General features: G+C 31.2%; 5 protein-coding genes and 3 long non-coding RNA genes across 10 annotated transcripts; 4 read left to right on the top strand and 4 right to left on the bottom strand.

The window, feature by feature from the left end:
- Positions 1 to 54: 54 nt before the first annotated feature.
- LOC128195585 (uncharacterized) lies at positions 55 to 3,326 on the top strand. Its single transcript, XR_008247246.1, has 2 exons — positions 55 to 497; positions 3,036 to 3,326. It is a non-coding gene; the product is annotated as an uncharacterized LOC128195585 (long non-coding RNA).
- Positions 3,327 to 8,253: 4,927 nt separating this feature from the next.
- On the top strand, positions 8,254 to 13,021 carry LOC108329248 (telomere repeat-binding protein 3). Of its 2 annotated transcripts, none has more exons than XM_052873648.1 (9): positions 8,254 to 8,606; positions 9,562 to 10,023; positions 10,122 to 10,956; positions 11,060 to 11,287; positions 11,379 to 11,458; positions 11,584 to 11,813; positions 11,973 to 12,287; positions 12,371 to 12,434; positions 12,617 to 13,021. In XM_052873648.1, the coding sequence occupies exons 2-9, from the start codon at positions 9,943 to 9,945 to the stop codon at positions 12,821 to 12,823; spliced, it is 2,040 nt and encodes a 679-aa protein (XP_052729608.1). In that variant the 5' UTR covers positions 8,254 to 8,606; positions 9,562 to 9,942; the 3' UTR covers positions 12,824 to 13,021. The 2 variants fall into 2 exon arrangements, with proteins under 2 accessions (XP_052729608.1, XP_017418869.1); XM_017563380.2 differs by having other exon boundaries at positions 8,255 to 8,606; positions 9,883 to 10,023.
- A 5,636-nt stretch (positions 13,022 to 18,657) lies between these two features.
- LOC108327760 (protein FIZZY-RELATED 3) lies at positions 18,658 to 22,289 on the bottom strand. The gene is made up of 10 exons (XM_017561458.2): positions 21,549 to 22,289; positions 20,464 to 20,586; positions 20,278 to 20,382; positions 19,999 to 20,178; positions 19,857 to 19,919; positions 19,551 to 19,745; positions 19,354 to 19,455; positions 19,202 to 19,264; positions 19,050 to 19,118; positions 18,658 to 18,973 (listed from the first exon to the last, which is right to left on the bottom strand). Exons 1-10 carry the CDS (start codon positions 22,080 to 22,082, stop codon positions 18,920 to 18,922), a joined length of 1,488 nt encoding a protein of 495 aa, XP_017416947.1. The 5' UTR covers positions 22,083 to 22,289; the 3' UTR covers positions 18,658 to 18,919.
- Positions 22,290 to 24,581: 2,292 nt separating this feature from the next.
- LOC108328201 (actin-related protein 5) lies at positions 24,582 to 29,997 on the bottom strand. Its single transcript, XM_017562026.2, has 12 exons — positions 29,701 to 29,997; positions 29,500 to 29,570; positions 29,023 to 29,147; positions 28,289 to 28,333; positions 27,934 to 28,036; positions 27,558 to 27,667; positions 26,799 to 26,908; positions 26,620 to 26,710; positions 26,096 to 26,536; positions 25,882 to 26,009; positions 25,303 to 25,642; positions 24,582 to 25,217 (listed from the first exon to the last, which is right to left on the bottom strand). The coding sequence occupies exons 1-12, from the start codon at positions 29,799 to 29,801 to the stop codon at positions 24,714 to 24,716; spliced, it is 2,169 nt and encodes a 722-aa protein (XP_017417515.1). The 5' UTR covers positions 29,802 to 29,997; the 3' UTR covers positions 24,582 to 24,713.
- A 3,526-nt stretch (positions 29,998 to 33,523) lies between these two features.
- Positions 33,524 to 35,325, top strand: LOC108327602 (G-type lectin S-receptor-like serine/threonine-protein kinase At1g67520). The gene is made up of 4 exons (XM_017561289.1): positions 33,524 to 33,744; positions 34,229 to 34,365; positions 35,016 to 35,179; positions 35,272 to 35,325. Exons 1-4 carry the CDS (start codon positions 33,524 to 33,526, stop codon positions 35,323 to 35,325), a joined length of 576 nt encoding a protein of 191 aa, XP_017416778.1.
- An 800-nt stretch (positions 35,326 to 36,125) lies between these two features.
- On the top strand, positions 36,126 to 39,477 carry LOC108327601 (G-type lectin S-receptor-like serine/threonine-protein kinase CES101). 2 transcript variants are annotated; one of them, XM_052873645.1, is made up of 7 exons: positions 36,126 to 37,401; positions 37,562 to 37,672; positions 37,838 to 38,049; positions 38,220 to 38,430; positions 38,535 to 38,772; positions 38,836 to 38,977; positions 39,061 to 39,477. In XM_052873645.1, the coding sequence occupies exons 1-7, from the start codon at positions 36,246 to 36,248 to the stop codon at positions 39,355 to 39,357; spliced, it is 2,367 nt and encodes a 788-aa protein (XP_052729605.1). In that variant the 5' UTR covers positions 36,126 to 36,245; the 3' UTR covers positions 39,358 to 39,477. The 2 variants fall into 2 exon arrangements, with proteins under 2 accessions (XP_052729605.1, XP_052729607.1); XM_052873647.1 differs by lacking the exon at positions 39,061 to 39,477 and having other exon boundaries at positions 38,853 to 38,969.
- LOC128195584 (uncharacterized) lies at positions 37,563 to 44,339 on the bottom strand. The gene is made up of 3 exons (XR_008247245.1): positions 43,890 to 44,339; positions 43,721 to 43,796; positions 37,563 to 37,637 (listed from the first exon to the last, which is right to left on the bottom strand). It is a non-coding gene; the product is annotated as an uncharacterized LOC128195584 (long non-coding RNA).
- Positions 44,340 to 49,044: 4,705 nt separating this feature from the next.
- LOC128195583 (uncharacterized) lies at positions 49,045 to 50,353 on the bottom strand. Its single transcript, XR_008247244.1, has 2 exons — positions 49,544 to 50,353; positions 49,045 to 49,446 (listed from the first exon to the last, which is right to left on the bottom strand). It is a non-coding gene; the product is annotated as an uncharacterized LOC128195583 (long non-coding RNA).
- Between the last annotated feature and the right edge of the window lie 21,736 nt (positions 50,354 to 72,089).

Raw genomic sequence — 72,089 nt, 5'->3', positions numbered from 1 at the left:
AAGCATTACAAAAGAATGATATTTGTAAGGACCGTGCGTCCTTTTAAAATAGGAAGTGGGAGGGGCGGCTTCACGTAACGTGGAGGGGCTTTCTGTTCAGCAAAGTGGGCAGCAGCTGTGAGTGGTGGGTCTCTCCACCGGGAAGTGCTCCAGCCACCACCAGGAAACCTCCATCATTACCTTCAAAGTGAACTTGGCATTGAGGAGTGGAAGGGGATGGTTGACATTCGTCCAGCTAGGACCACCCAGTAGAGTGCACTTCCTTCTTTCCTCTTTAAGAGAAGAATCCATGGAATACAATGGGGTTGGATGCTGCATCTGGAAGAGTTATAGAGCTTGCTGCAAGATCGGGGAGAGGTGAAGCGGAGAGCGTCCGGAGTTGCAGTTGCAAATCTTGAGGAAGATAGATTCAAGAAGGGTGTTGGGTGCTGCATCCAGAGGAGTGAAGAGCTTTACTGCAAATCTTTTGGAGAAAGATCCAAGGAAGTCTTCAAGAGGTAAGGGGAGTTAGATCTTTTGTTTGATTGTTGAATTATACTGTAATTGATGCAAATCTGGGAATTTGGGGATGAAAACTTAGGGTTTATGGGTTTCTGGAAAACCTGGTGCGATTCTGCAGAATTCTGCAGAAACGCGCGAACGTCCAAACAGTGCTCAACCAAATAGTGGTTGGCCAATTTCGGAACGTTCGGTATTCCATTCTGAACGTTCGCCCGAATAGTGAATAATAATGGTATGCCAAATCTGAGCGTTCGTCCTTATGGGGCTCGACCAAATAGTGGTCGGCCAATTTCGAACGTTCGATCTTGTAGTCTGAGTGTTCGTCCGTATTGACCTCGATCAAAGAGTGGTCGGCCAAAGTGAGCGTTCGGTATTGTACTGGTAGCGAGGGTTAACGTTTGTTCTTGAGGTATAAGTGACTATGGCGTTCGGCTGAATTTAGTATTATCAGACTGGAATCATAAGCGTTCGGTTTTCATGTATTAGTGAGTTAAGCGTTCGATCTAAATTTGATATTCTTGGTTTAAATATGGGACGTTCGGTTTTGGTGAATTATTAATTTTGAGCGTTCGGTGTTAAATTGGATGCTTAGGTGTGAATCTCGAAGCGTTCGGTTTTGGTGTAATAGTGATTTTATGCGTTCGTCCTAAATTAGTATTTCCAGGAAGTGATCTTGAGTGTTGGGTGTGGTGAAATAGTGATGTAGACGTTCGTCCCTAAATTGGTATTATCAGAGGCTGATCTTTAGCGTCCGGTCTTGATTCTATATCTGTAATGGTTAGCGTTCGGTTTTGATGAAGTATTTGCAGGTTCAACTTGTGAGCGTTCGGTGTTAAATTGGATTCTTAGGTTTGGATCATAAGCGTTCAGTCTTGGGTATTAGTGATTGTGAGCGTTCGGCTTAAAGTTAGTATTCCTAGATTTGGATCTTGAGCGTTCGGTCTTTGTTTATTTGTGTTTGTGAACGTTCGGTCTTAGTGAACTAGGGATTTTAAGCGTTCGTCCCCAAATTGGTATTTACAGTGATCTTAAGCGTTCGGTATTGGGTATCAGTGATTACAGTTGTTCGTCCTTAATATAGATTCTTAGGTTTGAATTTTGAACGTTCGGTTTTGATTGATTAATAAGCGTTCGGTCTTAAGTTGCTTATTCTTAAGTTTTCGGTCTCGAACGATCGGTTTTGGGGTATTAGTGAGCGTTCGGTCAAATAGTGTCTAATCCAGTGAGGCATTCGGTTATAGTGGTCAACCCGAGAGTGTTTAAATAAATGGCGTTCGGCATGAAATTGTAGGATCTGATAGTCTCAGGCTTCAATCTAATGTGTTCAGATATATTATGTGTTAGTGAACGTTCGGTCGTGTTAGTGTTTGCAATTAACGATCGTCCATAGCGAGCGTCTAATCTTGGTGATGGTTTCTGGTTGGTGATCGATCATATGGAACGGTCGTCCTTGATGACGTTTGTAGTACACGCCTTAGGCAGCGTTCGGTCTTGATAAGGGTTGATCTTTGAGCGCTCGTCCAAACAGTGTTGAATTTAGTATTGATGCTCGATGGTTTAGCGTTCGGCCTAAGTACTTAATCTCATGACGTTCGGCCAAATGGTGTGCAATTTAATATGGTACTCGGATTTAGCGTTCGGCCTGATAGTGTAGGATTTGATAACGTTCGTCCAAACAGTGTTCGTTCAAATAGTGTTTTGCAAATGGTGATGGGTTCTAAGTTCACTGGTTCTGGGTTGAATTAAATGTGTAAAATGTTTGGAAGGTATGGTATGATGTGACTTATGTGGGATGTATATGTTTGGAACATGTGATGTGATGTATGTGAAAAGTATGTGAATGAATGAGGTATGTTGGATTTACTGTGATAATATGGGGGTATCTGGCTATTCATAATTGGGGTTAAGGTTCAAAGTAACAATATTATTTATGGACGTAATTCCATGATTCTCAAGGAGAGGATACATGGTGGTGATTTGGGGGTATATAGAATGATTGCATGGTAAGCTCAGTCTTGGGGGTTTTCCTGACGCTTCAATGGTCTTTCATTCTCAATTAGAGAGGATTGATCCATGTGGTGAGGAGTAACAGGAGGTCTTAGTCTTGGAGGCTTCCAGTATGCTCCAGGGCGCGGAACGGACTAACCTTGTGAGGGTGGTAGGGTGGAACCCATTGGCAATGGCTTTGCAAAGCAGTAGAGGCCACCACGAGTGCATAACCCGCCATAGCTCGGTAATCATTCTAGTCCGGACGAGTCGGTCTATAAAGCAACAAGTCGGGGTATAAAGTAACAGGTCTTGTGATGTCAGTTTACCATGTTTGGATGACTTTTGCATATCGTGAGAATGGGTGAATTGTGGTTTAATGAGTATGCTCTAATTGTTCTTTTATACGAATCTAAGTATGATAACATGAATTAGCTGTGCTATATGTATAACATGCTTTTTATATCTTGCTCACCCTTGCATTGTTTGTGTTGTGTGCTGTTTGGGTATGTTTCTTTGACGATGATCATCCACTTGGATGAGAGCAGATGTTGTCGCGGAAATTCCCTTGGAGCAAGAGCTGGAGGTTGCTGATGTTGCGGAGTAGTCTTCTTAGGAATTTCCTGATTGAACACTTGCAGTGTTTAATCCTTTCAACTGTTCAAGTTTAAATTTTTAGTTTCTTTTATTTCTGGATGACTGTAATTTCATATTTAATTACACGTCATACTCCGACTGTTCTCTATATTTCGATGTTAACGTCTTTATTATATAATATTGGTTATTATATAATTGAGATGTTACAATATTTAGAGATTAAATCCAGATATATCCTAAAATATATACTGCTACACATATACGAATAGAAATTTTCATAAATAAAAATTAAATGTTTATATATAGACTCAATTTTATCGTTGGTTCTGGAATTTAATTCAATAAAACCTATTGATATTGACTTTACTTATTTATACCTTTTAGTTTATAATTCATATTAAATTAAATAAAATTAATTTACAAGTATTTTCCCCAATTTTGTAAATGCTCGATGCTAATCTTATTCAGAGCAGTGTGATTACCTAACAAAAATTATCCACAAATCTTGTCCGTAATGTGAGTGCGTAAAGTGATTCAACACTATGCCAACCATTCAGTTCAATAAACGTTTTATTCCTTAAAGTTATGTTTAACAAAGTAATTAATTTCGTATGCATGTTAAATGGCTAGAATAAACTTAATTGTCTTGTTACACATTTCAAGATCTATAAAACAAAATTTTGTTTCTATATCAACAGAAAAGAAATTCTTCTTAGTTTTATGTAGTTTAACAAAATATATTTATACTATATGACCGTTTAGTTAACTTAAGACTAGACAATTTATATAAAAAAAATGTCAACAATATCACTTAAAGCCTGAACAGTTATACTATATGGACCGAACATTTATTTTTAAATAATAATTCACTTGATAAAAATTAGTATACGATAAAACATATTTAACACTAATTAAGTTACAATTAGGTCGTTAATAATCTAGATTTCATCCCAAAATATATAAATATATATTTGAAGTAAATAGGTAAATGAGACATTTATGACACGTTAATTATTGAATTTGTCAAATCTTTACTAACTTTGATATCATTATTGGGAATCTAAGGGTGAGTTCAAGTCCCACATTGGATAAAAATGAGAAAGTAGAGTATTATATAAAGATAAGACCCATTAACCCATTGTCTTAAGGTTGGTTTAGGACAGAGAATGATGTCAATCCCTTATATGATTGAGCTCATATCTCATTGTTAACTGTATTTCCTCGATACATAATTACATAAAACTACAATATGAAAAAACTAACGAAAGTAAACAATAAAAAACATCTCAAATTACTAAAATCATATTAATTAGAAAATTATAAATCTCCAATACATTATTTTAACTACACGTTGATAAATATTTAGACTACTAATCAAAATATTCAATCATTAATTTACTTAAAGTTAATATGAGTTTACTAACAAGTCTTATAAAAGTAAAAATTTAACAAAAGTAGTACAAATAAATGATAATCCTAAAGTATGCCGTGATATTTTTATATATCAGATGTTAGAAGTCTTGACACTCCCCCAGCTAATTCAAACAATTAGAAAAAAACTACACCTTAATTATATATGAAAAAAATAAAAAATGCGTCAGAGTCTTATAATGGTTACATCAACGAATAAATCCTATATGAATTCATACAAACTTTTTATAAAATAACCATATACCATACTTATTGCTCATAATGTGCAGTGTACGAATATTTAGTGTTTTCTATTTTGGAAATGAGAAAAATACGAGATCAAAGTAGGCATCACCCTCTTACTATTACTCATCCTTGGAGCTTAGTTAGTTAGATGTCTACAAAAGTTGTGTTCTATTAATGATTTTTTCAGTTTATGAAAATTACAAAACTTGACATTTTTTTCCAAATGGAGAAAGAAAGAGTCAATTTTTAAACAATAGAGTTGTAGAATGTTGTACAACTATCGAACCATGATAAAATAAAAAATATGAAGATGAATACGATAGTATTTCAGGAACAAAAGGAAAATATGTGTATAGTTTGAAGTTTGTACGTTTCTCCAACATAGACCAAAGTTAAGGAAAACGTGATGAACCAGGTTCCTTGTTTTAGATTACTTCAACCTCGTCGGTAATAATGATAAAGCAATTGGAAACCAAATATTTATATTTAATTTATAATAATAATAATAATATAATGGATATTTATAATTTGTATTTTCATTATGTTCATGAAATGTTATAATAAAGACATAATGTAAAATTTAGATTTGATGCTACAGAAAATAAAGCAAATGAGAAAAACTCATATTTAGCAAAATAAAAGTGAAGTTATGGAAAACAAAATCAACATTTCAAAATTTAAATTTTAAAATATAAACTATTTAATTTAAATATAGAAAATTAAAGTAATGCAAGTATTACATTTTAATTCATTAATATAAATAACAGGATAAAATATTACGGAGCGTGATATACATCTACTGATATAAATAATGTAAGAGGTTAATATTATATTATATTACAAGATTACAAGAAAGAAGAAAGAAACACGAACCGATGACCCATCGGGAAACCCGAACCCGCCAGCGGCTGTTATGCTTGACCCGAGAGGTGACTGAGAAATTGACACGTTTGGAACAATAAAAGACAGTGGGACCCGCACTCCTTGCTGCAGAAAGTGATATGAATGAGTCATAACACAGATAAGATAAAGTAATAAAACAAAAACACATACTTTGACACGAAAATTTTATTATTATTATTATTATTATTATTATTCAATGCTATGGTATGGATAAAAACTCTTTGCCCATCTTTTTTCTTCCACCACATAATCTATCCCAGTTTTACAACCATTCATTTTTTTTTTAATTTTGAAATATATTTAACTTTATACATACATATGTACATATTATTATATACAAACATATAAAACTGTATAGTCAATAGCTAATCGGAAAATTGTTTTGCTTTGTTCGCTGGTAAATTCGAAGATGCATTCCGGTGGCTGTTTCTTGAATTTAATGTGAGGTTTACTATTCAATGCTGACACAATTAAAGCGAATAAATAAATAATAATAATTAAAATAGCGTGAGTTTCCATATTGTTAATTAATTTTAAAAGCACGATAAGGATTTCATAAAAAAAAATTAAGAGCATGACATGATAAGAGATGTCTTTATGACATAATTAAGGAATGTGGACGAACTTTTTAATTATCACCTTAATTACTCAATTAATAATATTAAGTAATTTAAGACAATGATAATGATAATTTCTATTTTTGAACACAGTTTATCGTAGATAAATATTTACGGAAGTTGAATATCAATTTATAATCTTTGTATAGAACGTGTGGATTAAATGTAAGTGAGTTCAACTATTAGATATGTAATTAATAACATTAAATATTTGGAAGAATGATTTCAATATTTATAATAATTTTATCAAAATCAAACATATTTATTTTATAAATAAGATACATATGTCCTTAAAAGGTTTATTAACTTCGACATATCAAATGGTATAATATGTGCTTGTTTGACAATTAGTAAAATTTTCAATTAGTGTGTTATTTATCTTTGATTATACTCAACCCTGTAATCTCTTTTTTGTTCTTAGTTTACCTGTAATAACTTTCATTATGTAATATATTCTGCTATTGTTTTTTACTTTAACCGTGAACACACTTAAAAATTAAAAATAAACGTCCCTTGTTTACTTAAAAAAGTAACATTTCAATTTAAAAAACTGATTTTCAGTATAAAACTATTCAACTTCAACTTATTTTTTACTATTATAAGCAACATTCCAACTAGTTTACCAGCGTAAGTGTAACTACTTAGATCTGCAACAAAAATATATAATAATTACTGTAGATCTCAAAGTAGTAAAAGTTGTAACAACCATTTTTATGTTATTAATTTAATAATTGAAGTACCATCGTATCTAATGCTATTTCAGCTCCGAAAAACTAAACTATGCTAATGAAATAATTTACTAAATTTATTTTTTTCGTGAAATTCTCTTATATTCGTATGTTGTGCTTCTCCAACTCTCTTTATCAGTGTACTTTATTTAATTAATGCTTTCAACCTTCACCACTGAAACCAGGCATGTGAAAAATACTAAGTAATTAATCAATCTACTTTGCAAAGATGATTTTTTTTTTCGAATGTCACTATTATCAGAATTTGTGTTTGGTTAAAAAGGAAAGAGGAAAAAAAGTACAATTTTCTTTACATAATTCTGATTCTTGGTTCCAAAATTAAATACTGTGGAAAATATTTCTTTTCATAATATTATTATTTATCTGATAACATTTTTACAGGTATAGTCAAACATAATTTTTCACTGCATAGAACAGTTGCTCACAACAACAAGTTTTAATAAAAAAAATATAATTGTAATATCTGAATATTCAGTTGACATAGTTGAGAAATGTAATTGACTTAATAAAAAACAAAAGAGCAAAATGATATATATTAAGTAATATAATTGAGAAATAAAAAGATTAAATGCTATATTTGATGGCGTGACATTGAAATTCATCTGAAGCAAATAGTAATTTTGGTCAATTTTGGTATATAATTGTATATTTTTTATAGAATGAGGAAGGTACCAGAAAGTGCAATGGAGGGTGCGTGGATTGAAAATAAAGTCATGAGTGAAGTTGTTTATCTAGAAAATGGTGATATTGACCTATGAACACCAAATTATTACCATGTACTCAACAAAAGAATACTTATTTAAATATTATTCAGGGAACAGTAATTGGAAAGGAAACGAAGTAATAAAAGAAGCATAATAACCAAACTGAACCCACAGGAATTCCCTTACAATCACAAATCTATCAACACAAAAAAAAAAAAAAGAAATTTTGAAAAAAGAAGGACCACGAGAAGAGATAAAGAAAGAAGGTAGTAATAATGTACATCATCGTATTGGACACACAGACACACTATCTACCACCTCTTCATAGGAAGAGCCAAAACTCCATGGTTCTTTTTAATCGTGTCCAAGGATTAGTGAGGATGACACGTGGCAGAAGGTAGAGGCATGAGGGGTTAAGAATGTGGGTTTTTAGATGGGGGAGATACCGGTATAGGCGGTAGCATATACCCTTTAACTGGGTGGTCCGGTTGTGTGGTCAAAACCATGGGATATAAAGGGTTTAAGGCCACTGTTGCGTGGTTTTTGTTTACGGTATTGGTGGGTTTTTGTCCCTAAGACTCTTCTATCTAATCTATCTATTATTCTATCCATTGTTTCCTTCCATCTCAAAAAAAGGAAAAACAAAAAACAAAATGAAAATTTCACGTTCCTGAAGGAGAGAGAGAGAGAGACAGAGAAAGTTGAGGACTTAAATGTTTTCAGTTCCTGAATTCCCTTAGATCTCTTGCATTTCGAAACAGTTTTTTCGGGGGGTTTGCTTTGCACGCAAGTTGTACTTTTTCCCCTGTCGGAGAATGAGTTTAATCGGAAACATTATAACTTGATCGTGGTTTGGTTCCTGGATCCTTGTTCGAATGTTGTTTTTCCAGGAGGTGAGTTGGTGTGAGAGGTTTTGTTATATGTTGGAGGTTTTGAATTTCGTTTTTTTTTTCTGGTTCTTTTTTTTTCTTTTCGTGCTTCTCGGTGCGATCTCATCATGGTTGCGTGGTGAAGATTATTTGTTAACTCTCTCTCTGTCTTTCCTGTTGTTGAATTTCGGAGATGCAAGAACGGAATTGTGGTTGCTTGTACGCAATTTTGTTCTTACTTCTCGAGATTCAGTTTCTTTTTTGGGGAAAAATATTGGTGGTGTTGATTTGAGAATTGAAGATCCGATCGTGGAAGTTTGGTTGTGTTTGATGTATGCAACCGGTTCTTCTTTTTTGTCTATGAAAAATTTGATTTTTTTTTCGGTGGGGGTTGTTGGACTTTCTTTTTAGTGGTTCAGGTTCTTTGATTTGGATACAAGTGCTGCAGATTCTTGAAAATTGCTTGGTTTGCGTTGATCTCGCGCAATTGGAGCGTAGCAACTGATTGCAGCGTGTTTTTTCTTTTACGATGATGTTGATTTTTTATGATCCTTCCATGTGTTTGTTTTTCTTTAATTTGTTGACTTTTTGATATGGATTTATATGCAATTCTTGAATTTGCTGACATCTCGGGAATGATTTTGAAATTGGGAATTTTTTTTCCTGCAGTTCCTTGGAATTCTTCAGAATTCATGTTAGCATTAGGATTTCATGTGATCAATTTCCTGTTTCTGTGACTACCGTGATGTTGATTCACCGATTCAACTTTGTACCCTTTTTAAGTGTTGTTCATAGTATGTTCTGTTCGATGAAATTAAACCCGAAAGTTAAATGGGGCTTTTTTCTGGATTTCCCTTAAATCTGATCTTGTTTATTCCGCAAGTATTCGTTTGGGACATAAATGGTACTTTATTGTAACAATTAGATGCATTTTGTGAAAGATTTAGTTTCTCTGACATCTTGCTTTTTTAATTTGCAGGGCCAAATTAATATTGTGAATTTTCCTTTTGCCTTCATGCTGTAGATTATCTTAATTATCTTCCATATAAGTCCCTATGTGAGAATAGAAATCGTCGTTGTCGTTAAACCTTAGATTGTTCAAATTGCTTTCCTTGATCTGGTAGCATGTGAATAATCGGTGACTGTTGTTGGGTTCTATGTATTTTTTATTAAGTAACATTGAATCGAATTCGTTGCAAATTATTTATTACGGTGGTATTGTGAGTGCTTTCCTATTTTTCATATAGTAGCAAAATGTGAAAATTAACCTGACATGTTTCTTTATTCAATACTATGGCAGTGAAAAAGATCTGGTGTATATACGCTTCTGGTTATTTGATGAGCTGTATATGTTTTAACTATGGTGTCGAAGAAGAGGGTAGATTATGGATTTAATGGCTTTCGAGTTCCTATTATACCTAAAGCTCCTAGATCTGCAAGGGTAAGTACCGAGTAGTTTTTGCAATTGTGGCAATTATCTTATGTATTCCATTTTTTGTGCATTGAACTCTGTTTTGATCCTTTTATGTGATTTTTCAGAGGAGGGGTCCTTTCAACAAAGCAGCAGAGGATGGTCGAGTTTGTGCTATCGAACTACTGGCATCTTTAGCTGGCCAATTGCTGCAGGAGAGTGAAAGTTCTGCTTCCAGCAACGCATCTGAAGGAAATAATCAACCTGCCTTTAGCCAAGGTGTCATTGAGCAAGACAGACAAAATGAAGTTAAACCATTAAAAAAGGAGGAAATTCACCAGGGAAGTTGTGCTGAGAGCACTATTAAGACTGAGGTAGGGTCACAAAACAGTAGCCAGAAACCTCCTCCACATTCCAAGACTGATTTTTCAAAAGGGCACGTTTCGGTTAATAATGGTTCTGACATTTGGGAGAAAGTTGAAGGTGATGTGAAGTCTGAAATTTTCAAATGGGATAATAAATTTGGGAATTATTCTAATAGATTAGTAAAAGCATCTGAAAAGTTTAGGGAGTCTAGTGATGGTAAGATGAAGAATGGATTTAAACAGGAACAAAAAGCTGGCAGTTCATGCTTTAGGGGATCAAATTTGGCTGATAAATGTAGTTTGAAAGACCACTTAGAATTGTATGTATCTCCTACGCTAATTAACTCAAAAAGTAATATTAAATCTCCCTTTCATAGGAAATCTTCTCCCAGTGCTTCCTTTTCCAGGCGTGGGAATGTTGTTAAATTAGGTTCTAGAGATGATGACGAAAACTTTTTAAGGTGCAAAAGAGTTTGCACAAAGTCAAAGGCTTTTAGGTCTCCAAGACGCATTGCGCACCGAAGAATCAGGAATTTGATGTCTTCTAAATACTGGAAGACTGCCCCAAAGCTGAAAGACTGTGAACTTTCTAGATCTGGTAATGTGGCTTATAAATGAGCAACCAAATGCTTTATTGTCTGATGCACGCTATATCTACGAGTATGATTGTCTGTCACTGAAAGTAATATGGAATTTTGCAGATTTAGGAGTACCTCATTATCATAAGAGGAAGACTTGCTATGGTTTTGAAAGATTTCAGAACAACACTTTTATTAAGAAGAGGAAAATCGTTGATCGGGTTTCAGGAGTAACTTCTGATGGAGGATTCAGCAGTGAGAGTGTGTCCAATTCACCTCAGAAAGGGACGGATGGAGACAAGCCTAGCTCATCTGCAAAACTGCATGTAGCTAAGGCTAAGGATTCCCATGGTAACTAATTCTTATATTCATTCTTTCTGCTTATGTTGATTGTTCACCTCTCTCAATCGTAACACAGTTGTTCGTTATACCTTGTGAACAGTAAAGTTTAGCATTAAGTCGATAAGGATACCAGAGCTTTATATTGAGGTTCCCGAAACTGCAACTGTTGGTTCGCTAAAGGTATAAATAGAGATAGCCAAATAGATAGCTTCACTTCTATTTTATTGTTGTCATATCTTCAACATGCATTTGCTGTGTTGTCTGGCTCTAACTTTTGCATTGCATTTTCCAACTAATTTTTGTAGAGGACAATCATGGAGGCGGTGATGGCTATACTTGGAGGGGGTGCACATGTTGGTGTTCTTCATCATGGGAAAAAAGTCAGAGATGACAGTAGGACGCTTGTGCAGACGGGTATATCTTGCAACGAAAATTTGGATACCCTGAGTTTCATGTTGGAGCCCGTTTCTCTTCAAGCTCCAACCATTTGTGCTGGTGATCCCTCTTCTCAATGTGAAACATCCCAGCTCACTAGGTTAGTCAAATTCCACAGCATAGTTTATTTTAATCATCATAGCTGATTTAGGAAGGGAAATGGCCGAGAATAATGTATTGGGTAGAAATGGTGATTCAATTTTATATAGTAGATTTATTTTTTTATACTATAGCTAATACCATTATCTGATTTTTCTAGGCCCATAGAAACTCCTGCCTTAGATTCAGACATTACTGATACCTTGCATGACTCACCCTTGCTGACATATCCGAGCAACCTAATTGAAAGTAACCACGAGACTACTTCTTCACTCGCCGACACAACAGTTGACAAAATAACACCTGATTGCAGAGCGCTGGTTCCCGTCCCAGCTAGCGCGGAAGCATTAGCTGTGGTTCCTGTGAGTCAGAAAACTAAGCGCTCTGAGTTTGTACAGCGCCGAACCAGGAGACCGTTCTCTGTGACTGAGGTAGAAGCACTTGTTCACGCAGTTGAGGAACTTGGAACTGGGAGGTACGATGTTATCAATAATATAAGCTTACCTGTGGGTGGATACACTGCAAAACTGTCTTGCTGATAATGTTTGTGCCATGCAGGTGGCGTGATGTTAAGCTGCGAGCTTTTGAGAATGCAGACCATAGGACATATGTGGACCTAAAGGTATGTTATTTTTTTGTTTCCCTCTCTAGGCATTGCAGTACAATTACACTATGAATACATAAACTATGCACTGTTATAAAGTATAAATATTGAAGAAGAGTAGCATGATTGTACTAATTGAATCCATTTTATGGTTGCAATGCTACTACAGTTTTGCTTAATTGCCACTTTGATGTGCACAGGATAAATGGAAAACATTGGTGCACACTGCAACAATCTCCCCTCAACAAAGGAGAGGAGAACCGGTGCCTCAGGAGCTCTTGGACAGAGTTTTGGCTGCTCATGCATTCTGGTCTCAGCACCAAGCCAAGCAGCATGGGAAACATCAAGCTGGATCTGGAACCTTGAAGATTACTGAAGCCTCGGCTGAAAGACCGTGTGTTTGTTGAAGATGTCTAGTTCAATGACTTGTGATATGATGGTGTAGAAAGGTGTGGTGGTGTTGACAGGAAAAAGAGGAAGACAAACTTGTACATTTTCATTCAAATTCATGTAATATTCTTACACCAAATTCTTTGCCGGCCATTAATTGCATGCAGGTTGGCATTTGTAAATGATTTGATGCAATAAGATTGTTCTAACAGGAACTTTACTGTTCTTTGATTTGTATTTTATTCTTTTTACATTTATGAATGTATGTAGAAGTGTAAAAAGAACATAGAACATGACAGACAGCCAAAGGAAAGGTGAAAAATGTTCTTGTTATTTTCCTTCATTTCACATATTGAAATTACTCTTCCCACTTGTTTGATTATCACTCCATTTACTGAACTGGTACCTTTTTACTAGTGTGTTTGTTCTGTTTTTCTTTTCATGGTGAAGATATACTATAATCAAAGATTGATGAAAAAATATATTTTGAAAGTATTCAATGATTGAATGTGATTCCTTGATGAATGATTAGTGTTACCAAATGAATAGCGTAATTATTTGGTGACTTATTTGTTTTTGGTGAAAGAAAAATTGAAAGCATATCTTAGAGTACAAAATAGTTAAATATATATAATCTGAGGGGCAGGGTCCACCATTATTGTTTGTTGTGTTGTGGCTATGATTTCACCTCATAAAAGTAGATGAAGACAAAGTGGTCTTGTGGATATAGCAGTTGTAAGGACGAATATTCCACCTCCTTGAAGGATCCTTATCCACAGCTTGCACGAAACTCTATGTGCACGTGTTTTCTATAGTTTTTTTTTTTCAATTTTATTATTATAACAAAGATTGTTGTTGGTGATTGCTGTCAATTTCTTTTATTATAGAGATTGGGTGTACACTAATTAGAAAATAGGCTATACAATTTTATAAGTATACAAGAATTTCACTTTCATATAATAATAATAACTTTTAAATATTTTAATAAAAATATTATATATATATATATATAATTAGTTTAAAGAAGAAACATAATTTTAAAAATAGTTTAAAGAAAAAAAACATTTAATCCTTTGATAAGAAGTATCCATTACATGATTGTGATAACATGTAACTTTTTTCATTCTTAAAATAATTTCCTATGTTTATATTATTATATAAAAATGACTTTTTCTAAAATTATTCTAATATTTTAAAAAAATTATCAACTAATGATACATGAAAACGTTTCACATGACAACGTTATAACATAATAACTTGTTTGTTGAGAAATTATTTTATATAAAATGATATATTGTTATATCCCATTAAAATAGTATAAATATTATTAAGCAACTATCACAATATCAATACAATAAATTAGTTTAACTCATGAAACATATAATAGACATCCGTACATTTATCTAAACATAATTATAAGTCTAACTTTATATACAACACCAAAAGAATTAAAATAACTATTTATACAAAGTCTTTCAAAGTAAAATTAAATAGCTAACTACTCTACTCAACTATACACATGCTCACACCAATCAGGTAATCATTGCAAAAAGAAATCAAACATACTCAAACAACCAAACAAAAAACATACAAAGGGTAAGCTAATGTTAAAAGAAACAAACATAAGATATCAAGATTCATCATATATTACATTCCATACAAAGAAACATCCTAAGCATCCCATGAACTTAGATCTAACCATCCGGAAACAAGTATGAATGTCGAGTTATGGTGGGCCATATACTTGTGGTAGTCTCTACTACTTTGTAGAATGAGTTTCACCCTACCACATACACAAGGTTAGTTCGTTTCACGTCTTAGATCAGGATGAAACACCTAGACTAGGACCTCCTGCTAATCTCACCACATGCATCACCCCTCTATAATTGAGAATGGGTAACCATTAGAATGTTAGGATAACTCCAAGACTGAGCTTTCTACATTCATACATACCAAAATTGAAACAACCATTTAGAATTTCACCTTAGAAATTCTTTTCAATTCATAGTTCAAATACATACTTAACATCATGTATAAATCATCATTCAATTAAATAAATACTTTTAAACAAACTTCAATCCATATTATAGTTATAGTTACAAGAACGCTTCCAATCAAACTCTGAACACATCGCTCTCAGAGAAAAGAAAACTTTCTCGCTCAGCGAGGACTCTCACCCATCCACTTCTACAACAAGTTTCTCCCTCAAACTAACTCGCTTAGCCCCATAGCCCGCTCTCGGATACAAAAGCTCTAGACTTTAGAAATTCTGCTGAATAACAATTATGCAGAATTTGAACCTACTAACCTTAAATTTTCTAACTTGAACCTAACTCCCAAAATTCATGGATCCAATTTCGACATTTTAAACTTAAATGAAATTCACCAATCTATTTATAACTCAACTTAAACACAACTATACTCATTTTGTCATGAAATTCATCTTCTATACACTAAACCACTTCAACTCTCACAATTCAATTATATCATTCTTAAGCACATTTTGACCAAACCAACTATCTAAGTAAGTTCTAAATGACTTAAAAACTGGCTTCAAACTTATGTTTTCGTTATCCAACAACTCCTTCAAAATATTGTCTACCAAAACCCCTTTTTAACACACAAAAAACCTACAACTCTATTCAAAATACTACTTCTCCAATTCAACATCATCTTTTTAGTTAACTAAAACCTTATACAAGTTTCAATTGATCAAAAGACAGCTCCCAATCATCAATTCTCACTTAAAAGCCACTCCTCTATAAACTCACTATCAAAACCCCAAAATTTATCAAAAACAAATCCCAAAACCTCCTCATTTCTCTACAATCCACACCACACCAGTTTTCTACACAATACAACTTTAAAACTCAACATCAATTGATCACAAACCAGTCACATACTACAAACATTATCAACAAAGCCTTTAATCACCAATAACATGCATTTTACCTAGTCTCCATTTCACACATGCTGTCATATATTCATATTTCATCAAATCAATTCAATTTCAATACCATAAAAGCACATCAAAACAAACTATTAGTTTCTACAATTTTATAAACAAACAAATTAACTTCCCTTACCTAATTGGAAGGCCACAATAGCTCTACAACATATAACTCTAAATGTACCTACAGATCATAAAATCATGATTAGAGTAGGTCCTTAGGACCATTGATCGACAAAGAACTAACAAGAGAGAATGAATGAAACATGCGAGGAATCTTCTTTGCACGTGTCTTAAACTAAAAAACTAAAAAAAATGAGCAGAAATTGACTTACTATATAAGGAAGACTGATCAGTTGAAAGTAGATAACTCATTGTCATGATCTCCTAGGCACTTTTTGATCATCAAACAAATGTCTTAAGAGTTAGAATTCTTACATATAAAGGATATAAAACTTAGAGAATAAACTTTAGAAAAATAACAAATGTTTTAAATAATGAAACATATTTATGAAATTTTATTTATATTATTGAATTATTTTAACATTAAATACTCTATCTTATTATTTTAAAACACATGTTAGCTCTAATACTCATTTTTTATATCCTTACCTATATATTTAATTTATAGATGGAAACAAATTTTTAAAAATAATATAAAAATTAAAAAAATCATTAAACCAAGAAAATATATATCAAACTTAATATATGGTATACATAATTAGTATATGAGGTGTTAAAGGAATTTTGATATATAAAACAAATTTAAGAAGCAAATAGTGTTGAGGTTTGACTCTTAAAAGAAATCTTAATAAAAACAATTAATCATTTGATCATTGTCTAACACTATAAAAACAAAAATCAATTGATAGAGCTATGTGAAAAAAATATATAATAACATTGATTGATCTGAAAATTATGTGAAAAAGAAATATAATAATACTATTGATATGAAAACTGACTATTTTTCAAGTTATAATTGACAAATTAAAAAAGCTTGCTATTGCGGGTTGATTTTTTTTTAATGCTTTGTAAAAGATAAAATAAAATCAACGGGCCATGGTGTCTGTTCCAGCCTGCACCTCTTTGGGAGTTGCTCCCTCCACCCCCACACATCTCTTCCTCCACCTCCCCTTTACTTTTTTGCCCCTTCCTCCATCTTTCCTTTACTATTTTGCCCCTCAGTAAAATTTTATTTTTAAAATTATTGTTTTTTAATTTTATTCATTTATAACATATTTCACTGATAACCTACGTAGTTCCTTGTATGAGTAAAATATTTTTCTGCAAAGCTTGGTGATCGTGAAAAGAATTATCAAACAATCTTCCTCTTGTTCTCAGTACAGTAGGTGGTGCAGTGCGTTTATGGTGTAGTGTCCTTGTCGTGGTTCCTCTCCAAGTACGTAGTCATAATCCTTCCTATAATCCTAAACCCTAAACCCTTCCCATACTTCCAATAATCCTTTTAATATCCAAGCCTATAATCCTTGCATGAGCCATAAAATAAAAACGAAACGAAAAAGCAACGCTGCCTCTGGACGGATGACATCCTTCAACGGATGTCAACATCCGTTTAAGGCGAAACGGATGTCGACATCCGTTTAAGGCGAAACGGATGTCGACATCCGTTTGAGGGAGGATTTCATGTTCTGTCAGACTCTCCAGAACTACTGCATGTGATATATTATATGTGTACCTCCAAAGAGTATATATCTGGTACAACCAATAATCACAATATCTTCAATTCGTTCCAGATTCGAACTCACTCACACAATCCGACTTCAGTCCTCAAGAAATTATTTTGCATTATCTAAAGAAAAGGTTACAGTGTGTTCATAAGCCAAGTTGCTGAACTTGAAATTTGAAAGAAAAAGAGAATTGGTTCCAGTGGTCATGGTGCTAAGTGTGAACATCCAAGATGAATGATTCCGACATTCTAAAGAGAAAACGGATATAGGTTTTATCAGAGAAAGGAGAATAGGTTTAGAACATGATCTTGCGTGGGTAGCACAGTGATAAGTGAGAACATGATCAGTCTAATGGTTGTGGTGGTTGACAGCAAAAGCACAGCAGTGGGTCTTATAGTGCGATTTTCTGTACTTGAACCCAACCAACTACTGCATGTGTACTGGGTGAAGGGTAAATGCTAGAAATGGAAAAAAAAGGTCGCATTGTTATATTCTCTTAAGACTATAGCATTCATGGCCATCTGTTTTAATGGGTTACTTGTAGCGTTTATTCTAAACTGGAGTCTATTATACAGAGACTTTCTGCTGCATTGTATAATGCTGTATATTTTTTACTCCATTTTAACTTTTAAGGATATAATTGTCATTTTAGAAGGATATAATTGGCATTTTAGAAAATTGGGGAGGTGGAGGAAGAGATGTGTGGGGGTGGAGGGAGCAACTCCCCACCTCTTTTTGTTGAAAAAGAGCGGGTCCAAAACCTTTTATGATGAGTTTTTATTTATTTAAAATTTTCTACCAATTCTCACACTTTACTTGTTTTAATGGCAGTCACATAACTATTAATTATTTTAAAGAATAAATATTTTTATTATCTTGTTATGATTATTTAATTTTAACAAAATTTTGATATAGATAAAATAATTGTAATTCAATAGTTTGCTAGATAAAACCAACTTTTTTTTACATAAAACTTTGGTAATGTAATATATATTTAAAAATCAAAGTCAACAAATCTTTTATTAAATGAATACAAAAAATATAACAATTATTATGAGGGTTAATATTTTTTAAGTTGTGCAGGGTTAATTGGATGACCATAATTTCTTGTTTTTTTTTTTTTTCTGAACTATTATTGGATGATGACTGCACTTATTTTTCTGGCTCCCTCTAAAATTGGGGATGGAAACTTGGAAAATGTGAAGGAACTTGTAAAACTGAGGACACAATTTCTCATAAAATTGGGATGCAGAATTTACAATTTATGTGACAAGCTTGTAATTTAATAACTTTACACTGTTGTACCATTATTACATTAAAAAACCATTGAATTTAGATGCCGACTTCCTACTTGGTAAGTTCCTCGTGTTTGATGATATATGACAGTATTATGTTTTTTTTTTTCATATACAGATAATTAATTACAAGATACTGAGATAGCTTTGTTTCTCTTCTTGTTCTTGTCCCATTATGGATCATCGAATTTGAGTACGCCCCAGTGACCAAAGGCCTGTATCCTTAACAGGAGCCTGAAAAAGAAAACAACATCATGAATCATAGGACAAAGAATTTGAGTTAGGAATTGAAATTGGTCACATTGCTTACAGGTGCTTTCATTGAAGGGAAAATATTCCAGAACCGGAGAGTCTCATCCCCTGCTCCAGTTACTATTGTCTGCAATTGTTCCAATAAAATTAAAATGTAAACAAAAAATGAATAATTTCTTTTCAACTATGTTATGTGGGAACATTCAGTACCTGACCATCAGGTGACATTGCAAGGTACAGCACTCTCATGCTATGGCCAGTTAGAGTTGCAACCTGTTCAAAATTTGTCCATAAGTTTACACAGACAAATAGTTTTCTGATTGTAGTTTATCTATAATATGTAGAATTGTCAAAGCAAGTACCTTTGCCAATGATGGATACTTCCACACCATAATCTGATTTTGGGAGTATCCGTGTGTACTTACTAGCTCATTCACATTTTTACTCCAAACAAGGTTGCAGACCTGCATATCATGCATTAAAGTGGTTGAGTTGAGATGTTTTTTTGTTTGAGTATGGATTAAATGTCTCAGTGGCCAAAAATAGAAAAGAAATAAACCTGGCTCCCAGTGTCAACACTGTTTAATTGATGGCCATTTGTAGTGTTCCAAAAACGAATGCACCTATCAGCAGTTCCACCGCCAGACACAAGGAGACCGCTTTGGTGAGGTGACCAAGCAATGGCCTTAACTGCAGCAGTATGTTCTGTGAGTCTCAGAGTTGGTTGCTGAGAGTGTTGATTCCATACCAGGAGCTGATCATATAATAAAACATAACATGAAGAGCAAACACAAAAATCTTAACAAGAAATACAGAATAAAGAACTTTTTTCTAGACTTGGTAAAGAAAAGGAAGAAAAGTATACCTGATTATCATTACCACCAGAGGCAAGTTCCCTGTCATCACAGGACCATTTCAATCCACATACCTGCCACAAATTGAGGGATAACAATTGTTAACAACTTCTCATATTCAAGTTCAATCTATATTCCTCAAAATATTTTTACCTCTGACTTGTGGCCAACGAGCTTGTTAATAAAGTCCCCTGAAACCCTCATGTCATGCTGAAGTATGTTCCTATCCCTGCTCCCTGAGGCCAGAATGCGAGAGTTCCATGCCAACACACCAGTCCTTGTCTGATGTCCTCCCATAGTTCTGACCTTCTTACACTGAGTTCCATCCCAAACCTGTATAGCATAAAGCAAAGTGTATCTTCTTTATTTCTTAATCATGAAATGAAACAATTCATGGATGAATAAACAAAAATCTAGAGTGAGACAAAGTACCTGAACTTGGCCAAGATTTGTACCAATTGATATAAAAGAGCCCTCCCGGGTCCACTGGACAGAACATACACCATCATAAGGACCCAAGTCACATAGCTTAGTCACCTGAAAACCACATAAATATATTTTGCTTTAGATTCTTCGTGAGAGGAGTTTTTGGTCAATATGAAATTGTTGGTAGCTCACTTTACTGTTTGAAGCGCTCCAAAGATAAACACAAGTGCCTAGTCCCACAGCAAGAACATTCTGTGAGGACCAGTCCACTAGATTCAAGTAAAAGTCATCCTGAAGTGATGGAGCATCCAGAACCTGAATAATGCACAACCTTGTTCGATTTTAGCAATCAACAATCAAGTTCAGTAATCCAATATATATACAGTGGGTTTAACTTTGTTCAAGCTACATTAAGGACCAATATATATCTCAAAAGCTCAAGTTTGGCATGTGTAACACAAGAACAGAAGCATGAGATTACTTTCAGAGCTGAAATTCAACTTCACTGAAGAAGCCCAAAGCTTGAATTGTTTGTTAAAGGCTCATGATCAACTTTATATGTAACATAATGGTAGAGATTGGTACACATGTAACAAACGGGACATCCTATACTCTCCCTATACTCTCTTAGGGAGGATGGAGCTAACGGCAACATCCTAATAACAATAGTGTTACCCTAATATCCTTCTTTAATTGTTTCCACTACAGTTTTTCTAGATCTTCCTCCACTACAAGAAATTCTTACATTGTCAAAAATCACCACATGTACGGTCTTAACAAATCTCCATATTACAAAAATTGTCATTGTACAAGGATTGGATAAAATTCAGGAGATTAATAAGAACTCAGGCACATGGCGATCTCAGATAATACAATAATTGTCCCACTGCAAGTTTGTCAAATCATAACCATAGATCTTATACATGCACGCACAAAGCATTCCGCCAACTCCATTCATGACAGATATAATGTACTAGTTTTATTTGCAAACCCATGTATTTCTGTCGCCATTTCTACCATCAATAGTAAATATTAATCCGAGAGCACTGAGATCCCTAGGGTTTAATGTTTAGAGACCCTTACAACGAATTGACTTTCCCAAGAGAAAGGTTATCTTCCACACTCACAGTCAATGCATAACAAGCTCACCCATTGCCACAGTTGTCTCAAAAATAGGAAGGAAAAGAGACCAAAAGTGTTTTTATTCAAAATCACAAATTTGCATGCCAAGAAGAATAGATACATTGAAATGAATAAAAGGGAAAAAAAGAGCTTGCCTTGTGGGGTGTCTTGGGGACTTTCCGGGGTGGTTTGGGAGGCGGAGTAGAGGAATCAGAACCGAAGGTACTCTGCTGCCCCAAGATGGAAGGAGAGTAAGGGGAGGAAGGCGCAGTGGAGTGATCGGTCTTGAAACGGAGCATGTTTTTGCTGGGACTGATCGGCGAGGGAGGAGCACCTGCAGAAGGAGAAGAAAGAGAAGAAGGAGAAGCAAAGTCAGATCCAAAGAGTTCGCGTTTCAACAACCTGGAATACGCCTCGTTACTCCCTTCCTTCACCGGCGATGGCCTATCTACGAGGCCGAACGTGTGGAGGCGTGAGGAGGAGCGGCAGGGGATGAACCTGTCGCTGCATGTGCTTGATTTCGAAGGTGAAGTAAGGTTAGAGATGGAACGGAGAGAAGAAGGAGAAGTGAGGCTGGCAATGGAACGAGAAGAAGATGGCGATGAAGCAAAAGTGTCAAGGCGGAGTGAGGTTCCGGACATCCCAGCTGGGAGGTTCAGACCCGATTTCTTGGTTTGAGGAGACTCCATTTTCAGCAGCTTCTACTGTTGGATGAATGAAGAACAGAAGAAAGAGACGATAAACAATGCTAGAGAACGAAGAAAAAACCCTTTCTCTCTGTTTATGTGAAAGAAAACAACAGATCAAGATAGAAAAAACAGAGAGGGAGAGAGAGACAGAGTTTTGGTTTTAGTGATGATGGAAATGAAGAATAGTGACTTATTATAAGTTCAACGGTCGAATTTCTGAGGAGCGTGGGAAGAGAAAAGGAAAAGATAAAACAGCTAGGTTTTTGGTGTGCTCGTAAATTTATTTCCTTATAAGAGATTTTCCAACGGTCATTTATTCATTTACTTATACTGCATATAGGTGAAGTTTTTTTTTTCTATGATGTTTATTTTATTTTCAATCAACTATTAATTTAGTGTATGTAATGTTATATTTTCTTTCAAAATGTTTTTGAAATAATGAAATTATTTTAAACATAAATAATGAAATTATATAGGTTGTAATTAAACATCATACTATACTATAACAAAATGCGACATACTCCTCATCATTTTTTTTAAAATTATTAATCCTTAGTTTCAGTAAAATGTACTGAATTATTTAGGGGAGACAATCATACTTAAGAGATTACAGTCATTTTCTTTAATATAAGATTGTGGGAATTCAGGATTTTTTTTTTCAAGTATCGGTTTATAGCACAAATGTGTTTTGCCTTTTTTCATAATTATTTTTAGGGATTTTTAATAGTTTTCAAGTGCTAGATTTGTTGGGAGGATCTCATACAATCATGGTAATTATTGATTATGAATTTGTAAATGTTTAAGAAATCATAGACATGTTTGAAAAAATATGTTTAAAAAAATATCAAGTGATTATGTTTGCAAAATTTTAGACATTTGAAAAACAATAATCAAATTACGTTGGAGTGATTTGAAATACAAGATTAGAAGGATTTCTTGCAATAATTATGAGTTGGTGTCTTTTCCATTTATTAGACTTTTTATTTTGGGATGTAATAACTTTTTATTTGACTTAAATAATACAATCACCGAGAAAAATATATTTTAAATAAAAATTAAAATATGATAGTTGTATTGTAGATTTTTTTTAAACTATTTTACCATCATTGAAATTTAATATATATAGTCAATGTTTTAGTTCCTTCCCAATATTTTATGTTTCATATGCATCTATATACAAGTAAAACGATTTTCTTCATTTTATTTCTTTCTTACATTCTTTTACAAGTTTTGTTCCAATAACCTGTTGTTTTTTCGAAATCTTTTATCTCATTCCTCGTATCTTTCAAGAATAAGTTTATCAATTCAAAATATATCAAGTTCATGATCAATATTTTTATTATATTAGTGGATGTTTGATTTTTTTATTTTTCCATCTTGTATTCCATTTAAACTTGGATTCATATGTTAATTCTAAGTATTGAAAGGAAAGATTAGATCGAATTTATTGGATTTGGAAATGTGTTTTTATTATAACTGTTTGGGAAATTGATATTATTCTTGTCAGTTTATTCGTGTTCTATTCTTTGTATGATTTTTTTGGTTGTATTTAGTATAATAGCACATGAAGTTGGAGGCCTGAAGGACTTCTGACACATTTAGGAAGTTTTGGATATTTTGAATTTCGTTAAACCCTATGAAATAAATTACTTTATAAGAAGGTAAATAATTTGATTACTTCAGAGTAAATTATTATTTATTCTTCTGAACCACCTTTAAATCTAAATCATAAGTTAAATATATTAAACGGTATGTTCTATGTATTTTTTTTTAAACACCAATCATTCGTTATTTTTAATGATTTAAATAAAGATACTTTATAATAACGAAAACTAGTTTCATCCTTAATTTTAGTTTATTATTTGTAACACCATCTAAGTATTAACATGATAGTCTTGATATAGTATTTTTATTTTTGTTTAAATATAACATGTTTCTGTTTTGCTTTAATGATGTTATTGAAATACGATAAGGTCAGGCTTGAATTTGCAACAGATCTCATATTTTTCATTATTATCTGGTCACATTTCTAATATAAAAAACTCAATACAATAAATCAAATAATTTAATTTTTATAGTAATGACACGAATTTTAGCTAGCAAATGAAGAAATATTTTATTTATGCAAACGAGACTCGATATCTTAATTAACACATGACGGTCTAATTTGTTAGAGGGAAGTCTCTTAAAAGCCTTTCTAATTAAGTGCAAATGAAATTTGACATAATTTAGATAGTCATAATTTTTTATTAGCACTGATATCATATTTATATATGGTTATTTGTTTAATAGACAAATCTCAGAATGTTATGAATTGTACAAAAATTATGTTTAAATATGAGTTTCATTATAATGCATGATTATATCTATAATTAAAAAAATTAATATTATATGTTGTGGATAATATTAGAACGACAACTATTAAATAGATTAACGAAGGTCTAGAATGCAGTATACTGTTGTCTTTGCCACAGGTATGAAACGTGGTAATGTGATTTAAATTAATCTTTGAACAACATAAAAATGTTTAACACGTTATAAGACAAGTAAAACAAATTCAGTAAGCACAGGTAACATCAATGCTATATGAATTTATGCAACAAGACGATATTCTGTAAATTGAGGTATGATTTACAATGAATATTTTAGTTGATAACTGCGGAGCCAGTCTTCACCCTTTTCAAAATAGTCCATCCTACTGAAGGTTTGAGAATGGAATTGTGGGATTGTTGCATATGCAGCAGCACCACGCCATGCATCCATAATAGGATCCAATGCTCTGACAACCTTAATGGGTGATCCACATGGTCGAATCATCCTAATTCCGGCTTCAAGCCGTTCAATCATGCCGGGGAAAATAGAACTTCCACCAGTCACAAGTATGGAGCTTGTCAGTCTCTTTTCCAGCTCTTCATCCTTACACGATAACCTTCTTATTGACACCCCAGCCATCTCATCTAGCCCTGCTTGATCAACTGCCATCCAGTTTGGATTGAACAAAATTTCAGGGCATCGGAACCTTTCCACACCGATAACAATTTGAAAATCTTCTTTGGTTAAAGAACGACCACGTGACGCCTCAGCAGGTTGAGAGCTACCAGTTTCTGGCTTGGGCACGAATGTTGGATCCAAGTCCTACACCAATGCAACAATTCAACAAGATTTTTGTGAGTCATCATAAGCTTTTGCGGAATCCACACAACACGTTAATATAGCTAACCTGCAGCTTGGAAGAGATGCGAGCTAGCTCAGTGTCATCCTCATCTGGTCCCTCGTCACCATCATCATTATCTTTACTCATTAATTTGTAAAGTTGCCAATCTTCATCTTTGGCACCGAATGTATCTTCATCCTTACCACGATCAAAGGCAGCAGTTGTTAAGAGCCGCATTCTCTCCCTCTGAGAAGCACTGAGTCTCTCACCACGACCAATGCCACCAGACAAGTTATTTCCATTGGAATGATCTCCGTTTGTCTTGAGCCGTTTTCTCTGGTCAACTTTCTCTGAAAGGTCTTTGTACTTGGCACGCAATTGTTCCAAGTAAAGCTCTGGGTTCTCTCTATAGTAAGAAGAGCCAGCCAAAAAACAATCAGAAAGGTTTTAAAAGCACAACAGAGAACAACAACTTGTAAGCACTCAAACCTTGGTAAGACTAAAGATTTTATTCATGTTTTGTACAACAGCCATAGCCTAATCCTTCTCTCCCTTGATAAGATACCAAGTAAAGAAAGTTTTTTTTTTTTTTCCATTTTACCAAGTAGAGATGATGATAAGCTTTTTGACTCGCATAAAACATACAGGCGTTTTTCCTCCTCTAACTGTTGTTTCCTTTCTCGCTCCAATTCCTCTTCATAACGCTTCTGCTTCATTCTCTGTCGTCCATCTGACATGGATTTGAGTGACAGCTGTTTCTTTTTTTCAACTAGCTATCAACAAAGCACACCCACAAGTACATGGTCAACATCACATCGCACAGAGAACAACTTGATAAGCTAATAGATACAAAACTGACCTGTTCAGGGGAGAGCATGTCGTCAGGGATGTTTATAAGAGAATACTTTTCATTAATGCCAGAGTCAGCTTTTTCGGTTTCAGCTTGTTCACTCTTTGGTTCACCTTTTGCTTTACGTAAAGATTGAGTAACTTTAATGCGGGCAGATTCTATCTCCTGCCTAGAGACATAACCAGTCTCTGATAGGAAAGACGGAATATCACTGTCTTCAACTTGTTCAAGCTGTTTTAGAAGAAATTCCAAACCATGCAATTCATTTTCCAATTCGTTTATTCTAGAGGACCTCTTTGCCTCAGCCATTTCACGTAATCTTTGACCCTGTCTCTCTCTTATTGCTGCCTTTCTAGCAATCTCTTCTTCAGAAGGAGGCTCCTCCGTAGGGGGTGGAATCCAAGGGAGCTGCCAACATCTGGTTTTTTCTTTAGCCTCCTTAGATTTTTTCTGTCAAACCATTAATGAAGTAAAATCTTAGAAACGGATAAATAGTATATAAACTTAGACTGAAAAGAAGAGTCTTTCCTTACCTGAAACAGTCGAGCTTCAGAAGCATAATCTGGTGCAATATAACAATGTTCCATCTTCAGGTCGTCAACCTTTTCCCATGTAAATCTAGCCCTGCATTAAGAATTTTAAAAGACTAAGAAATAGTACGTTTTTAACAGAAGGGTTAATATGATACAGAGGAAGGATGATTTATACTCACATATGATAAGGATATTTCAGTGAAAGAAGTTGCTTTAAATAATCAGTGACATGGAACCCACCAACATTGGTTCGGCAACATCCTTTATATATAGGCTCCCCATCCACAAACTGGAAATATAGAGATGTGAAAATTATTATTAAGAGTTATAACACTTCATACACCTGATAACGTTATCTAAATCAGCAACTATGCAATAAAGCAGAATGGTCATTGAATTTATTTAAATATTTTGATGAATACTTTTCCAATTTATTCAACGGTATTCTTATACATGATTTTTTTCCCCATAGAGGGAAACAGCCTTCATAAAATAAGGTGGGAACATATTTTAGCTTAAAAACTGTTCACACCATCTTTTATAAACAGATGAAAAATTGTGTTAAGCCATTCATCTTTCTAATTTTAAATAATATTTTATAAGTGGAATGGAAGGAGATTACTGATTCCTAAATCTTCCTGAAAAAGTTTATACAGATCAACAATATTATTAACGACAGAGAACAGAAGGTCTGATAGTAGCACAGCAAGTGAGGTATACCAATTTAAAAAAATGTAACTTTTACTAGGCAAAAGGCACACATGTTCGCAAAACGATAATTTTTTCATCTTATACACCCCTCCTACATAGAGGGTCAACGAATGCTCAAAAGTAAACCATCAGACTAAAGAATTACGATATGAATGTGATCTACAACTTCAACGAATGACAAGTTATTTCCTTTACCTAAATATCCATAAATATCACATAAAGCATACCGGAATCACATGAGTTGTATTGAATCCAGGACACAAAGCAAGGCCATCTTTATCACAAACACCATGTTGTTGATTATATTTGTAGCTGAATGCCGCATCAACACCAAAGGCTGCCATAACAGAGAAACATAAATATCTAGTATAGAGTAGAAAAAAATATGTGTCCGTGATTAGGTCCAAACTAGTAACAACTATGTGACAAGATGTCAAACGCGGTCTTAATCGACATAATTCGAAATTCGTTTTTCACTGAAGACTTGCCTTGGGGAAAGATTGGGCATTAGACAACAGGCAAGCCAACATTCCAGTTCCTACAAAGGCTACTTGAAAAAAACTATTCTTTTTCTTTTTGTTAGGATTAATAAAGTATTGATACCTATAGATGGAACTCCATATGTCTCAAAAAGAAGTTCTGCCATTTTACTACGAGACTGAATTGGGTTGCATACACATTCAGTGATCAGGACAGGATGATCAATCTGCTCCGGCATTAAACATAAAGATAGAAAAGAGTGAGTTAAATAATTTAAAAGGTCAAAGTTTGAAAAGAGAAAAAATTGTACTCATCAAATAAAGTAACTCCTAGGTAAACTACAGAGACCAATAAGTTTACTAACATACCAAAAGTAGTAGTAGTGGTCTATGAAGTTTAAAATGTCATCACAAAAGAAATAACAAACAAAATGATAAGGGAAGAAAAATGAAAAATGCTATTTCAGTAATGGGCATACCTCTGATCCTGTTGCTCCCAACCTGTCAAATCCAAAGTCCAAAATCTATAAATGAAAGAAAATTTTAGTTAACACATCAATTTATCCATTGTCTCAAAGAAGGAAAATAGTTTCGGCATATAATATATACTAGGAAAAGGAACCTTGGTATTGCCTAGTGCAAGGCACCACTATGCTTGAGATTGTTCCAGGTTATTATCTATACGTAATTATAAGAAGACCTTGAAAAGCTGAGGTTCATATTTTAGGCAACAAAAAAATTAATTTTGGTCATGTTCAAACAATATATACTTTTAGCAATATTATCAAAATTCAAAACCTAGAATCCATGCAGAGGAAAACAAAGTATATTTTGGAATTTGGATACTTTCACTAAACATTTTAGAATAGAGTATCCCAAGGCTTGAATACACTAATCCTTAGGAGTTACTGCTTATTCTAGTGTCCAATTTGGACAAACCAACAACTAGATAAAGATATCTCATCAGTTCTCATATAGCAATAACAAAAGTATAACCTATGATTCTAACATACAGCTTCCCAAATAGATCATTTCCTGAAATAGAAATGCAACTTCACGTGCATATAACACCCATGCAAGAACCAACACAAATCACAGGCTAGAATAAGATCATCGAAACTGAATTCTAAACGTTTAATGAAATTCACATTGAAATGACTCCAAAAAACAAGTCCTTTATATACTCACAGGATTGTCATGAGGAAAAACTTACATATTCCATCATTTCAAATTGGTAAACTACATTGCTGTCAAATGCTGAGCGAGGTCCAGAGCGACTACAGTCAAAGTATTTCATTAATGCTGGATCATGGTCACCAACAATAGTGACAATTTCTCCTGTGTAACAATAGTGTTCCAAATAATTATTCAACATTCCAAAAAATGCCTTTTGTTGGTTCATTGCCAATAGCTCATAAGAAAGGTTCCTCTTAAATATAAGAGACCATGAACTCGCAAAAATAAATATATCTCAGTTCGATTTTATGTTTTTTACTAAATGAAATAAACTGACGAAAAATGCACAAGACAAAAAATAAAAATTGGTGTAACAAGTTAACAACTATAATAACATTACCTACACAGTTTCACCAACATTTTGGACAAACACAAACAACAAAAACAAATACACAACACAGTAACTAAGATGGAGAAGAACAAGAAAACATGGTGAAAACGTAGAGTATGATACCAGTGGCTTTGTGGCGTGGCCGTTGGACAATGCTGCGGAAAACAACACGAGGTTGAGTCTCTCCAGCCCATCTGATAATTCACCAAAAATAGCCAACTTTTAACGTTAAAATCAACAACCCGGCACGAGCTGATGCGAAAAACAAGTAAGCCCAAAAATAAAGTTTCAATTTTTAGACGAAATTAGGGCTCAGGAAAATACCCAATACGGAAATAGGAGGCACCATTGTCGATGACAATGGGAGTGGCGGAGCTGAAGAGAGTGTAATCAGATTGGCGCTGAATTTTGGAGATGAATGGCATTGTGTAAGTGGAATAGAAGAAGAAGAAGTGACCTTAATTCTGAGTGTTCCTGCAACTTGACAAACTTTGCAAATGGTGAACAACATAAGTAACAGACATGGTGAGCTCCGACCGATCCGGCTAACCCGAACCACAATACGGGTCGGGCTCAGTAGAAACGGTCCATTGAAGTTTAAAAAGTGTTATTTTTCTTCTATTTTTGTTAAGCCATGCAATAATGCAGTCTTCCTTTAGCAGCCATCTTGCCAATACCAATATGTATAATTTATTATTATAATTAATGGTTATGAATGCAAAAAAAGTACTCATAATAAATGAAATAATATTAAATTGTTTAAATAAAGTTTAACAATAATATTTTTGGAATTTGTTTCATGAATAATATTTTTTGTTTCAAACATTTTTTAATAAAATATTTATATTTTACTGAAGCAATAATAAAATTATTTTTAAATAATAAAATAAAGCAAAAGAATAAAATCGATGGAAAATATATAGAATTGAAGTGTAAGGTTGTTCAATAGTATGTACACGTTACAAAAAGTTAACATTAACAGGTAGCGAAAAAAAATTTAAGACAATACTTATTATTACTAAGTATATCATTAATTTTTTATATATAATATTTTTTTGGTTTAGAAATTTAATTTATAAGAATATTACATTAAAATAAATAAAAATATTTTGTTCTTCGTTCAATTAATAAACAAAAATATATTTCTCCTAATATAAGTACTGATATATTAAAATTATCATGCACACTAAAGACTTTCAAAGAAACCCTTATCAATCCATCAGAAGGTAGAAAAATTATCTTTATTTATGACAGGGAAAATATATTTTTACACAAACCTAAGATCACCATTCGGAAATGGAAGAAGAACCATATTTATTATAAGTTTTGAATCTTGTAACGTGGACAATATCCTCTATAATAACTTTCTTATTATTAAATATATATTTTCCATTTGTAAATAGTGTTGCATATTAAATATTAAAACTGGCTTAATATCATGAATATAGCTAAAAGAAAATACGAGACTGGCACATAAGAAAATATAATAATAATAATAATAATTTATTTTTATATATGAGAGGAAATAGGGTAAGAAAAAATAAATTAAGAAAAACTCAAAAGGTAGAAAGGTAGTTAGCTTAAAAAAAATAAAAACTAGAAAAAAGAGAGTCATAAAATTACAGTTTGAATTAAATATTCGACATAAAACATTGCAATGCAAATAATAAATACTTTAATAATCCTAGGAAGAAAATCTAATTTGTTAAAGATGAGGTTTTCTCTCTTTTGTTTACAACATAATTCATAAAAAAAACAATAATAAAAGGTCAAAATTTTATGAGAAAATAAAATAAAAGAACAACAAGATGTGATTAATCAAATATAAAAAACACAACCAAACTTTAAAATAAAACTCTCCATGCGTTTAGTTTGCATTTTAGGAATTATAAAGTTGATGATAGAAAATATTTGATTTTATTATTAAAAAAATATGATGTATAAAGTTGCACGTTATTGTCAAATAACACTACTGGTATTGCTTCCTCCATCATCACCCTATACTTCCTCTACATTCCCACACTATTTTACATACAATTATATCCTTAAGTTAAAAAGATTTTTACTTTTATCTTATTTTAAATAATTTAAAACCCTAATTTTACTTTCCCAGCACCCACCCACGGAACTCTCTTTCCTTTTCTCCATTTCCATTTCACCTCCCCACCTCCCGCACTTCCATTCCTTTTTCTTCCCAGTTTTTTTTTGGTTTGAAAGTTTCCATTGTCGCCGTGGTGTGGAGGAACATCGAGGAACATCCAGAGCATCAACCAGCGTGAGGAAGTATACATCAACGGAGGTGACATCCTTCAACGGATGTCCCCTAATAAAACAAACCCTAAAATAAAAAACGTAACCTTTAAACGGAGGTGACATCTTCAACCGATGTCAACATCATCCGTTTAAGGTAAAATGGATGTCAACATCCGTTTAAGGTAAAACGGATGTCGACATCCGTTTTTCCTTAAACGGATGTTGACATCCGTTGAAGGATGTCACCTCCGTTTAAAAGTTACGTTTTTTATTTTAGGGTTTTATTTCAATGTTTATTCGAATACGCACGTGGAGGAACCACGACACGCGCTGCACCACTCCACGCACTGCACCACGAGAGCGACACTGCACCACGAGAGCGACACTGCACCACGAGAGCGACACTGCTTGATAATTCTTTCCACCACCACCAACCTTTGCAACTTGTAGTATCTCACAACGACGAAAGAAAGAGAGAAAGAAATATAATGTTAAAATGAAAGAAAAATATTTTACTCATATACGGGACTAGAATAGATTATCAGTGAAATAGGTTGTGAATGAGTAAAATTAAAAAATCATAACTCTAAAAATAAAATTTTACTGAGGGGCAAAATAGTAAAGGGGAGGTGGAGGGAAAAAGGTGTGGTAGTGGAGGGAGCAACACCCTAACACTACCCTGTACACACACAAACAACTTCCATATATACTAAGTTTCTTATGCAACTAACACCTTTAAAATAATTAACCAAGAAGACATGAGATGTAAAACATAACATATAATGGCCACTTGCTTACCTGTATTTAGTATAAAAGTTACTATCTAAATTAATGAGATATTAATTACTTAAGGATATTATAATGAAGTATGAACCTAATAATAGTTTGTTTAAGATAAACGAACACAAAGATGTAGATAAATATTAAGCTATTGTCTAATATCAATTCTATATTTTTTTAGTGGACTTTTGTTCTTATTACTTCACAATAAATACGTTTAATTACTATCAACGATTTTATTAAAAGGTTATTAAAGTAATAACAACTTAAATGAGATTAAAACTAAAATAATTAATTAACATTTTATTACTTTTAAAATTTCCAAGACTTAACCAATTTTTCGTTATTTATACACTATAAAATTTTGATATTTTGTATGTGGAATGAAACTTTTGCATATTATAGTAGTTGCTGAAAAATAAATTTTATTTTAATAAAGTACTTTTGGATTTTTTTTAATCATGCATAAAGGATATATAAAAACAACTTGATATGATGAAGTGGTAGAACAATCACCTATATATAATAATAATGTTATCCTAATTATTATTGGTAAGAAAATATACAAATTTATAATGAATGTTATTGGAAGAGAATACCAAACATAAAAATACTTATCAGTTACTTTAAAAGTATATAAATGAAAAATACCAGAGTAGAAATATTATAAATGCACTAGTAGAACTAGAATAAGAGTCCGCTCCCACCTACCGCTGGATAGTGTAATAATTGTTTTTCTTAAAATTAAAACAATATATTTTATAATTTTATTTTTTAATATGTGTCAAATAAATATAATGTTTCATCACTTTCACTTGTTTGAGACACATAAGGAAACCTTCAAACTTAACACAGATACATTACTACAGGGTCATGAGTTCTCAACAAGTGACTGTTTTATTTCACCCACAGGTTGGTATACAATGAGTTTCTTTCAACACAAAGGCTCTGGAGATTTCTACCTTGCAATTGGAAAATCAGCTGAAAATTCAACTAATCAGAATTTCTGGATAGCCAATAGAGACACGCCAATCCACACCCTGCACCATTTCTCACAATTGATTAATTTGGTAACTTGAAAATTATTTCCAACCCGGAAAGAAATTCCACTATCATGCTCTATTCTTCTGATGATGCTGGAAGACAAGTTAACAATAACAACAATACTACTACTACCTTCAACGCCATATTGCAAGATACTGGGAACCTTATGCTTGGTGAAGTGAACCAAAATGGATCTTTGAAGAGGATATTATGGCAAAATTTTGATCACCTCTCACACGTTCTTATGATGAGAATGAAACTAGGGTTTGACAGAAAAACTGGTCAAAATTGGTATATAACGGTATATAACATCAGGGAGAAGTGAAGAGACTTATTTGTCAGGGTCTTTCACCCTTGCGCTTGAGCCCACAAAGAAGCAATTGGTGATATGGTAGAGAGGGAACATTTTTTGAAGTAGTGGGCAATGGAACAATGAAAACTTTGCCAATCTAAAGTCCCCAGCTTACCAGAAGGACTTAGAATTTGATTACTATTCAGACGAAAACGAAACCTATGTGTCACATCTTGCAAGTTATATCTACATAGAACCTTCAGGTTCAATATAGGGCGGCTTTTTGGTTCTTCTTTTTCATGCGTGAGTGTTTACATTATCTGGTTGTTCAATGACAAGTGTTCCCAAATGTAGAGATTATGATAGTTTGTACAGGGATAGCTGGAATAGCTACGGAGTAATTTCAGGGAAGGGTTTCAAATTTGATGAAAGTGAGAAGCTCATAAATTTTGATTGCTGGATGAAGTGCTTGAATAATTGCAGTTGTGAGGCTTACTCTTATGCTAACATGATGAAAGTGGCTGTGAGATATGAGCAGAGACTCAGCAAAATTTGTGGTCACTGCTATAATTTGACAGCTGGGCTGCGTCAGATATACTTTCTTGTTGCCAGAAAAAATGGTGAGTGCATATAATACTCTCCTACTTCTATTACTATGGTAATATTGCTGTCCTACAAATGTATATGTTTGTGAAAAGTGTATAAGATTATCACATATAAGAGATTAAAGTTTCAAATCATTGTTGAAAGAGTAATAATACTTCGTTTGACACCATCGGTACGTATTTAACAATGTTGGAATTCAATATTGTGAATATGTGAAACCTCGTATCTGATCAGAATAGCCATCATATAAATAAAAAAGAACTGGTAAAGCAGTAAAGTTTTAGTGTTGCAATTTAGCATCATTAGATTTTATCTCACAGAAACTCCAACGGGTTCATACTGACGGTTCCAATTTCAATGCAGGCAATATTTAATAATTCATAAGCACAATATTTGGAACTGTCATACTAATCATCTCGTGCTTCACATGCAATAAGTTGCGTAAAAAACTAAAACTAAAAGGTCAATATTAAAAACATCAGGGTTGGCCACTTATTTGTTTGATCCTAAAATAGTCTTAAATAAATATAAACCATATGGTAAATATCTTTAGATGGTGACTTTATACTGCTAAAACTATAAAATAGATCACTGCCCTCATGCATGATATTGAAATATGCAGAAGATAGCAAGAAGTGAACGAAATTATTGTCTGATGAAATAGGAGGAAATACTGCAATTTCCATTGCCTACAATGAAATAAAAGAATGGAAGAAAGATGGAAAGACCAGTGGTGATATGTATATTTTCGATTTTCAAACTATTCTTACTGCTAATTTTTCTTCCACCAATAAGATAGGAGAGGGTGGTTTTGGAGCTGTCTACAAGGTAATTTTTATACTCGTGTTAATGGTGATTTCTTTAGCTAATAGAAAAATTGAAATTTATTATTATTATGAAGTTTTAATGTTTTCTAAAAGGGAAAGTTGCCAAGTGAAGAAGAGGTAGCCATTAAGAGACTTTCCAAGGTTTGATAGAGTTTAAAAATGAAGCGATTCTAATTATGAAGCTCCAACACACCAACTTAGTGAGACTACTTGGTTTTTGTATTGACAGAGAAGAAAGGATATTAGTTTATGAGTACCTCTCCAACAAAAACAGACGTTTATAGTAGTGATTATCCATTTAATCTTGTTATTAATGTAAGTGTTGTGAAAGGCTGGAATCTATGAATGATAAAATTGCATGGCATTGGTTTGACATTTAACAAAGTGTGTTTAGGCATGGAAGCTATGGAATGAAGATGAAGCTCTAAAGTTAATGGACAGTGAGATGAATGGATCATCCAATTTGACATGCTAAAATATATTTGGATAAATCGAATTTATAAATTTACAATGATTTGTTTGCACTCCTACTCTAAATAGCAGCGTCTCTATTCTACGTTCGGATTACACTTAAAATATTTTTAAATGTATTTTATGATTTTAATTTTAAAAAAAGTAATGATTATGTATGAAAAATAACAATAATATGAATAACTTTTAGCATTTATTGTACCTGCCTTCACATGCGCCCTTTTAAAGCATTACTATTTTTATTTAATTTTTAAGTTTATTTATGATAGTAAATCTCATTGACCTCGTCTTCATTGTGTCTCGTGGCTTTTCCTTGATAAAATTCTTGGTAGATATACCAACAACCGACAACAATCAGTTATAATTTAAGAAACGTTGGTCAGATAAAGAAAGAAAGAAAGAAAAAAGAGATAAGCATTAGATAAAAATTATGTCTACATATGTCTAAGTAAACAAGGACTATGATTCGACCAACCTCTCTCATAAATATTTTTCTAAAAGAAATATAAAAAGAAAATGTTTATATGCTTTGTAGATTTTTGACTCCGTCTATCTATATATGTGCTAACTTCAGATTGTGCTAAGTGCAAGGAAAAATGGTTTTCACTTTGAGCAAAAGAGTGCTATGCTTCATCATCATCACTTTTACCTGTTTCTTGAAACTTGCAAAGCCTTCAAACTTGAGGGAAGACACGTTGCTCCAAGGCCATCCCCTTGCAGCAACCGACCGTTTGATTTCGCCTTCTTCTTTATACACACTGCGTTTCTTTCAGCTTGATGATGGGTCTGAAGCTAGCACCAAATTCTACCTTGGCATATCAGCCAATAAGTACTATTACTATGTTTGGCTTGCCAACAGGGACAATCCAATCCACGATGACCCCGGAGTTCTCACCATTGATGAATATGGCAACCTCAAAATTGTGTCAAGTACTACCACTGTGATGCTATATTCAGTCGAAGCAGAAAGTAACAAAAGTGTTAGAGCCTCTTTGCTTGATACAGGAAACTTTGTGCTTCATGAATTGAACTTAGATGGATCTGTGAAAAGGGTGTTATGGCAAAGCTTTGATTACCCCACAGACACTATTTTACCAGGGATGAAGCTTGGCTATGACAAGCACACTGGCCACAAGTGGTCTCTAACAGCAAGGAGAAGTTACAAAACTCTTTGGTCAGGGTCTTTCTCTCTCAGCCTTGACCCCAAAATTAACCAATTGATTTCCAGATGGAGAGGGGACATTATTTGGGCCAGTGGAGAGTGGAGAAATGGAAGTTTTAGCAACCTGAAATCCTCATCACTTGACAGAGAGAACTTCAACTTCACTTTCTTTTCAAACGAAAGTTTGACCTACTTTGAATATTCTCCAGATTCTGGTTATCTCATCATGGGACCATTGGGTATAATCAATGCTACCGGTGTCTCTTACTCCTGTGTTGGCAGTGAGATTGTGCCTGGTTGTACAATGCCACAGCCTCCCAAATGTAGGGAAAATGGTGATTTGTACTTGCCAAGTTGGAATAGTTTTGGAGCAATGTCAAGAAAGGGATACATATTTGATGAAAGAGAGAACATGACCATTTCTGATTGCTGGATGAGGTGTTTGAAAAATTGCTCCTGTGAGGCTTACACTTATGCATTCAAGGATGCAACTGGCTGTGAAATATGGAGCAGATACACATCACACTTTGTTGAGGGTAATTCCGGTGTTGGCCGTCCAATTTTCTTCTTTCTCAGCGAAACCAAAGCCAGTAAGTTCATACACACACCAGAACATGAAATATGTGTAGGTAACATTCTTGCATGGATGTTAAGGATTGTTATAGTACGTGTGTATGAATATAGAGTAGCAGTAGTTGTTTATTACATATCACATATATATGTAGAATTAACACTCTTCTTCTGATGCAGAAGGCAAGAAGAGGAGAATATGGATTGCTAGTGCTGCGGTCGGAGTTCTTCTCCTCATACTCTCATTCATTGCATCCTTTATCATGTTGGGGAGAAAACAAAAACAAAGAGGTTAATCTACATCGTTTGGATATTCTGAATCATAATTATTTCAAGACATTACTTTGACTAATTAGTAATAATAATAAATAAGATAGTATACATGAGAATTCAAAATGGAGTTATTATCTTTGAAGTTCTTATTATTTTTTTTTATGTATGATCAAATATATACAGTTGAAAATCGTAAGAAGCGAACAAATGTATTCTCTGACATTGGAGAAAATACTGAAATTTCTGATGCATGCGATGAAGGAAGAGAAGAATGGAATGAGAAAAGGACAGGCAGTGATACACATAAATTCGACTTTATAACCATTCTTCAGGCAACGGACAATTTCTCTTCAGCGAATAAGATTGGAGAGGGTGGTTTTGGACCTGTTTACAAGGTAATCAATTCTTTTAATAATATAATAATATATATTATGATTTTAAATTAAAAAATAATATATTATAATCAAAATATTATAATCTGTAAGTATCACTGCCCAAAACTATTTTACACATATTTCTTAAATATTTTATATACACATAAATAAGGAAATTTGTATTTTCGTAGGGGAAATTGGCAAATGGTCAAGAAATAGCTATAAAGAGACTTTCAAAAAGCTCGGGACAAGGATTGGTAGAGTTCAGAAATGAAGCTATGCTGATTGTGAAACTGCAGCACACTAACCTAGTGAGGCTTTTAGGATTTTGCATTGACAGAGAAGAAAGGATATTAGTCTATGAATACATGGCCAACAAAAGTTTGAATTTATACCTTTTCGGTATGAAAAATATTCTCATCTAATATGCTTAGTCATTTTGTTCAATAAAATTCAACACTTTGATATTTTTTATTAATTGTTCATTGTGGTTTTCTTCTAAATAGAGGCCAACAAAAGAACTGCGTTAGATTGGAAGATAAGGTACAAAATTATTGAAGGAATTGCTCAAGGACTTGTGTATTTACATCAATATTCAAGATTAAAAGTGATACACAGAGATTTGAAGGCTAGTAATATTTTGTTGGACAATGAGTTAAATCCAAAAATATCTGATTTTGGAATGGCTCGGATACTTAAATGGACAATACTAGAAGAAAAAACAAATAGAGTTGTTGGAACATAGTGAGTATTTATGTGATTAAAATTTCTTTTTAAATATTCTGTAAGTTTTTAACATTTTTGTAGTGGTTATATGCCTCCAGAATATGCTCTTAGTGGAGTTATCTCAACCAAGACTGACGTATACAGTTTTGGCGTATTACTCTTAGAGATTGTGACTGGAAAGAAAAACATCAGTGACGATTTTTCACTGAATCTGATAGGATATGTAAGTTTATTACCTAAATGTAAAAATAAAATAAAGTTGAATTGATGCAGTTAAAATTTTAAGAGGGTAATAATTTGTTTCAGGCATGGCAATTATGGAACGAAGGGGAAGCTCTAAAGCTGATTGACAGAATGGTGAATGGTTCATGCCACCACATACAAGTTATGCGATGCATTCATATAGGTTTGTTGTGCACTCAAGACAGAGCAAACGATAGACCCACTATGCTTGAGGTCATTTCTTTTATTTCAAATCAAAATTCTGAATTACCTTCACCTATACAACCACCACTTTATACCATCAAAAGTCTAAAGGAGACAGAGCAACATTCATATTACTCCAATAATGAGATCACAATGTCAATCATATCTGCCAGATAACTTATTTACAAATTCTCAGGTTCAAACTTCAATGCATAATTTGTTACTCACTTCAGCCAAAAACCTCTTCAATAATATTGTCATTTTAATATAAATGTGATATTTATTGGAAGTTCACATCAATTTCAAGATAAAACAAACTCTTTTACACTGTATTTTATTTTACATTATTTTACATTTAACAAAGACTAAAAGAAATATATTTCTTTCTTCTTACATTTATTGTTAATAATCTGCCAATAATCACCATATGAGCGTATGTAATCTAACTATCTCCAAAATATATACTTAAAATTTCCAACAAATAATAACATACATTCATGCTCTAGAATGACGCAATGTATTCACTTATTTCGCACATTTTTTTTAGATTAATAGTCTCTTATTGAAGTTCGTTAAAGTCATAAATATGTATCAGAGTTATTTTAACGTAGCGTTATTATTTTACACATGTTTTGTAAAATAATACTTTCTTCTTGAATTTCGTCAAAGAAAATAAATATTTAATACAAAAAAATATTACAGTAAGAAAGAATAGTAACACAATTAATTATAATTGAACAAACATAATTAATTTTTCTATATTTTAAGTTGGAAATATATTTTTTATCATTTTCATATAATAAACAGATAACAATACAATAAAGATACAAATAATTGACCATTTCCCACCCTCTTCAATTGATACATATAACCGTTTCCTAAAAGCATTGATCCCTAGTGGACTGACATTCAAACGATTGACATTTGGAAATATTCAAAGTGATTTACGAAAATGTTATTGACTTAATAAAAATAATATAATTGAAGAAAATAGCAATTTAATATAGTTGAAATGGTGGCAGGTGTTGAATAGTAACAAAATTATTGAAAAATGTGACATTTATCTAGAATATGGTAGTAACTATTAAATGAAAAATTAGTTGAACCATGATTGTGATAGTAAGCTAAATGGAATTGAATACCGTCAATTCAATTTTCAATCACAATATACTATATACTATCCTTTTCATTTCATTTCATATAACTTTATACTATATACTAATCTTTTTCATTTCATTTCATATAACTTTATACTATATACTATTCTTTTTCATTTCATTTCTAATGTTCTTAATTGGATTCATATGGTTTCATGTGTTTGGAATTTTAACATCTATCCTTCAAAAGGTATTCTCCTCTGCATTAACTCCATTTCAAGTCAACCATGAAAATAAATTTCATAATCAAATTATATTACTGTTTATCCTTTAATGTGATACATCTTTTTTTCTTAAAATAATGAAGTTATCAGTACAAAAATTATTAGACACTAATGTGAACACATTGACTTTATTTTAGAAAAAAATGTATATTTACTAAAATAATGTTAACATCCTAAAAGTACCCTTCAAAGAATCAAAAGGATATTTTTTCATGAAAGCATATTATATCCAACTTCATCATTATTTTATTGCATACATCCAACATAACTTTTGATAAAATCTATATAGTATGGTTCTTTAATCTGTGTTCTGTTAATTATTTGTAAATAAAACTAGATGTATGTTGTTAAGGAGGTGAACTGGTATTTTAAAAAAAAATCATGAATAAATTTTCAGAAAATTTGTTTTCTAACAATTGATTAAGGAGTTTAAAATATAAAAACAATCAGAAAAAAAAAAAAAACTATGTTCATCTTTTATTGGGTTAAATATGTTTTTGTCCCTTAACTTTTTAGTGAAAATTGAAATTAGTTTCTCTTCAAAACTTTGGCATAATTTAGTCTCCAAACTTTAGAACTATGTGAATTTAGTCATTTTAACTAAATTTTGTTAGGTTTATTTGATGTTTCAAGTACGATTCACGATGACATTTGAGTTGTTTATACCGTTTGACACATTTTTGCTTCAATGTTAACTGAGAAATGCGTTTGAAACATCAAATAAAATTAACAAAATTTGGTTAAAAGAACTAAATTCACACATTTCTAAAGTTTGGGACTAAATTAGTCCAAAGTTTTGAAGAGGGACTAATTGTAATTTTCATCAAAAGTTAAGGGATAAAAAAATATTTAACCCTTTTTTATTGAAATGGACATTGAGTTTCAATAAAAACCATCTTAAAAGTGTGATTAAAAGCACACTTTACATGCATAATACAATCACTCATCACACAAATTATGCTAGTTTAAATGGTACGATGATAATATATTTTTTTTTTACTTAATTCTACAGTCAAATTTCTTACTGTTAGTATTGTTTTGTGGTTTTTGTTTCCTTTATCTAAAGAAAGTGACCATCATTCTCAAACTTTGCTGTTTATTGTCTTTAACCTTCACTCATTGAATCAACGACGAAATTGTTTAATTAATTGTGAAGCCTTATACTTGGTAGTTGTCCTTGAACTTCAACCATCAAACCTAACTTTCATTATCATTCAATTCTAACCTTTCATTACTTAATGATCTAAACCCTAATCCTAACCGACCAATGTGTTATCTTCATACCACAAGTGAGAAACATATATTTGTCATTCTTTCCAACATTTTTTTTTTATTAATTGTTGTTGTCACTCCAAAGACAAAATCTGATACCATATTAAAAAATGGATTTAAAGTCTAACTCAACCCTACAAAATTGGTTTATAAGATGAGATTTGCACCTCACTTGTATATTATAAATTTGTCTTATCTCTAATCGATATGAACTTCCAACACAAGAAATAATTATTTTGATTGAGTCACAATAAGGGTTTCTGAGAGTTTTTTCAAAAAGTTTTAAGGGTGCACGAAGAAAGATATGATGGTATAGGAAGAAACTGGCCCAAATACAATAGTGAGTACTCCTTCAATGTAAAGTTGAAGCCCAAAGGACTAAACCAATTTCTTGTGTAGCCATTCTTTTTCTCTTTCTTTCTTTACATCACACTTCTTCGTGCAAGTATTGAATCATGAAATTCACTTTTGTCTATAATAAATAAGCAGAGCGTAAGAAACTAAAGTCATTGATTAACTTGTGAGGGTTAAAATTCTTGTCTCGACTCATTGATTACTTATTTTACATACACAGTACGTCTAATAGCAAAATTTAATATAACATTAATAGTAAAATACATTATATATGTCAGAAAATATGATAATAAAAAATAATTGCTAAGTAAAATATTTTTAATTGATACTTAACCTTTTCATTTGCCCTGTTCTTCGGTTACTTTCTTCAAACATAACTTATGTTCAATTTGCATGCAAGAGATTTATCGTGTAAATTTTAAGTTATTTTCAACTATTCTCTTTTAATTTTAAATACTTATCTAAAGAGGTTAGTTATAATAGTTTTTTTTTCTTACTTTTCAAAATATATGAATAAAATAATTTACCTTTTAATTATAACTAATTATAATAAAACATAATTTTTTAAACTTTACGAATAATAATGTACTTTTGAATCTTGACAATTAAAAAAAAATGCAGTCTTGATAAATAAAGTGGAATGTTTGAAATGCAGTCTTGATGAACTTTAATAAAAAACATGCATTTTAATCACGATTAAAAAATACCATCAATACTTATACTTTTAAATTATTAATAATTATTTTGTATTTAAATATTTTTTATATTTAGTAGTAACGAAAATATTTTATTTTAAAAAAAGAATTAATAAATTTAAATTGTTTAATTCAAATAAAACATTTAAAATGATATCTATCAAATTTAAATTCTAATTGAATGTATTTGAATATTTTTCAAATTGTAATTTTTTTTATGAAGACTTGAATACGCAAATAACTTAAAATTGTATATAACATGACACAATTTTCTTTGCTTCAAAGGTCTATGGGTTCATGCTTTAATTAAATGAGTTTCAGAGTTGCCATAAAATCAGACATCCACAAGTTTTTATTGTCACTTACACACTTAAAAAGTACTCTATTACTAGAAAAATTCATTTTTATATCATGAAAAAAAAGTTATAAAGCTTAGGATATAAATTCCATAAATAAATTAGATTATTACAGTTTTATTAATTTGCGTAAAAGTGGCAATATTTTCACAAATAAAAAAACAACCCTTTTCCCAATTCAAAATAATAATATTTCAATTATATTTAATTTTAAAATTCTAATTTATTATTATATAATTAAAAAGGATTGTAAAGTGAGAGTAATTTTTTTGAAAAGTGTCAAAATTTTATCTCCTTATAATAATTCTACATTTTGAACATATAAATTATTTTATATAATATAAAAAAAATTATGAATGTCGTTAATTTTTTAAACTATATCCCATATATGGTATAAACTATCTAAAATTATCACAAATATATAGTTATAATTTTTCAAATTTTAACTGTTTTATGGTGTGAGGTCGAGATATTTTAAATACCTGCACAATTTCTCTTGGAAAGTCGTTTGATAGTTGTTTTAAGTATTCGTTTTTACTCCACCGTTCGGAGGTGTACCTGTCAAAGGTTCACCGATACTAAAGTTAGTAGATTGTCCGTACGATAACTTAATGCGATGATAATAAATGTGTAATATATGCGAATACCTACCTCTTACCTCTGACCTGTATTTATAATTTTCGGCATGAACTTGAGATTAATGAAATCTTAATCACGATTCAATCTCAATCCAATATCTTTAGTCACTAATTATTTTAATCTTTATATGGAAACATGATTGTTGACTGGAACCAGGCGTTCTGTCTATGGTAATCTGATCTTGTTGATTCTGCTGCGTTCAGTCGCTCTAATGCATTCCTGTCTCCTAAGGCCGTTGGGACCGTCTTGGTATTTAGGCGTCTGTGTGACCTCCACACGGTACATTAACTAACATCAATTAGATTCTATTGCACATGTGATAAAACTAAAATCACAAGTTTACCATAAATGAATGAAACTAAAATCCCTACGGAACAAATCAGAAGCATAAGGTGGACTTAGGCTCTCTCTTTTTTTTTTTTTTTTTCTTGAGCCCATATAAAAGGTATATGGGAGCTGATACTTTGATATTGATTTTTTTTTTCTCATATTTCAACTGAGATGGATATAAAAACATATTTTATTTTAATATTTTATTTTTATTTATTTTAATTATGTTATATAATATTTTATTATAAGAGTGTAGAAACAAAAATTTTATTTCAAAATAAGAATATAGTAAAACAAATTAAAATTAAAATTAAGATTTCATAAATAAAAATTACATCTCAAAATAAAAACATATTAATATAAATTAGATTGACAGATAAAAATAACCAATTACATTATGTTAGAAAAATAACCAATTACATTGAGAGATAATCAATTATATTTTCATACATAATCAATTATCGTTTAACTTTTCACACAAATCTTCAGAGTTTTAATTATATAACACTTTTAATACATTGGGTTTCTTTAATTTTCTTTATCTACTCTATAGATGTCCTGAAAACAGACAGCCTCTGAAGTATTTCCATAATTCATAAATCAGTGCTATAAAAGTGGTCATTCTAAAAAGAGAAAGCACACCAAAGTGAAGCATTCAATTCATTTATGAATGGAGAACACTTTGTGCATTATGCAAATGATTTATGACAAAATTTTTATCAACATGAGTTCATAGATTTTTTTTTTTAAATTGAAGGATGAAATGTTGGAAGAACAACTTTATTTATTTTTAAATAAATACGAGGAAAATTCCAAGTTCTTGTTAGATATACTTGGATTTCAGAAAATTCAACTCATAATGGTATTTTGTCAGTGTCATTTATTAAATGGATTCATTCACGACTGTTGTAAATGCGGGTAAGAACAATTTTTCATGGTTGAGAAGAAATTGTATGTAAAATATAAGGAAAAATAAAATTTCTAATATATTTTTAGAATATAAACTAGAGTTTTCACTAATTAGTTATTTGTCCTCTTTTTTCGATTTTTAAGAATATAAACTCTTTGTCCTTTTTTTCGATTTTTAAAGTTATTTATGCTCTTTTTCCAAATTATATTGGGAGTTAAATAAGGCTTAGGAAATAGAAATACCATCAAAAGTTACTATTGATTTTCTTTCGAATGAAATATTTGATGCTTAATTTTTAGGAAGATATTCTTTTAATTTTCTTTCCTCAATCGAAATACCACTCAAACTTAAGCTATTTCAACAAAGGAGAGAACATTATTATATGAATGATGTGTTTAGATTAAATATGTTGTGATGAATATAAGTAATAATCATACGGTTGTATTATAGTGATGAACTAATTAGTATTAGTTGGTAGTTCATGAGGAAGTAATATTAAGTTGTTGAAGTGTTATGTAAGTATCAACTCAGTTTTTTTTTTTTTAATATTGAAGAACATGAATTGCTAGCTATAGTAGACATACTATTAACAAAATTTATTAAATAACAACTAATTTAAAAATAAAAATAATTAGTTATTATATCAATAAAGTTAAACATTAATAATATTTAAAATAGTCTCTATTATTAATAAAAATTTATAACTAATTTGTGAATTAAAGTTTAAAATAATCTTTAACATTAATTATCAAATTATTAAATAACAACTAATTTAAAAATAAAAATAATTAGTTATTATATCAATAAAGTTAAACATTAATAATATTTAAAATAGTCTCTATTATTAATACAAATTTATAACTAATTTGTGAATTAAAGTTTAAAATAATCTTTAACATTAATTAATTATCAAATTTTTAACTACTTACTATTATTATATTTTAAGTTTCTAAGTTAATAATAAAGACTAATAATAACACGTATTATTACATTTTAAGTTTCTAAATTAATAACAAAAACTAATAATAACACGTAGCTAAAGTTTGATAATTAATATTCAAAATTAATTTAGATTGATTCACATGTAAATTATAAAATTTTAATAATGACATTAACTAACCGTGATAACTTATTAATAATTATCTCAATCATCATAAAATACCTTGGTCTATTCAAGAATTGATCTTTACTCTTTAAAAGGGCACCAAAAGAACGTCATTTCTTAGATATACACTTAAATAATACAGTTAATAAACTATTAGAAAAATATATTTTGAAAATATAAGTAAAAAGTTAGATATAACGAATTTTAAGAAATAGTTAAAACATTTGAATTAAAAATGAGAGTATGTAAATAAAATGATTGTTTTAGTGAATAAAAAATGAAATGGGGACATAAAGCAGAAAGGGGTGTTGAATTATTGTACCAGACGAGCTCCCTCTTCCCTTCTCCTCTCACCTTCTCTGCGGACACTGCCTCCTACCTTTCTAATAATGCCATATATATATATTCTTTCAATTCAAAGAACATTATCAATAAATACACTTAAATAATATACTTAATTTCAAATCTTACTACTCATATTTATGTAGAAACTTTCAAACCTAAAATCTAGATTTTGTCTTTTAATATCTAAAACCTAACTAAAGTTGCAGTCTTTAGCATTTGCAGTTTTGAGAAGATGATAATGGAAATTGGTAACGTGAAAAATAAATGTAGGATATGACGCATCATGCTTTGGTGTGGGTCACACAAACTAATGGAATCCATCAAATATTCTACCTTCTCATCTGTTGCTCTATAATTCATACCACCTTTCGTTTCTTTTAACACTACCAAATTCAACTCACTCTTTTTATCATAATTTTAAATTTTTTCAATTTTCCTATTAAACATTTTTAATATTATTTTTCTTCTCTCAATAGTTCACTCTAGATACTATCCCTATACAATGAGTGGGATCTTTCTTTCATATATATATTTATTTTTCATTCACAAAATTCAATTCTAATGTCCTACCTAAGAAACTGAATCCAGGATTATTTAGAGTAATAACTTATTGATAATTATCTCAGTCATCATAAAATGACTTGATCTCTTCAGAAATTTATCTCTTTTGATGTATTACTCTTTATTTTCAATTTCATAATTTAAAATAGATAAACTTACCTTATGTCATAACTTAAGTTATTATTATAAATATTAAATATACCTAATTCTTTAAATTATATATCTTTATAATAAAATTTAATTATAAAAACGAACATTTATCCTTTACAGTGTACAATACAATAATAGTTTACCTAATTTTGAAACAAACTGGCCTTTGTATAAATATGAATCAAAAATTTAAAAAAGAATAGTTAAGTTGACGTTATTAATAACTAAATCGCTGTAGCAAAATAAAAGTAAAGATTCTATTTTTTTTAAATGATAAATGACTGGCTTATCAATGAAATCAACAGTTTGCAGAAGAGATTAGTTTATTGTCAATCGAATACTATCAAAGAACGCATAATGCGAATCATATCGTACTATAATGACATTTTTGTTCATTTATTTTGCATGATTAAATATCTTTCTGCGTTTCAACTTTGAAGTTCTGTTGTCATCCATAAAGTATTTAGATTTGCAAAAATTACAACGCTAAAGTATAAAGCAAAAATGATTGATGTAAAAAATGGTGTTTTTATTTATTTTCAAAAAAATAAAAATATCTATCTTCAGAGGAAAGTAACGATGCATAGCTTGTTGATTCGACACTGTCATCATGTGTAAGATATTTTGAAAACGTATCCTCTAGAACTTCACAGCATCATTTTTGAACATGTTGCATAAGTTTGTTGTTTTTTTTTTCAGTTTTTCAAGTTCCATTTTTTTTTTCGAATATGTTCTACCACTGACATAGGATCCGGTTTTGAATATGTTCCATGTTAGATATGATTGATGACACAAATGGGAACAACTACGTACAAAACTCTTGCAATCCACTTAATTTTAAACAACGTTGCTAATAATTATTTTTCAATACATTTTAATGTTCCGATGGATAAAAGTACAGAATGGTGTTCAAAAATTAATGGGTGAAGAGCAAAATATAAATATGAAACATACCTTTAGCATCATATGCATGGTACGACTCCAACATCATTGATTCGATTAAGGGGACAGTACGCAGCATAATGGAAGTGTGCACTCGTCTTTAGTGAAAAAATATAAGTGCATAATACCAGAAAAAAGGTACAAAAGGTTTAATTTACAATGCCTTTTACTTTAAATTAATGCATGAACATCAGTTGAACTATTGCTGGTGACTGTTGTCACCAGTTAAAAATATCAGTATCAAAATACTGGGTTAATACAACTTCTAAGTTATTAGTTCTGCACAAACATAAAGAAATTAATTATACTGGTGTGGAAGATGTAAAAGTACAAAACAAATTCAAGAAGATAACTAGCATTCCAGTTGATATGTGATTAGATCCAAGCAATGTACATTTGTAATGACACATTGCCAACTATCTATCTTAAAAACAATTAAATGTAATGTGTTATCTTACCATTGTTTATACATTGTTTAATAGAAGGAGTTTTATTCAATGCTGTAATCTTTCATAATATAATATACATAGGAAAAAAACATATATATGTTACTTATAAAAGTTTAAATTAACCTTCCAACTCAGCCTGAACAAATAAATTTTTGTATTGTTAATCTAAAGTCTTAAGATTAGTTTCCAGAAAAAGATTTAGATCATTTAATGACCTAAACCTCAGAGCTCAAGCCGAATGCTGTGCTTTTTACTATAGCATATTGTTCTCAAACAATAAGAAATCTAAAAGCGTTTTACCAACATTAAGAACCAAAAATAGAGCTGATTAGATGCTACTTTATGAAGAAAGCAAACACTGCACCATAGATCCTGTTAATTAAAAGGATAATTATGTTCATTCCGAGAAACAATTAATTTTAATCTGCTTTTTCCGGCAACAATATCAAGAGCACTGAAAGTGCTACCTACATATGTTTAATATCATTAACATATTAATATTCCAAACACATCGTGTATAAAGAAAAAGATGCTGGCCATGCCCAATCTCAAATTAAGCATACAGGTATATGCATATATATGAGATGTATATACATACACACACATATATTTATATATATACAGGTGTGTATATAAGTGAAGAAGAGAAAAGATAAATAGTGTTACCCCAAATGTCCATGAAGTAAAAGCATTCAATGATCCATGGTAGTACACAATGTTCCATCAACGTACAGACATACCTACTGAGCTTTGCAGGTGGTAAGGGGTTTTGCAGTACTGCAAATTCCATAAAGGTAAGTAAGAGCACTCATCTCCATGGTTACTGAATATTAAACCTCAAAATGGCACAAGAAAGGATTACAGAGTGCATTACCAGGCAGGCCAATGGCATCATTATCTATGCTGTCTCAATCAACGAATGGTCTGAACTGCACTTGATTCAAGATTTCCACAAAAAACCTCAAGTACTTTACCATCCATGTTGAACACGACTTAACAGCTACTGCAGTTAATAAAGGTAAATCCAAAAGTGGCAAGTAACTGGGTGATGATCTAATTAACTTCTCAAATATTAGAAAACAAATTAGCATGACAACTGTTGAGTTAATTAATAACCTCTTTTGCTCCGAGCATTGTCGAACAGTTGCGTAGTGGTAAGATCCTCAAACAATAGCCGGTGGTATTAGTCATTTATTGCTGCTGCAGCATCATCAAGATTCCCATAGCAAAGGCCTAATTGGTTTGGAGTAATAAGGGACCACCTCAAACAAATTAATGGCCCTAAAAAGCTTGTGAATCTTGATGATGCTCCACCGGCAAACAGTGACTGGTTTCTTTTGTTTATTCAGGACTTCATAATTAAACCCTCTCGGTGCTTGCTACCAACATCAAGATCAGCAGGCAATGAAATAGAAAACTTGAAAAACAAAAAAGAAAAAAAAGGAGTCGGAAAATGAGGAATACGAGGAAGTAGAAAAGGAGGAGAGAATAGACTGCCCTAACCCTAACCCTAAATATAATCTAATTGAATATATGAAAAGTAAAGGCAAGATAAAGAGGGAGAAGTAATATAAGGCCGAAAAGGGTCCTGAGTCCCATGTGTATGTGTAGGCCAACATAACAAACACAAGACCCACTTAGTAGTATAATTCATCGATAAGTCTCTATAGAAAAGAAAAGCTACCGAAGTACCTACCATCTATAGTGATTAACGTGTAAAAAGGATAGAATTAGTGTTGAAAAGTTAAGAAGAAAGCAAAGAGAAAAAAGAAGAAGCAAGAGGAACAGGAGAAGCAAGAAACACTGAAATGAGAAGAGGGTTGAAGAGAAAGAAGAAAACTGAGAAGGAAGAAAGGGTTTAGTGGGTATATATAGAGAGAGTGGTGAAGTAGGGATGGTAGAGAGATAGAGAGAGTGTGATAATAAGTAATAAATGAGGAGGAGATTGGTTGGTGTTTAAGATGTGTCAGAGAGAGAGAGAGGGAGAGAGAAAGGATGTAAGACGTACAACAGTTATACATCGTAATCTTAGGCACCAAATTTACCAAAAACTTAAAAGGAGTCTGAGGGAGTCGATGGAGCAGAGATGGAAGCGGAATAATAGGTGGGAAGTGTGAGATATGGAAAATGAAAACATAACCAGTTGAGGAAGGAGGTGGCGTTTGGGATTGGAGCAAGTGTTTGCGTCCTCTACAAGCGTTTTCAAAGTGGGGGCCGGAATTGACAGCCCCAAACTCTTCCCTTTTCTCCTTCCCTAGGGTTTCCTTCTTTTCCACTATTCTCTACTTTCATTTTCACTTCTCTCTTTTTTTTCTCTCTATCTCTTTCACATCATTTATTTCACCCTTTCATCACTTTTTTTTAATCCATATTCTTCATATCCACATTATGTATTTCGTTTCCACAAGGAAAAACTACCATGCATTATATATTAAACAAAAATAATTCATACATAATAAAAACAAACCTAATTCTATCGGTTCATCTTTTATCAATCTTTATTTTCATTTAAATATTCAAAGATAAATTACTCCTTAAAAACTGTTAAACTTGCACACATATAAAATACGGCAACTCTTTAAATTTAAATATCTTACGACTTAATAAAGTAACTCATTTTTTCATATTTATATTTATATATACACACACTGAGGTGATAGGTTAACGCGTGTTTAGAGATTGAATCTTTAGGACTATGTGTACAGAAAATATTTGTCTGGAAGTATCAATCTCTCAATCAAGATACCATAAGCATAAAAACAAAATGTTGTGTGTATGTATGCTGAACACAGGCATGAGATTTAAAAAATCTAATCAAATTATAAGATTGGATTTTTTTTAAATTGTGAGAAAATCCAAAAAAATCTTAAAAGTGATTAAATTTAATCTTACTAATAAGTTTTTTTTTTCTTTAAAAAAAAGAAAAAATTACAGTGTATAAATATATAACTATGAGTCTTATTATCTCTTGGATAAGAAGAGGAGCCAAAACTTTGTTTTAGTTTATGCCTTTCCAATCATAGGAAAGGGATCTTAAATTGCACATTTTCACAATAATGTTAATTGTCCTTTGGTTTTCAGGTGGCACGTTTAAAAGAGATAGACACACTAGAGTCTCATAATAATATGTGCCCATAGTATATATAGATATAGTTTTTGGGACAAGTTTTCATATAATAGTTTATACAGAGAACAAAATTAAATAAATATATCGTGAAAATAAATATTATTGAATATGCATAACGTCTTATTCTGTCATAGTCAGTGATCACCGACCATGTTCCCGCGACAAAAAAATACTACAGAATCCCTTGTCAAGGTAACAGCCATATACAATACTGTTCGCCGGACTTATGTTTACAAATTAAAGAAACCCCGCACAGTCTTAACTATTGTCAACATAAATTATTTGAAAACTGAGTGATAAAAATAACCAAGAAATCAAAATACGAAGAATAATGCTTTTTGACATATTTAGATACAAAATTTTCTGAGAATAATTATTATTTTTTAAATATTTAAAATAATATTATGATTTAAGTTTTAAATAATTTATATAATACGAAATTGTAAAATTTGTGGTTTTAAAAGAATTTTAAGGATTCTGCTTTTCAAAGAATGTAATAATTATTTTAAAGAGCTATGCTATTAAAATTATGTAAATCAATTAACGGTTATGTTATAATAAATATGTACAATTTATAACATTCAAATATCTAAGTATGAAACATTCTATACTATATTTTATTCATTTTTAAAGATTAAAATATATTAAAGTTTAAAATACTGAAAAACATTATTTAATATCCAAGTTTAAATACTACAAACATATCTGAGCCTTAAAATAATTATCATAAAAAAAAGGAATAAGGTTTGATAAAAGCTTGAGAAACCAATACAAATTATAGTGACTGATTGACTCCTGTTTAGAGGGTTTCATGATGCAGTTTTCTTCAATTTTAACCTAAAAATCTCTCAAACCAATATGAGAAAGAAGGCGTGGATGTGATTTAATTCAGAAGAAATTATGTAAAATGAAATAAAAGAATTTGTTGTTATATTTTAAAACAATTTTACCATGCTTTATTTTTTTTTTCCAACAACCACAAAATTTAAAAGCATCAGCATTAAACGCATTTAAAGTAAATATTACATATTAATTATTATCTTAAACTATTACGGACAAATTCACGATAAAATAAAATAGTTAAGTTGAAAAAGTAAAATAATACTGCATTATAATTAAAAGGATTAGAAAATCAAAGAGTTAATAATTCAAGTGTGGATCATGAAAATAAAAGAAAAGAAAAGAAAAACCTACGGGTTAAAGTTGCTAACCTTGTCCATTTTAGTAAGTATAAAACAACTAAATAAATAATAAATATGACAACAAAGATAATATACCATACGGTTCGGTTTGATGTGAGTCACTTTTTAACTTTTAAACTTCAACACAACCGTGGGTTTGAAGAAGAGATCCAAACACAACTCAATAATGTTTTTAGAATATTTTTTGGTTGGATTTTCAATTTAGAACACTCCCATTCTTTTGTTATCTTCCTATATGGCATTTATCTGCAAATCTTATATCAAGCCTCCATCTCATAAAATTTTAATTTATATACATTATCAACTTAAATTATTTTCACATAAATACTTAATAAGAAAATAAAAATTAGAATTATTCATAAAAATATAAAAAAATATTGCTTTCATTTATTAAACAATTATATATATGAGATAACTATATCTAGCTGAAGAAAAATATTTGAAATTGGAAAAGAGAACACTTCTAATATAATCAAACCATAAATATTCATAATTAAAATAAAAAATATTCCTAAATTAATACTATCTACTATTATAAAAAAACATTAAAAATATTTGAAATTTATATATCGCTAAAAATATTTAATAAAATCTATTTAAAACTTCTTTATCAATAAGTTTAAAATACGAATTTATCTAGTTGTTAGGGTTAAGAAGGAACATCAAAGGAAAGTGCTCTCCTAATAGAGATACGGGTAAAAGGAGTTTCCTCCAAAACTATTTTTTATAAAAAAAAATCATATTAATTTAAGTAGAAAATAAGATACTAAAGGAAATATTGTGTGAGATGTGTAATGTGAAGAAAGAAAATACACAATATTGCCTCTTTAAGTGTAAGGAGTCTTACATATAAATTCATGATATTTAGTTGCCGTCCTATGGACAACTATCCAAATGAGATTCTTTTATATTTTGGTTTATGTTGTTGGGATTATTTTATTATTTTTGCTAGATAGACAAGATCATGTGTTTTAAAAACACTTTATATATATATATATATATATATATATATATATATATATATATATATATATATATATATATATATATATATATATATATATATATATTAAAAGCATAAATGGGTTGGAGTACCTAAATTCTCTCTTTATAGTTTTATAACATTCTCTTATTGATAAAAAAAAATTAAGAATGAGATGTTGAGAAACTTTATCAAGTTGGTGTAAGATGAGGAGGACATTTAAAAATCTTCTATTGGTTAAAGATTTGTAAAATTATAATATAATAAAATTATATTATAAATTTAATTTTATAAGGGTAAGTTAAATATGAATTCACTTGGTATCGATATAATAAAATTTATTGAGATTATAATCATATTATCAAATTTTATAAATATAATTTTACGATTTATAACATAATTGAAAGCAAAAACCGACATACTTAAATATAAAATAGAAATCGAGTATAGGTGAAAAAAGAAATAGAAGTTAGGTCAATTATATTTAGTGGAATTGTGGATGTGAAAGACCTAACTTTTTGTTGTAAGTATTAGAACCACATATAGATTAGTATAGAGTCGTAGAACTTGAAATGCTACTCGTTGACCTACAAAAGTCGCAAATCATGAGGAATATAAGACCTTTAACCTTCTTCTTATAAGTAAAAAAAAAGTTGATGGATGAATCATAAGAAAAATGCTAGATAGTTCTAGAACATATTAGATATTATGATATGGAGTTTATAATGGAGAAGGATGTTGAATAGATATTGCAGGTACTTTAATACGCAACCAAACGTGACACTAGCTAGTTAAGATTCCGATTGTGTGTTTCCTTTTAGATTTATCTGTTTCGTCGACTCATTCTTCAACACGTATTTTATTTATAAAAGCTATTTTATGGCGATTTAGCATAAGATTCGGAAGTTGTGGTTTGAATTGAATATTTCCAGTATGTTTTGAAAAGAAAAGATAATTCCGGATTAATTAGTACATGTTGGTTTTAATTAACAGTAGTTGTGGGTGTGTTGAGTTAGGAAAAAGTCCTTTTGGTTATATGTTTACTCATTCTTATGAAGAAAGAAAACATACCCCACCCAAAGCACTCTTCAGGACTAATAATGCATTTTTAACTCATCTGCCTTCCACAACCCTCAAAACCTTTATCATTTCATCGTACCTATAACAGATCCATCTCTTCCACAATGTATGTCAGTCGGATTTTCAATTAATCCAAACATTTGTAGATTATATGACGCCATTGTGATGTCTGAGATTTTATTCCTACTTGGCATCATTTAAAAAGAGATTCCTTTTATAACATTATTATAATCATATAACGAGGAATTTGAGCTTGAAATGACTTTAATTTGGCTGAAAAGCTACTAGTAAAAGTGAGGAGCCAGATGGTGTAGGATTGAAGGATTCGCTGCTTGTCCTTATTCACATCACTGGTCAAAGCAGTGTGTCTATCTATGATTTATCACTAATTGCAATTTCTTACTCAAACAGAGCATCGCAAAATTTCATCACATGAATATTTTTTTGCCCGTTAGGGAATGATATGCTCAACTAAATAAGTGATTGTTTGTGAGCCCTGCTTTCTGCTTTTCCAAAAAGTCTCCACTTTTTTCATGTGAGTGCAAGATTTTTCTTTTGCTTTTTCCAAATTTCAATCTTAACCTCTGCAGTAAAATCTTCCTTCTCTTGAAAAGTGCATGAATCAGCAAATTTTACCCATATTACGGTGTCTGAACTATAAACAAAAACTATATACTAAGCAAACACATTGTGCAATAGTTTGAATTTGTTTGAGGTAGTGAGTATTTTATTTTTTTTTATTTTTCGTGAGGCAATGACAATCTGCAACAGTAAAGCAACCCCCACCGATTTCATCCGAGGATGTGACTTTGATGTGACAAAATTTGTACGGAAACGAAAGAGAGAGCTAAATGAAATCCATAGACAAGCGTTGAACACGGGGAAGTGGATGGATCCCATTCTCCCACACACAATCATCTTCCTCGGACCTACCTTAACTTCTCACAAATCTTAATAAACATTTTAATTCTTCAGCAAATCCTATGTAATGTTCTGCTCTAGGCTAGCTGCTAAATCAAACTATTCCAATTCCTTGAGGGTCACACCAATTTCTTTGACTTTCAACTTCGAATAACCTTTTCGTTCTTCCCAGTGACCTCATTGCTTATTTGTCACTTTTTTTAATTATTATATCAATTTAACTTAGGCCTTTAAGAAGTTTTTTAATTGAAGAAGGACAAATGACATTAACATAATATTAGGGGTATAGGAGAAATGCCCTGCCACGCTTTCGAATCGCCGGTTTGCATCAAAATGAAATGTACAAATATGTATAATTTAGTGATTGGGTTTTAACTATTAAAACCGAGTATATATTTAGGAAAATATTAAATTTACTAATGTTGAGATTGCATTTCACATATCCTACTCTTTATGTATTATCTTAATTTCTATTATATATATATATATATATATATATATATATATATATATATATATATTTTCTTATATTTATGTCATATTGTTTCTAAATATTAAAGAGATAGTTTGTTTACAACAAAAACATATAAACTAATTCTTGAAAGAAAAAACAAGACCCAAACACTTTCTAGAAATAAATGTTAAATAAATGTTCAATTAAAACGTTGAATATCTCATTTTTTACAATATCATATAGTTGCATGTATTCATTTCAAGCTAAACTAAAATTACGTTTCAAGCTGCACTGAGATCATGATTACAAATTAGACGTTGGTGACACAAATTTCCAACATCAGATGGCTTGCAAAATTTAATAGAACGATGGTGAGTTCATTAAAACGTTTGGCATGGAGGTGAAAATTTAGCCATGTAAGACGTCAGATAATCTACATTCAAACATAAAATTGCTATAAGACACTGGATTCTACGTTTTTCGACATCATATGACCTGTAAATATTTTCCAAAAGCAACGCCACCCATACTATTTCTTCGCACTTCGCACTTCGCAACTTTGTTGACGAGTGCAAGGAAGAACAAAAGTTTATTTTGTGTAACTTATTACTTCTAGCGAAAATGTTTTTATTGCCTTGGTTGGAACATTTCTTTAGTTTTGATCGATTAATATTGTTTTTTTGTTTATTATTGATGTCCTGAACGCAGTTTCAAAGTTCATCACTTCCAAATGAACTAATTGCTTCGTCCACAAGTGCAAGGAAGAACAAATGTCAATTTTGGGTCATTTACCTTAAATGTATGTGTTTCTACGACTTTGGTTGCGATTTTGTTTGTGTTGATGGATTCATTCCATGTTTTCATGCACCATTGAAGCTTCACCACTTCGAATAATAACATTGACAAGTTCTCCACTCTCCATTGTTGGTAACGACTTCCCTATATCAATGTTAGTTTCTTGGTTTTGATATGTAGGAAGTTCCACATCGACTAGAGATAAGACCAAATTATAATATATAAGTGGGGTGCAAACGTCACCTTCAAAGCTAGTCTTCTAGGGTTGAGTTAGGCTTAAAACCCCTTCTTAATATGGTATTAGAGCCATGGTTAGAGCCTATCCTAGCGAGATCTATGTGGGCATTCTATTCCACCCGTTGTTGGGCCACTATCGGACCACCCATTAATTCTACTCTCATGCACGATATGTTTATATCTCAACGTGAAGGGGATGTGCTAGAAGTCCCACATCGACTACAAATAATGCCAAATTATAATATATTAGTGAGGTGCAAACCTCACCTTACAAGCCGGTCTTGTAGGATTGAGTTAATATGATATACATTGCATTGTATTTATTGATTATTTGATACGTGATGTTTAGTTTTCTTTATTGTACTTTGTGTCTTGTTTCTTGTATGTGTCATTGATTTTTTTATGTTTATTGTAAGTTAGATAATTTTTTAAATGTGATTTTTGGTAATATATTTTTCATTCATTTTTTGAAAATAGTATGGATCGAAGTTGGATGAATGAATATTGTATAAGTGAATAGTATGAAAAGGGAGTTTTTGAGTTCTTACAATATGTTCAAGAACACACAACCTTTGTGAACGAGACATATTTTTGTCCTTGTGTTTATTGTCGTAATCAAATATGTCAAGACTTGGGTAACATACGTGATAATCTATTCATCTATAATATAATGAGGAGTTATACGGTTTGGACTTGACATGAAGAAGTACTATGCAAACCTACAACATTAAGAGTAACAAATCATGTGAATGAATGGATGAATGATCATTTAGAGGACATGGTACGTGATGCTGGCAAAGAAAATTTTGGAAGAACTCATTTATATGATTATCTTAATAACGATTCAGAGGAAGAGTATCTAGTATGCTCCAACTTTACATGTCTGTCGACAACTTTGAAATTGTTTAGTTTAAAAGTAAGGAATAGATGAATCGCTAAAAGTTTCACAGAATTGTCGATATTGTTAAAGGAGATGCTTTCAAAAAATAACACGTTACCTATCTATAATTACGCGATGAAGAAAATTCCATGTCTAATGAATTTGGAGTACCAAAAGATACATGCATGCTCCAATGATTATATATTGTATAGAGATGAGTATACTTCATTGAATGTGTGTCCAACATGTTATTTATCACACTTTAAGAAAAAACTGATGGAAATAATGGTGATGAGAACAATGATGGTCCACTTGCTAATTTATGCACTAGAGGTTATTGGCGGAAAAAGGATGTTAAATATTTCAATCCTACAATTATAGTGCATGTAAGATTTTTCATTGTCTTCCCTATTTAAATATTCAAATTGCTATTTTTTAATATATACGCTTAAATTTATTGTTATAGGTACATGGACATCGTCATTATAGACCAAGGTCGGACATCCATGTATGATTTTTTTGAACCTCATACTATTCAACATTATGGAAACATAGTTGAATTCAATCAATCATATTTGCAAACTTGGATGACTAAGTCTAAAAGATAGATGTACATACATTGATGGGTATGTGTTATTGATTGCAAAATTTTATGAAGGTTTACTTAAACACATTATTTGTGATTCATGATAGTGCTCATTGACAACTAATAATGATCATACCAAGTCAAAATTGTGAAAATGATTGATTTTTTCTTAAAAAAAACTAGGATGGATGTCTGTTAATGTATTGACGTCGATCATGGTAAATTTCTATATCAATTTGGCTCCAAAGACAACTCAATAAATAAAATATCATACAATCAAAGTGTAATCCAAAGACAAACATAAAAGGTGAACAAATAAGTTTTTAATATTGATAATTTTTGTATCACTTGTCCATTTATAATATTAGAGTCTTGAATAAATAAATCTATAATATTTTTTTCTCTTGAAACATCCTTTTTTTTTATCCTCATATACAATATAATAAAAAAAATGTTAACTAATAATATTGAAATACAAAATAATAAATAATTAAATTAAATTTAGTAGGTTGGTGAGCCAACTCGGCTCTTCAACTCGGGTGAGCCGGGTTCTAAGTGAGCGGGTTGAAAACTAACCCGCATAAAAAAATTACATTTTTTTCAAACCCAACCCGGCTCAAATTCGTAGTGGGCCGGCTTGGCTCACGGATTACAACCTATTTTGACAGTACTACTAAATATTTAGGTAACCTATAAGAATAGGAAGAGATATATTCCATAAAGAAGCCATTAGTTTAGTTAGGAGTCATGATTAATTAAGTTGGCTTAGTTAGTGAGGTAAACAGACGAGGAATTTTGTATAGGTTTTAATTGTAGGTTTAACACCAGGCAAATGAATAATGATTAGGAACAGCTTAGAGATAATAATAGTTATGTGAAAGGCATATCTTGAAAGAATATACCAGTGGCAATGCACTAATCACCAAGACAAAGGACAATTATAGACTGATTAACTATAATTAAGGAAATATACTCAGTGACAAATGGATCCTTTATTGTTGCCAATTTTTGTGACAAGGTGCGTGAGTAGGTTGCAATCTCTTCCCCAGTTTTTTAACATGTTTTTTGGCCTGTTACACAGTATTAAAGAGACATTTTATTATTCAAATCAAATATAAAAATATGCAAATATCATGTTAAATCAATTTAAATTGTATTGATATAATAGTTGCCAACAAATTAATTTTGAATCATATTGTTAGTATGAGAATTTTAATTAATGATACACAATTTGAAATAATTACAAAATCAACAAACTTACTTTTATGATATTTTATGATCAAATAACATTGTAAAAATACTTTTACATTATATATATATATATATATATTTCTTGTAAAAATCAGTTTTAGAAAAAGAAAAGAAAAGAAAGAAAACACCTAATTTTATAATAAACAATTAAAAGTAATTTTTGATTTCCATAAAATTTCATAATCTTAAATTTTAGTTATTTTGAAAACCTGAATCCTATGCACATGGAAAAGTAAAATTGTTATATTTTTCAAAAAGAATGTTGGTGAGATATCATTTTATGATAAGTGCCTACAATGGAATTATTAGTACCTTGTATTCTTCATTTTTTTTTTCTTGACTTCTCTCACACAGGTCTGTTCTTTGGTCTTCTTCAACAGTTAAAGAAACCTCAACTGGCCCTCCTCTCTAATTATTTTTTTGTTGAATAGTATACTTATTTTTCAATTTTTCATCCAACCTCGTCCCTCAAGTGATCATAATCTGGCTGAAATCTTATTCTTGTTGTCAACTGTCTACGGATATATAGCAGAAAAAAAATGGGTTGAAATCAAAATTATATAAGGAGTTGTGAAGTGAAAGAATCTTTAACTTGACAGGTCTATTAATGTGTTTGAAGTTATGTTTATTTCTATATTTAATGACTTTTTATAAGAATATTTTAAAAATAGATTGGAGAAAAAGGAGTTATAAACTGTCTTTAATTTAAATTCTTAAAGAATATAAGACTCTCTGACATCCGGGAACAAGTGTGGTAATATGATGCTTTGTGTATTAGGTTAGGTTGCTAATAACATTTTGCATCCATGTAACTGTGCACTATTTCATTAAGATGTCTGCCTCCATGGTTGAGTCAACACGTTGATATTAGGTAAGTTATTAATGGTTGTTTGTTGTAATTGAAGTGTGTTGACAAGATTCCTGGGACCAGAGGCTACGTTAGTAGTGAAAAGTTACAACCTCTGTGGTGGGGTCGTGTTCTTAAAAAATGTAAATTATTCTTTTGGTACAATGGCTTATATTTTTGCCACCTCCGAGAGATGAAAGAGGAATGCTAGTCTTTCATTCCGTGTTCTTTTGCTGTAAAAAAAACTTGTGAAAGGCAGAGGAAACGTCTTAGTTTTTTGGCCAATTCACTTTTCCTGCCACATTTTTCTTACGTTGCTGATTGTTCCCTCCTTAACCTGGTCCCATTTGTGACTTTACGCTCAAGATCATATGCATATATATGCATACACTCATACTCTATCAGAATAGAACACTAGGGAACCGCAGCAGACAAAATAATAAGACATTTTCTTAGATTCAAATCGCAGTGCAATTTCACTGCCACTGGGAAATGGTCAAATCAACTCTCATCATCATCCATCACCCATCACCACTCTCCCATTTGGTCACCACTTAAATTATGAATCTAAACAAATATATCGCGTTGCATTCTTTTGCATGTCATCATCATCATCACCATCATCTGATATATATGCACTTCATGCATGTGATCATCCGCAGTCACTTTCAAACCATAAATATCCACTCACTTTCACACCCTCCCTCGGTTTTTCTGGTTCACACTCATAAATTCCAACCTTTATCAGAGATTTCCTTTCCACTCCATTAATTACTCCCAGGACTTGTGGACAATATAACTTGTGGACAATATATATTATATAGTCTCATATCATCCTGATAAAAATTTTGATCAATTTTTATGTCTTACGCAAGATTTTCAATGTTATATATTATCCTTGTAATGTCACGGGGTAAAAACCATATTTTCTAACATGTGTACTATACTTCTTTATGTATTACGTAATATTTTTTTGCATGTATGAGGTGGAGGGTCCTTTACCTCAAGGACAAACGCCCCACACTAGGAGGACGCAGAGTTAGTGTCTATTATGTAACTCAACACTAGTAGTACCACATTACTCAGATTCCCAAAAGTTTATTAAAATCCAACCTTTCACCCTCCTTCTGATGGGATCGATTTGATTTCTTTTGGCATGAACACGACAACCTAAAAATTCTTCACTAAATTCACACTGAGCTGACTCAAACAGACTACCCTGCTTCTATACAATGGCTCAATCTTACAAACACCAAAATCACTTCCCATAGCCACAAACTTACATGTGGATAAACGGGTGCTTCACCCTTACTTCGACCCTATATCACCAACAAACACATTCAAGATACTATTTCCAACCACAAAATGTTACTCTACTCTATTATTTTGGAACTTTGTTTTCTTATGGCTAGCCAGCTAAGTCATACCGTACAACTACACTTGCCAACTTTACACCCATTATATATAGATTTTGTTACAACTTGTGTTTGGGTAATCCTGTATTATTTCAATCCTTGTAAATATGGTTTTGGATTCAAATTTGGAAATAATAAAAAAAAAAGACTTTGCTTAGAAAGTTATTCGATGAAAATTAATTATCAAAGAGATCAAGTAATAGACATTTTGTATCATGATTAAAAGTAAAAACCATGTTAGCAAAGTTGCAGCACTATAAGTCAAAATATAATGAAATTCAAGCCACCGAGTTATTACTATTACTAACCTTGCCAATTATATAAATTTCATAAAAGACATTAAATCTCTTAGTTTACATAGCATTTTTTGTTGTCTGCATTTGTTTACTCGCTCGCTACATTCTCTTAGCAGTAAACTTGTTCACAGATATGATTAAGCAGTGCTTACCAACTAGTTTCATGATTCATATATGCAAGAGCAACATGAAGAATTATTATTTTTTATATATTTTGAACCCCATTTTCTACTCACACATGCACATTTCTTAAATGAAGTTAGAGATGGCGTGTACATGTACACATATACAAGTAAATGTAGCTAAAATAAGGGAATATGATGAGTAGGGGCCGGACATTGGAGTTTTCCAGATGGAGTAAGCTAAGATGCAATGCAAATTAGGACATGATGTATTGTGTGCATAATAATTAATGCAGACATATCTATGTATAGTAGGTTGTTTTGCTCAGCGAAATTTCTGGGTTATGTTCGATGTGTCTTTTCACATATATAATTCTCTGGAATAAGTGTCACGCCCAATGAAGTGGACTGGGGATTTCTCACAGCTTATTTCTATTCTGAGATGTCATGGTAATCTTATACATCATAAGGTAAAGTCTTTACTTATAGTCCAATCATATGACACTTTTCTTTTTCCCTACACAGATTCATATATATTTCTCATAGTAGTCACCTTGTACTACTGAATATATGGTTTGCTCTCTCTACATGGTGACATGGATATGTATCACTACTCAAATTCAAATCATGTATACTAACTAATGTTGTAAGTATCTTTCTATTCCAAACAATTTTTCTTCTTCTTTTTTCACAGCAATTAAGTACTATATTCATCAGTTCTGTGTTTAAAATGTACAAGTTTTATTTGGGGGACTTTAAACATAGCTTTTTTGTGTGTGTTATTTTCTTTTTCTTTTATGTTTAAATATGTAAAACAGTTTTATAGTATAAACATAAAAAGATAGAGGATATTTGAAGGATGATAATTTGGTGGAGCCTGATGAGTTTTAGTCATGAAAGGTGGTGTGAGGTGATTCAAAACAAATTGTGTATCTTTATAACCGTAAATGTGTCTAAAAGTGAATTTGACATTTACACATCAATGGAACCCACTGAGTAGAGTTAAATGAATCATTGACTCACTTGTAAAAGTGATTGATGACTTAACAAATAAATATGAACACAGAAACCAAAATATATATAGAGATTGGAAATTAAAAGGTGAATGTAGCTGTTAGATGTAAGGAGAACAAGAAGCTCAAGCTGGAAGCTGAAAAAATGTTCTGTAAGAAATAAAGAGTGATGAAGGGTGGAATGTGACTAGTCTGAAATTGGAGACTCAAAGATGAACATTCTGGAAGAGCACTTGGGTTATTTACAGTGTCACTTTGAGTTGTGGCATGCATGTGATGATGATAGAGAAGAGGACCATCAGAGGGTGCTTTTTTTCTTTCTTTCTCACAGCAATAATTTTCTAAAGCAAAAAAGTTCCATGACATGACAGGCCAGTAAAAGGTTGTTTGGAGCAACGAGGATAATTTAATTTCACTACGGATAATCAAAGGAAAGATTTTAAGAAAGGAAAAAAAGAAGCATGTACCATATTCACAAAAGGTTCTTAAAGGAAGAAAAAGTGTCAGATAAAAGTAATAGAAAACAGCTTACTAATTTATTTGTAAAATGCAGCGGGAAAGTGGATACTCTTAATAGTTACTTTTAAAAGTTAAATAATTAAAACAAAATATTATGTAAGTAACTTACTTTGATATAGGTTTGTAATTCAATAATAGTTTAAAAGAACTTTATCTCATGCTAATGGTTAAACTCTTCTTATGACAGAAAACATTTATAAACAAATTTCTGCTTTTAAAATGTCACTTAAAACCAACTTCTATTCTTTATTCTAAAACATTTTAATTTAAATATAAATTGATCTGAATTTTTTATATTTATTGTTTAATTTTCTTTTTTTTATTTAATAAGATATTTTCTCATTTTATGTTGGTGCACTTTTCTCAAACACCAACATGTTTTACCTGCAGGTGACTTAGTGATGACTTTAACTACAATTGAGTTGACCAAAATGAGACATACTCTCATAACATTTATTTAATTAATAGTTAGTAAAACAATTATTAAATAAATTAAAAGTAACATTAATTGTTTTCATTAGAAAAGTTGTTATAAGTAAGTTAATTGCTAGTAGCCTAATCCATGAATTAAATTATGATCAAATTATGAAGTTAAAATTAATATATTCTTAAATAAATAAAAATTCATACTCATACCCATACTATCAATTATAACTTTTAAAATAAAAGGTAAATTCTCAATGCAACACTGTTATCAATTTTTTGCTAAATTGTTCACTTATATTATTTGAAAATATTCTTACATCCCAAATACACTGCGTGAACCTGAACTCACTTATATGTTATGCTACTAATAGTTAATTAGTAATTGATTTAAGTTGTGTTGGTTTAACTTTTTCCGAAAACATATTTTATGTTTGCAGTTGCGCATAAAAAAAATAGCTTTAAGAGAATTAAGGTTATTACAATAATTCTCTTCTTAAATGTCCTCATTGGCGCAACAGACATAATTAAAATTAATCGTAGTCGAAAATAGGAAAGAAAAAAAAATGTACAATATGTTATTTCATTTAGAACAGAGAATGCAATTTAACAAGAAAATCATTAGAATTTTTTTTTCAACTTGATTAGTTTATAACCAAATAAAGTTATAAGTAACAAAACTAAATCACTTCAACAAGCTCACATACAATTCAATTCGGAATTGGTTTAGTACCCACAAAATTCAATTGAGGTATTTGATATTTGAAACCTGATGAAAAAATTGATTTTTTTACGAAAATGAATTATAATTTACAACAATATATAACAGATTTCCCCATCAGAATACATAATGAAAAATATCAAGCTGAGAAAAGAGAATAAAACACATTAAAGTATAATAAGAAAGCAGAAGAAAACTTATAATATTACATATATTTTATTTATAAAATATATAAAACATAATAATAATAATAAAAAATAATAAATGTGTGTTTATGTTATATGTATATGAAACTTTTAAAATCATTTATGAAAATGAATTACTAAAATATTATTAATTACACATATAATCTATCACAATAAACAATTATCACACATAAAAATGGGAAAAGGGAACAGATAATGGAAAAGAACATAGAGATCAAAGATAATTCTGTCACATGTGTGTGAAATCTTTAATCATCATAGATAGAGTGATAATGGGAACAAAATCTAAAGTTTCCAGTGATAAAAACAACATAATTAATTTCGTCACTCACATTGTAATTAACTATATATCTTCTTAGGTCATTAGATTTCAGTCTTCAGTGTGAAGATTATTTGGTTAAGGTCCTCTAAATTTAATAAAATGTTTGTCTACCATATCATATACTCGTCATCTAGAAAAAAAAAATGGGTACAAATTATAAAGAAGGATTAATTTATTATATTTTACAATCAATAGATTAGTTCGTTCGGGAAAGAAAATTATTGGAACAAAAGCCTATAAAACCATATTTAATAATAAAGCATACCGAATTTTACCATTTTTTTGCATAGCATGTTTAATTTTATAAAAAAAAGTGCACAAAGATAATTTAGACTTTGACAAAAAGAAAACCTAAAATCCATTTTCACCATTATTTAATGTAAACATATTCACTTAGTTGTTTTATTAATTTAAATATCTCTTTTACTGTATTATTTTCTCTTTTTAACTCATAATTTTAGTCTTCAATAGAAGGATAAAACAGTCTTAATATATTTTCAGAGTCAAGTTTTCTACCATCTTTCTTTATACTTCGCTAATAGTATTAAAAGGATATTGGGCTGATCTTTGTTTGGGCTTAGCTTTGTTTGGGTTCATTTAGACCCGTCTTCGCTAATATTTTGGAAGGTTATTACTTGCTGATTATTGAACAAAAGAAAATGTGAGAAAAACATATATGCAATGTGAACAAGTAAAAGGTGTTAATTTCAAGACTCAAATAATTCAAATCCATATGGTCTATATACCCAAACACAACATCTGAAATTTTCAATTTTCACATTAGATCAGGTTGATCAGTCAATGCTGCAATTTCGATAATTATGTTCTGCTATTTTCATGGAGGCATGTGATATTTAACTGACTGACATGTAAAATTAATGAGAATAGAATTCTAAAATAATCTGCTTCTGCACAATTTTGAACAATGAAGCAAAACAAAGGTGAAGAGTTTGAAATAAAAAAAAAGAAAAAAGAAAAAAAAGACAACCTAATATTCTTTCAAATGGGGTTTCCCTGAAATTTGTTTACGAACAGGAAGAAAACATCAACAAAGAAAATGCTTCAGTTATTCTTAACATTGAGCCTTTGGTTTACTTTCTCAATAATCATATGTTGTTACATTCATCAACAGTTTGGGGATGAAAGTATCCGAACATGTTAGCATATAGGAACTAGTGAAAATGGCTTCCTCAATGTAGACAACCAGACATAAAATTTATGAGTATTTCTCTAAATTCACTGAATTGAAGGTTTGTTATTATCAATGGACAATACAGAATTTAACATGTTCTTGAGACAACAAACTAGGTTACTTTGACCCAAAAACAAGATATATGCATACTTATCACTTTTCCCTTGAATATTAACTTGAGATATATACTAAAAAAATTTGTCTGATCATCATTACAACATCTAATCATTATCACAACGTTAACATAGACCAAAATAGAGGATCATATACTCAAAATTTGTTTTACTCTGATTGTCCTTTTATCCCTTTTCAATTCACATTAAAGGGCACATTTTATTAACATTTTTTCAGAGACATCTGCGTCCCCAACCACTGCTTTTCTGATTGCTATCTATCTAGTCAGATTTTGTTCATAATGAAATATATAAAAGAGCATATCAAAATGGTTATAGAAGGATGTATCAAAAGGGTATGCAGTATTTGTTCACGTTCAATAAAACAATAGTACAAATTATGGATTACGAACCTATGGAGTACAAGACAAAAACAAATACCCACCACATGATGCCTGTTGAATATTCAAGTTTCTAATTCCAGTTTCAGTTTTTCATTTGGATTCATGCACCTAATATGTAACATTTTGATGATGGAGTAGCACAATTGCGTGCATTTGTTTATGTTTGACTGGTCACACACTTAATGGAAAAACAAACCCCATAAAATTTAGTGAAATAGTCACTGTTCCCCATTTCACAAACAATGTTTTTACATGTTATGTAACTCTCATCCTTAATTCATAATCACATGCAGGTTTCCTAGATAGCAAAAGATGTGTTTGGTAGCGTCACGGAAAATTTGTATTGCAGAAAAGAAGGCTGAATGTGAAAAGATAAAAACAATATTTACCTTTTAAATTTGAATTGGTCATGGGAAGGATTTTTATTCCAAATAAGTGTTTGAATTTAATTTTTTTCTAGTGGGATATTGAAGATTAAATTAACACATTTTCTCAACTTAAGCATTTTGCCTTTTAAGGAGAAACTCTGAGGGTCAGAGCATTAATAAAAGGGAAAACCTTACTTTTAAATGTAATGAGTTAATGAATTCACTGCTATTTAATGTGGGAAAGAAACCTTGTGTAATTAAATGATAAAAAAAGTCAATGTTTTTAAATGGTTGGCATCAAATGTTTTAGCCTACAATTTTCTAGATAGCAGTGAAAATATTGGAGTTTCCTAGAACCATTTTTTACACGTGTTTTGTAGTAGGAAGGAGAGTTTTAAGAATGCAAGACCACATAATTTAAATTAAGGTCTTAGGGTTTCTTCATGTGTGTTGCTACTGCTGCATTCATTGTGAATTTGTAAGACGAATGAATTTCATTGGTCAAGCATGATGGTAGAATAATACGGAGACCCTAATGACTCTTCAACGCTTCAATGCACAAAAGAGGCAAATTTAAAACCAACGAAAATGGTTTTTGTTTTTGAAGTTGATGTTCAAAGGGTGTATATAAATTTTGCAGAAAGCACAGTGTTAATATGAGAAATGTTCCCTAGTTCAACTTTTGGTGTCCCTTGGATGGTCTAGGAAGATAAAAAACCAGTACTATGTTGGATGAAGAAAGTAATATTTTGAATAGAAATGAAGTGTTAAATAGTAGAAAATGATTTTGGCAACTGCGAAATGGTTGAAGCAGAGCACTTTACACTGTTCTCTTGAATTATTGGTCTAAGTTCGTTGCATAAACATATTTGTGGCATGTGAATTAAGAAAACAAGCTAACCTTATCCTGGAGGACAAAATTGACAACATCATCAAGCCATCAACAAAGTGTAATGTTGCCAAAAGTAGCTTATGTACCCTATTCCAAGGAGACTGTTGCATGTAATTTTGCTATCTTCGGGGTTTTTTTTTTTCAAATTTCACTTCATTTTTTTTAATAAAAAAATAGACATAAGATTTTAACCAGCACATTTATATTCATTTACTAGTGTCCCATGAGTGATGGAATGAATGTTTAAGGAAAGTGTTGGTTTGGATTCCAAGGTTTTATGTCTATGTGATTTGTTAATAATGATGGATAAAATAATAATTGAGTTAAGAAATCAATAAATTAATTAATTAATAAGTAATCTCACTACTATTTAATGGAGTTAGCAAAGTAATAAGTTTATAAACCAACCATACAGAAACAAGATCCACTCCTTGAAAAGTACGTATATTTCTTTATCGTAGATGGGTGTTGCTCCCTCCACCACCACACCTTTCTCCCTCCACCTCTCCAATTTTTTTTAATTTCAATTATATCCTCAAATTAAAATTTTTTACTTATACTATTTTAATTTATTTCAAACCTAGTTCTCCTACTTTACTCTCTGCACTCAATCTTTCCATCTCTCAATTCCGTTTAACAATTTGTCTTCAGTTTTACTCTACAACTCCATTTGTTTTTCACTTCTCCTCATCTGTTTCTTTCTTCTTCATTTTCCTTACATTATTAAAATACATTAAAAATATATTCAAAAATAATAAATCAAAACATTTAAATTAAATTATTAAAATATTTCTAAAATAAAGAATAAACTAATAAAACAAACCCTAAAATTAAAAACGTAGGTGACATCCTTCAACGGATGTCAACATCCGTTTAAGGAGAAAACGGATGTCAACATCCGTTTAAGGAAAAAATGGATTCGTTGAAGGATGTTGACATCCGTTGAAGGATTTTGACATCCGTTGAAGGATGTCACTCTGTTTAAAGGTTATGTTTTTTATTTTAGGGTTTTATTTGAAGGTTTATTCGAATACGCACCTTGAGGAAGTAACACATGCACTGCACTACTCCACACATTGCACCACGAGAGCGACACTGCACCACGAGAGCGACACTGCTTGATAATTCTTTCCACCACCATCAACCTTTACAACTTATAGTATTTCACACCGACAAAAGAAAGAGAGGAAGAAATATAATGTTAAAATAAAAAAAAAAATATTTTACTCATATACGAAGGACTGAAATAAGTTATTAGTGGAATAGGTTGTGAATGGGTAAAATTAAAAAATAACCCTAAAAAAAAATTTTACTTAGGGGCAAAATAGTAAATGAGAGGTGGAAGGAGAAAGGTGTGGTGGTGGAGGGAGCAACACCCATCCTAGATCCATCAAGTATAAGAGATTGTAGAATATGAATTAAAAGAAATAAAATTTTATATCTTCATTCGTTTAATTGGATCCTACAGCAGGGAACAAATTCTCTGACAAAGGAAAAATATCTAGATATCTATCTCATTGAATATCTAGAACACCTAAGGGTGATTTCTAATTAAAAAAAATACACACATTCTCCATTTATTATGTGAGAAAGTGTAATTTAGTTAAGATTTTGTTTGATTATTTTACAATTTGTAATTGTTAAAAAACAGTAACATTTTTATACATATAGTATTATATTGTATTACTTAAGATGAAAAAGAGTAAAAGATTGTGGGACGAATAACATTTCATCCTTAAACAACAATAAATGTAAATAAATTAGCATAAATCAGATCACAGTCTTAGGATATTTTTATTTTATTTAAAGTATATCTTATTTAAAAAAAAGTGTTTTGATAAGTTAAGAAAAATAATAATTATAATTAGGTACATCTTTAATTCTTAAGCACGTATAGCAAATTTTCAAATAGGTGTATATAAAAAATCCTTCAATTATTAACTTTCCCAAATTTGTAAACAAAATAGAGTAACGACCACATGCGGTAGCCAGTTTCTGATTTTTCAATTGACACCTCACATGCTTCCTGATTTGGTTCGCATCAGCCTTACTCGAAATTAATGTTTTCATTTTTTGTTATGGTAACATGCACTTTGACCAATCAAGTGAGCTAACAAAAAGAAAATACGACCAAAGAAATATGAGGTTTTCTTTTATGTGTGTGTGGTGTGTGCAATTAAATAAATTAATCGTTATTAATATAGAAACATAAACTTACCCCATAGGTCAAAGAATATCATTGTCTTTTTACATTCTTTATGCATGTATATAAGATTAAGAAATTTCGTTGTGCATGATGTTATGATTCTAAATAATTTTTTAATTCTTTGAAGTGGATTGTCATACTAGAGGTGTTAACAGAAGATCGATAATAATAATTTTGTAAGTCTGTACTCTCTGTTATTTAATTAATAAATGATAATACAAACTTATAGCATGAAAAAAAAAACTGAAATAAAACCACCCCACTGATTTCACGCAGGAAACGTGGGTTGAAAATAACTACTGAGCTAAAAAATAGTTATATCCCTAAAAATTAGCTCTATCCCTGAATGCTTGGGTCAGTAACTGACCTTTTATTTAAAAACTAGAAACTGCAATTTAAAACACAATAAATATTCACCAACATTCCCTCCCTTAAACTAAATATTGAAGAACAATTTAGTTTACTTCAGATGCTTCAATCACACCTAACATGCTCCTGAGTTTTAAGAATTGCTCTAGCTTTAAAGGCTTAGTCATGATATCCGCTATTTGATTCTGTGTGCTGCAATGACTTAGTTCAACGCTTCCATCTTTAACAAGATTTCTTAGAAAGTGAAACCTTATATCTATATGTTTACTTCTACCATGGAGGACTGGATTTTTGGACAATTGGATAGCTGAATTATTATCACATAAAACGAGAACTTTATTCTGATTTTTGAAACCGAGAGTCTCCATAATTCTCTTAATCCAAATACTTTGACAAGCACAGGAAGCAGCTGCTATGTACTCAGCTTCAGTTGTAGATAATGTTACCACTGGTTGTTTTTTTTATGACCAAGAAACA

Source organism: Vigna angularis, chromosome 2 (genome assembly GCF_016808095.1).
Source record: "Vigna angularis cultivar LongXiaoDou No.4 chromosome 2, ASM1680809v1, whole genome shotgun sequence".
Lineage (NCBI taxonomy): Eukaryota > Viridiplantae > Streptophyta > Magnoliopsida > Fabales > Fabaceae > Vigna > Vigna angularis.
Note: the sequence above shows the minus strand (reverse complement) of the source record. Positions and strands in the feature narration are given on the sequence as shown.

What these genes read in the sequence shown, in the direction of transcription:
- LOC108329248 (XM_052873648.1), top strand. Translation starts at nt 9,943, where the DNA reads ATGGTGTCGAAGAAGAGGGTAGATTATGGATTTAATGGCTTTCGAGTT. An exon ending in GAAACATCCCAGCTCACTAG is followed by an intron (nt 11,814 to 11,972) that starts GTTAGTCAAATT and finishes TGATTTTTCTAG; the next exon opens with GCCCATAGAAACTCCTGCCT. An exon ending in GGACATATGTGGACCTAAAG is followed by an intron (nt 12,435 to 12,616) that starts GTATGTTATTTT and finishes TGATGTGCACAG; the next exon opens with GATAAATGGAAAACATTGGT.
- LOC108327760 (XM_017561458.2), bottom strand. Translation starts at nt 22,082, where the DNA reads ATGGAGTCTCCTCAAACCAAGAAATCGGGTCTGAACCTCCCAGCTGGG. An exon ending in TCGTTGGCCACAAGTCAGAG is followed by an intron (nt 19,920 to 19,998) that starts GTAAAAATATTT and finishes AATTTGTGGCAG; the next exon opens with GTATGTGGATTGAAATGGTC. An exon ending in GTGTTGACACTGGGAGCCAG is followed by an intron (nt 19,456 to 19,550) that starts GTTTATTTCTTT and finishes CATGATATGCAG; the next exon opens with GTCTGCAACCTTGTTTGGAG.
- LOC108328201 (XM_017562026.2), bottom strand. Translation starts at nt 29,801, where the DNA reads ATGCCATTCATCTCCAAAATTCAGCGCCAATCTGATTACACTCTCTTC. An exon ending in TTAGAGGAGGAAAAACGCCT is followed by an intron (nt 25,643 to 25,881) that starts GTATGTTTTATG and finishes TTCTTACTATAG; the next exon opens with AGAGAACCCAGAGCTTTACT. An exon ending in GCATCTCTTCCAAGCTGCAG is followed by an intron (nt 25,218 to 25,302) that starts GTTAGCTATATT and finishes GCATTGGTGTAG; the next exon opens with GACTTGGATCCAACATTCGT.
- LOC108327602 (XM_017561289.1), top strand. Translation starts at nt 33,524, where the DNA reads ATGCTCTATTCTTCTGATGATGCTGGAAGACAAGTTAACAATAACAAC. An exon ending in AGAAAAACTGGTCAAAATTG is followed by an intron (nt 33,745 to 34,228) that starts GTATATAACGGT and finishes GAATAATTGCAG; the next exon opens with TTGTGAGGCTTACTCTTATG. An exon ending in TCTTGTTGCCAGAAAAAATG is followed by an intron (nt 34,366 to 35,015) that starts GTGAGTGCATAT and finishes CTGATGAAATAG; the next exon opens with GAGGAAATACTGCAATTTCC.
- LOC108327601 (XM_052873645.1), top strand. Translation starts at nt 36,246, where the DNA reads ATGGTTTTCACTTTGAGCAAAAGAGTGCTATGCTTCATCATCATCACT. An exon ending in AATAGAGTTGTTGGAACATA is followed by an intron (nt 38,773 to 38,835) that starts GTGAGTATTTAT and finishes ACATTTTTGTAG; the next exon opens with TGGTTATATGCCTCCAGAAT. An exon ending in CACTGAATCTGATAGGATAT is followed by an intron (nt 38,978 to 39,060) that starts GTAAGTTTATTA and finishes AATTTGTTTCAG; the next exon opens with GCATGGCAATTATGGAACGA.